A 61,486-nucleotide genomic window follows, 5' to 3' on the forward strand; every position below is an offset into this window, starting at 1 on the left:
TTGATTACTGTGCTCCTCTTTCTCTCTCTGGCTTAACTCTAAGTCGCTCCTTTTCTCTTTGACTTAACTCTAAGTCGCTCTGTTTCTCTTTGACTTAACTCTAAGTCAATTAAGGATCACTCAACCCTTAAACCCAAAATACAATTTGTATAAAACTCTAGTACGTAATAAAGCTCAAAGTAATAAGGAACTCAAGGGACACTCTTTTGAAAACTGATTCTCTTTTAAAACGTTTAAGCTCTTAAGATATATTTTGCAAAGATCAGTTGTGTATTTTGAAAAGCTAAAACTCTTCTCCTTTTATAGGAGAGTTTTACTTAGGGTTGGGTACCCATGTTCTCCTCAACTACCCACTAACAGTTACTGCTCAGTAACATGGGCATAGTTGGAGAGAAACAAGGGAGACCAAATCAAAACACTAAATGTACGTTGAACAGAAATACGTGGGGAGAGTTTTAAGGAACGTGGAAAAACTTTTACTTGAGAAACAAGGAGAATAAATCAGAATCCTATGTTTCATTTATTAATTAAATACATTTTATTTATTAAAAAGATTTTCCAAGTTAAAACTCTTTTATAATTACAGTTAACATATTTCATTTAAAACGTACCAAAATACTATGTCCCTTTCATACCAAATTACTTATAAACTTTATTAAATACTTACATAAATCCTAAAACATAAACTCATATGTTACAGTCTTCATGTCGCACCTTTAGAAGCTTCACTCGAAGACTTCCCAATTTGTTCCTTCTCTGGAACGTCGAGGATCCACATAATATATGAGGATCTCGCCTTAGGAACTCGCCTAAGGATCTCGCCTTGCTTAATGATTATTTCTTCAATGTAGTGTCTGATATGGATCAATTACTTGCTTATATTCCACGTTGCTTAGTTTATCCAACTCAGGATCTCCTTAACTTAGCATTATCCCTCTAAGGATCTCGGAACCTATTATGCAACATAACTTAACCAATTGTCAGGAGTTTGCTTTGTCATCATCAAAACTTTAGGGTCAACACTTATCCTTCTTTAATTACAGTATTAATTAACCAAGCGGACAAATTAATTTTATTAATTTTTCTTAGGGGATTTTAAAATAAATTAATGATGATAGATAATCTAACGCCTTCATCTTATCCGCGGTAAAGTTATTTTCGAATATTCTACAATAAACGGCGTGTATTACTATGTACCATTAATTTAATAAATAATGTGTACATGTATGTACTACTAGGTAACCCCAATTATTTTTTTATTAAATATGTGCTAAAATTTTAAATTAATCTTGTCGAGACTTAAAAAAATTAATGTCGATTCGCTTAGTATAGCCAGGAACGCATAGAGAAGAGGAGGGGCATGGAGGTGAAGATTATCCCACTGCCACACTACCAATTGGAATAAGGGTACTGAGTATAAATTTTATTTAATTAATTACTTTAATTTGATTATTGTATAAATACAACTATTTGTAATACATAGCCATACATAGCAGTTGCGGTACATATCGGTACACGCCAATTACTATAGACTCATTCAGTTATTTTAATCAATTTATCCGTTTGTCTTACTTATCTCTCGCTAGCTATATATGATTTAATGGTGCATCAACAAGGTACAAACATCTACTCCGTATACTAATATATTAAAAGGTGTTGCGGAGAAAGTTTATGTACCATGTCAGAGGGAGTATACTAATATATTAAAAGGCATTGCGGAGAAAGTTTATGTACCATGTAAAACTCTCCTGTTACGCCATGTCATCCACACATCAAGGTTATGTGATGTTAGACAACCAAAAATCAATATAATAAGGTTGAATATACAAGATCTCAAGTTTGGAGAATAACTCTCATTACCATCTTAACCAACCACTAATTGTTGTTATCTATGACACATTAATTTATAAATATACGTTAACATGAAGTCTAAAAGAACTAAATCTCTATGTTACCTTTTATTTCTTATGGACCATATTGAAATAAAAATAGCAATTAAAGCATTAGGAAAAACATGTATTAAACATGATATCATAAATCACATAAACATCAACTATTGAAATGCCCTGAATAATCTAATTTGGTGATTATTAATTTAAAGCACATAGTTCCATTAGAAAATAAATTAAATGAATTGTAAGATGATCTAATTGAAAAATTATTTGGCATGAGAAATGACGTAGTGTACAGATGTAGTTGATGAACTTAATGATCTTTTCACTTTTATGACTACGTGTATTTTGGTAAAATATTGAGCTGAAAAAACTTCTCGAACTTTAATTAATAGTTGTTGGCCCGTGCACTAGCGCGCACGGTCCCCCAAGGTACAAAAATCTCGTATGTAAATCAGTTTACGTAAAAAATCGGTGCTAATTTTTTTTCGCATATGCAAATATATCGTCAATACGAAATCAACATTCGTATCAATCAGTCCGGTAAAAGTGTTATACACATTTTTTTTTTTTTTGGTAAAAGTGTTATAACAAACAGTACGGAACCATATATACATTTATAAATACATTTACAAGGTCGTAGATAATTTGGAGGCATATATGATACATATGTGATACCTCCATAAACATCTCAAAACGAAAAAATGTGTGAACTCCCACTCCCAACACAAATAAGGAGATTTAAATCTGGAAACCTCATATTTGTGTCATGGTTCCGAAGAAGATTCTTCAAATGAGGATAAAATACGCCATTTCTCGACGCTATGGGCTCGACGGTATTGGCGACCGTCAGCATCAAATCGCATTCTGTGTGTTTTCTCGACGGTCTTCCGGGTCGGTCTATCCTCTCGTCTAATACCAGCGTCGAGAAACAACATGTCTCGCGCCTGGTCATCTTTAGATGCCCTCGTGTATTTTTTGTTGAGAACCGCCCCACCCCTTTCCCCACTCCCTCACGGTTCTCACTTTCTCAAACCCTAACCTGATAATTTCCCTCTTTCTCCATATTTCGGAAGTTCCAGATCTACATCTCTAATTAAGCTCTTTCAATCCATTTTCCTCCTTTTCATCTCCTTGACTGTAATTCAATTAATTTCTCACTCAGTTTTCTTGCTTTTGGGATTCCAGATTCTCACATATGGAAGATTCTCTGCCTGCCTTAAATCTTGTTCTCATGGCGGTCAGGTCAGGTCAGGTCAGGTCACAATTAATATCGATTTCAATTTTGAACTCATTAAGTTGTTTTTTCTGGGTTTTGTTGGAGATAAAATCTAGGTTTGATTTGACTTTTTGGGTTAACAAATTAAATCTGATTTTAGGTTTTGATGATTCGGGTAATCATATAAAAAGCAAGGGCGATTTTTGTATGTGAATAATCTGGAATTTGATATCTGGTCATTTTTGTTTGTTAATCGATTACCCTAACACTCTCGTTGTCTTACAAGTTGTAACTCCTTTCACTTTAATTTGCATCTTCTCTCAGATCCCCCTTTCTCTTAGATCTATTATCCATGGAGGTGCAGGTTTCATATTGTGCAAGGTAACTTAATTTATCAGTCTCTTTTTTTTTGTTTCATAATCTCTCTTCCATATTCTGAATTAAGAATTTCAGTAGTTTGGGGTTTACTTCTCACTTTCATTGAATTAGGGGCTTAGATTTCAGTCTTGATTTCGTTTTTGGTTCTATGAAATTAAGTTTTTAATTTCTTTGTTTATGGCTTTTACAGATTTTTATTTAAATGTTGGGTCTTGTTTTTCTTATTCTTTGAAAAGAATTTTATTATGTTTCTTGTATGCCAATCGTTATTTCTCTTGTGTTCCTTTGTATTTGTCAATTTTTTTTGCTGAATATGGTGATTGTTAGAGGGTATAATTAAGTACATGGGTAAATTTCTATTTTCAGTTATCACAACCTGCTTTAGAAACCTTATTATCAGCAAAGTTAGGCATGGTTTAGTTAACCTAGTGAAGTTAAATGATCACAACCAATGACCAATCATGAATATGATCAGAAGTCGTAGGCATTGCAAAGCATAAGTAAAGGGTCACCAATTTTAAATTAGATTTTGTTACTTGTATCATGTTTACTCTTTTAACTTCCTATTCTTATCTCGTGTGATTGGTCAAAATTGATGGTCTCCTATGCCGATTCATGTTAGCCGAGCCCTCATTTTGGGATTAAGGCTTTGTTGTTGTATCATGTTTATGTGGGGCGGTGGGAGGAGGATGTTGGGGGATTTTCATTTTTCAAAGACATTGAACATGTCCACTTGGAAAAAAGCAGAGTTTAGACAATCCTCATAGAGAATGCAAAATACAATTTTATTTTTCGAAGTTATTTTCATTTTAGAAATTTGTTAATTTCCCAGTCAAGTTAACATCTTTTCTTTGCTTCACTTTGATGATATTGGAATGGCCTCATTTTTGGTATTTGGGGATAGTCGATTATTAGTAAGATGTGGGTAAGTTTTTTAGTAGAAATATTATTTGTTTTTAGAATTTTACCAACTCATTTTTGCCATTTCATTTCTTTAGCTGGCATATATCGTCCTATTTCCTAGAGTATTTTACACAAACACAGGTACTTGTTGTATGGAATGGGACATCAACTTTCATATATGCCATTGCTTTAACTAACTACTACATGTGCAGACGTGCCTCATGTAGAAACTATACATACATATTCCTTATTTTTTTTCTTCTGGTGCTGCAGTGCTGCTAGAATTCATGCCACATTAGTGCAAAAGAAAAGCATGTTTATACCTACACTTATTAGGTAATGACTACTTACCTTTATTAAGAATCCTAGCTGTAAATGTTTCCCTTAGAAGCATTATAGTTGGGACTGCATTCTACCAACTAAGAGCCTTCTTGAATAAGCTAGTAGATAAGTAAGGTCACTATGAGAGTTTAAGATTATGTGCTTTGACCTCTTCGAGATATTCTGATTGTTTAAGTTTGCTGACTTTTTGTGTTGGATTAAGTGGAGATTTGATTGTAGTATAAAGGTCACACGGGTTTTAAGGAGGGTAGTAGACTTAAAGTGTAATCTAGTTAGTCATATACATTAACTTTCATTATGAAATAATTAAGATTTTGTGCTAGATCTTACTAATCATGACAGTTGAGTATGGGCCTATGAGTATTCTGACTACATTTATAAATTTATAATAGATACTTGGTCCCTTGCTTTCCACCAGTTAAGTGCATATAAAGTTTTCAGAGTAATTTTGTCGATGTGTTGGAAAGTCTAATTTTTATTTTGGAGATTTTGAACTACGACTTTGTTCCCATTGGTTCTCTAGTTATGTTGTTGGTTTCTAGCTTTTGAGCGTTTCATGTGTTATGTTAGTCTTAATGTATTGGTTTAAAGTGCCTCAAGCCCTTCAACTGTACTTTTGACATGCTGAAAATGTTCCATATTAAGTCAAACTGTGATCTGGTCATTGTTAGTCGCATATGCGATTGCTTGTGTTTAAATTTGTATCTCTTTAGTTGAGCCATAATTTGAATTTTTTTTTTTTTTTTTGTGTATTTCTCTAATTAGAAGTTCGTTCATCTATCTCTCTATGAGTTGTAAGTTCGTTCATCTCCCAAAATCGTTTCCCTTTGCAGTTTCTATTCTCCTCCCTCTATCTCGCTATCTCTCTTCTTTCGGTTCTTCAATATTCTGGGTACAACTTTGTGTGAGATTTACTTTTCAATTTCGGTGAATCTACTGCTCAAAGAATATGGATAGGTTAAATTTAAATTATCAATTTTGATATGTTTTATTCTTAATTAGGTTTGCTTTTGACAAAGGGACGATGAAAATGGATGATGTTGCTACCATTGGTGTGACATTCGGTTCATTGTCTTTATCTCTGAGGTACAAGTTGTTGTTATTGATTTCTACAGCATTGAATTGGCAATTTTTATATTTTCATTTGAGTGATGTCCATGTGAGGTTGTGACGAAAATAACATAAATCAGGAACACAATGAAAACGCTCATCTAAATTTTCTTTTCAGATTATAAAATTGGCAATTATGGTGTAGTTTTAATTGAAATTCTCGTGGTTTAATTGAGTTTTATTGATTTCAGTTGTTGGGGTTTATAATTATTATTAACTCTACATGAAAGTATAGTGTCCAGTCATATTGGTCAGGAAAAATGGTTTATAAGAAAGTTTTATTGTCTACACTTTACAAATTATAGTCAAAGAATGGGAAATTAGCAGTTGGTCCCTTTTAAAACACTTGCCCATATGGTATAAAGAAAATTGGTGAACAGCAGAGGAATTAAGACAGTACTACAATGATATCTATCTAAGAAAAATAAAATAGTCATGTATTTCATTGTGAGAAGAGAATAAACAAAAGTTATGTCTAGGAGCACAAAAACTCTAATATGCAGAATCGTTAATGTTCACTGGTAAACTTTAAGTACACAATTTAACTACTTTTTGATATTCAGCTGGAATATTCATTTGCAAAAAAGGCAAGGACACTAGGCTGCTAAAGTTTGAAGGTGTTAGAAAATTGCAAAAGCAACCGAGACATTCCTGGGTTATAACACTATGGCTCCATACATCTGACCCTAAACCTGCCTAAGACAGAAACCTTACTAGAGGTATCGATGCAATGGTAATGACCTCAGGCAGGTAATCAAACAGAACCCTGATATCTGACAAATTGATATTAATTGGACTATGTACGCTATGAAATCTGGTAGATATATAACAACCCACCTAGAAAGGGAAATCAGATAAGTGAAAGAAGTTGAATAAAGAAATTATAAAACTATTCGGAACTCTCACAACTGTATGAGAAGTGTAAACCTCATGGTTAGTTGGGCTTTTAGTTATTATTGTGTTCAGTTCTTATTTTCCCAAACCTTTGGGCAATACCGAAAATCATCTGATCGAGTATTCTTTGTGTAGCCTCATTAATCTATTAGTGCTATATGATATTATGTGTACTTTTAGCAGAGTAATCTAGAGTAATCATTTTCAGTAGTCTCTTTTTAGTACTTTGGTTTCTTTTGGGATTCTTCTCAAAACAAGCTTGTTTTCTAATTTTATCAAACTGGCATTTTTGGAAACAAGTGTCTTTAATGGTTTAATAATCTTAAGGTCTTCTCTGTTTTTTGTAGACTGGAAAAAGAGATGATAACCGTTTTCCATGTGCAGGCTTTAAGATTCTAGCATTCTTGCTCAATCAATTTGGAGGCAAAGTACCTGGCTCAATTCCCGAGATTAAGAATTTTGCGTTTACAAGATTCAAAGCTGAATACCACCTTTTTTGTAAGGTTCGTTAGTGAAACCACCAACTTAGAATATTTAGAGAACCATACTTGCCTATTTACTAACACCATGACTGCTACTGCTACTGACTGCAACAGCTGGATGTGAATCTTCCAAATGCAGTCATAGTTTACAGTTCCTCAAGTTCAGTGCTGAGGAGTTTGTAGTTACTTGGTCAAGTGGAATTACGAGATGTTTTGGTGGACCTCAGGCAGGTAAGCAATACACACCAACAACATCCCCTCTCCGGATTAAGGTATGATCCCGAATTTTTACAGTTTCTGTTTAACTTTATAGAACTGAACATTACAAAATAGAACTGAACATAACATGTCAATTGAGTAGTGTTTGTGTTTTCAACATTTAACTACAATTCAACATTGATGTCATAGTATTAGCGTATTTTCCTATAAACTTAAGTTGATGAGAATTTAGAAGGCATTGATCTGTGTGCCACATGATGAAGCAATTTTCCTTCATTTAGATGTACACTTCTGCCTGCCCCGGTGTTACCTAATTCTCTAATCACCCCACGAAACGCGAACCAAATAAACGAATTATAACATGAAAACGGTACAATTTTGGTCTAATTTAGCAAATTAGGTAGCGAATTGCGTACCTATATCCAGTCTCATACTAGCGAATCAGGTAACAGAGGCCCGCCCTTTGCTAATTCTAAAAACTCAAAAAGAAGAAACTGAGAGAAGAATATAGAGAGTTGAGGAATCAATAATCATGCTGTTTGGTTTAAGGAATAAGAACTGCGAGAAAAAAAATCCCAATTTTAGCTAACTAATTAGAAGAAATTACAGTGAGCTGCTAACTTTGTGTGTTGACTGAGAATAAAAATACCATGAAGGCGACTGGCTGATAGACCTCCGGTAACAGGAAAACAAGTGTCAGCAAGAGTCTACACACAATTACACAAATTAAAACTTTGTTTATTAAGGGACACAAAAAATAAAGTTGTGGAATAGTACAGCTGGAAATTAATACTAGCAATTTACCTCACATAGATGGCGATTTCTCACGGCTGAAGCTGGATTACACTTGGTCTTTTCGTGGTTGCAAATCCATCACAAGATCACAGTGTAATACTCCACACAAGTATGCCAGACAATTTCCAAGGTTACATAAAGGACACATTAGAAATAGAAAATGAATTATGTTTATTAATTTCAAACATCTAATAGAAAAGTGAAAAGAAGAAAGTCATCAACTGGTGCATAATGAAACAGTAGTACTGATAAATTTTTGTACCTGAAGACCATTTAACAACAGAATATTTGAACTCATGTAATATATCACTTCTTTCAAAAGTTGTGCAAGCATATAGTACATAGCTCTATAAAAGCGCAACTACAAATCAAACTAGTGCCTTTTAGGTAATCAAGGAGATCTCTAGGCAGCATAGAAGCTGGTCATTGTAAAGGGGTTGAGATCTTGAAACTTATATCATTCTGCTAAGATATCCTGCATTTTAATTAGGCTTATCTATACACCAAAGACTATCTAATTAGCCTGCTGCTGCACTGATGTTTCTGCAGGCGTTTGGTGTTGTTTTCAGCTGCACAGGTGCTGCTTCTTGCTGTTGCAGGGTGTGGGTTGTGCTCCTGGTGTGTGCAGGCTGTTCTGCAGGGAGTCCAGGTGCTGCAAGTCTTCAGGGAGTGTGGTGTTCGATTGCTGATGTGTGCAATCTTGTGTTGTGTACCCTTTTATTGTGTCTCCTGTGTTTGGTTGTTAGGGAGTGGTCTGTACTCCTCAAACGTTTTCGTTGTTTCGTTGTCTAGATGCTTTTGTTCATACCTTTTGGTATTAAATTTGTGTTTTGGAGATAAATAGCTAGCTAATTTGATAGTTTGTACATGTGTAAACTTAATTTGATGATATGATATGATTTGGAGCGAGCTAAGTACGTATTATTGCATATATATAGATATTAATATATAATCTTGTCATTTATAGTTAATAGCATCTGTTTGGTTTGGTTTTAATTAACTAGTTTCAGGTTGATTTTGCTTTGGGCAAAAATGAACCATTTAAAAAAAAAAATTAAATTCTCGACGCTTTATAGTGTCAAAACATGATTCGCGCAAAAAATTGTTGGTAAGCACGCAAAAATATTACTACGCAGATGACCGTCGAGATATATGTAGCTACATCAAACACCATCGAGATTTGCGACGCTGATTGGCGCCAAAAATATTCTGAAGACGACAAACACCGTCGAGATTCTCGACGCTGCGCGGCGTCGAGAATTTCTCTACGGCCAAATTCTCGACGCTGGCTTCGGGCGTCGAGAAAAATTTTCTCGACGCCCATAGGCGTCGAAAAATGACGCGTTTTGTAGTAGTGCACAACTTCCATCACAAACTCGGGTGCATCTGTAAACTCCTTGTGCACATATTTGCAACAGTAGACAACGTCACACGTTGAGATCAGATAAAATGTATATTATGAGGACAAAACACATACAAGTATACCAATAGATAAGAACACACTACCATTAGAACCCCAACTCATAAAACACGCCATTGGATGCCCTTATGCCCTTGAAGTATCTTGTTTACGGCTTGCATGACTATCCCATTCCAAAAATTAACACATAAATCAAAATTCGTCCACCCATTTATTAGCAGCAGATTTTCAGCGCACTTCTCGTGTTACGATGAAGACTCGAGGAACTAAACATCTTTTTCAGCACATGCAGTTGTGTTATTATGAAGATGTACACGATAAACTAAACATACTTTTCAGCACAACTCGTGTTATTGTGAAGACACAAGAAACTAAACATCATGAACTTGATCAGAGCATGACATATACCACGAAACATAATGCAGTTGATATCATCAAGCAAAATAGACCATCAAGCTTCCACTCATCATTAGGAGGACTGCAGTTTTAGACCATTAAACAAATTACAAGCTATTTTAGGATAAAAGAACTCAAATAGGAATATTAGCATTCTAAGAATGAATGAAAAATGCAATGCATTTGTGTCGTATGTAACATTAGGTGAAAAAGAACTCATATAGGACAGAACTTACTTACTCCGTATTAGATGATTAAATGAGTATGTTGAAGATACATTAATTATGCAGTATGTAAGAAGATACATTAATTATGCAGTATGTAACATTAGGTGAAAAAAATATTTCAGTGAAATATATTATACTATGTACGTAAAAATTTATTCAAATAATTTTACAATATTCGTGCATGCACGGGACCTAACCTAGTACTCTGTAATATCATAATTCGGAGTACTAGCTATTAGCCAAGTGTTAAGCTTAGCTAAGTTATAAAAAATCCTACTACTCCTCTAAAACAATGATTATAATCTCTATATGATTATAATCTCTATATTCTATAAGGGAACTTTTGAGGTCATTTTAGTAAATGACTTGTTCGTTTCCCCCTATATAGTAGTCTATAGTACTTTCATTCACAAGTTAAATTAATAAAATTGTATTAAATATAAAATTAATACCAAGATTTATGAAAAGTTTAATGCAAATTTGCAAGCTATGCTATATTTCTAAAGGAAACAATATAATTGGAAAAAGTCATAATAAGATTATTTAATGACAACAATTATTCTGAAAAAGATGCAAGTATTACATGTAGTATTCACATTTCAATATACCAATTGTCTGTTGGTTCAGTGGTGATTGTGAAGGAAATAATGCCCTTGGTCCAAGTATGCATTCTATGTTGAGTCTAATAAGTGCGGTTCAGTATTAATTAACAAGTTAATAATTCAGTGAGATCAAGTGAGCTGAATGCCTAGCTAGAGGCTGCTTCAGTTCAAGTGGAATTAATGATATTAATCCACAGCTTACTCTTGACTGAACCCGTAGGATCACACAAATAGTACGTAAACGGATCAAGTATTTAATGGCATTAAATACTCTATCTATGGATATTCGGAATCAACGGATCTTGGTTTCAGTGGGAGCTGAGATCGTCACAAGCAAGAAATGAATACTCCGGAAACGATGATATTGCCGGAAACGGAAATATGGATCGTATCGGAAATATAAATATTATCCAAGTCGTAGATGTTGCCGGAAACGGAAACATGGTACGTATCGGAAAATATTATCGGAAATGGAAATATTGCCGGAATTGGAAATATTGCCGGAAACGGAAATATTGTCAGAATCGGAAATATTATCGGAATCGGAAAATAATTCCGGAAACGGAAATATTAAATATTTGTTCGAAACGGAAATTAATTCCGGAATCGGAAATATTAAATATTGTTCGTATCGGAAATGAATTCCGGAACCGGGAATTTAATCGGAAGCGTATCGTACGAATAAGCATCGGACGAGGCCTGCCGGACGAGGGCCCAGCACGAAGCCAGGCCATCGCCCAGCAAGCCAAGCGTGCCACACGAACAGCCAAGGCCACGCCAGGCCCAGCGCAAGGCCAGGCCCAGCAGGCCATGGCAGCGCGCGCAGCAATGGGCTGCGAGTTGTGCTGCTGCTCGCGTGGGCTTGCGGCTCGCGTGGGCTGAGCGGCCGTGTGGGCTGTGCGCGGGCATGGCCTGCACGCTCGTGGGTCATGATCGTGTAGAGTTTGTGTTCACATACGAAACCTAAATTGTGTAGGATTTGTTTGATGATCAAATTCCTAATCCTAAAAGGATAAAATTAATTAGTTAGAGTCCTACTAGGATTCTAGTTTAACTAATTAGTATCCTAATAGGATTCCAGTTCCTTTTCCATACCTCTATAAATAAGGGCATGGGGTCATTATTTGCAGGGACGATTGAAGTATTCAAAGGGTAAGTTTTTGAAAGAAAATTCAGCCACTCTCTTGCACTAATAGCCGAAAATTCCTAAGCACCTTAAGGGCGATTCTAGTTGGTCAATCTTGAGGCGGATCCGGACGTACTGTGGACTATCTACGGAGGGACGACACTTGGAGTCCTAAAGACTTGTTCTTGTTCGGTTCGGGCGCAGCTAGGGAAGGCACGCTACAAAGTGTATGCATCTATACTATGCTAAATGATTATGTGTAAATAATATGCTTTCCTGGCTTTATGGTTTTTCCGCATGATTTATGTATTGTCATATGTATCATAACCTAACAGTGGTATCACGAGCCTCTTATTATTTTCATAATCTAAATTGCATGAACATGGTTAAATATTACAAATTTGCAAGAATTAAAAGGGGTGATTAATTTTCGTAATTGTTAATTAATTGCAAATTGCGTTTATTTAATTATACGTACGCAGTTTTTCGGCAGTTTCTTCGTTACTCATCCAAATCGAGTGATTTTTGTGTCAATTCCGCATGTAAAAGGCATTCTAAAATTTTGACAAAACTAATTTTTTTCGGCCGAACCCAGAATTCTTAAATTCGAAGCCTAACTATGACTTTTCGGAGGTTTTAGTTTTTCGAATGCAAAATTTCGTAAATTTAAGATGTTAAATTAAATATTTGCGATTCTTGTTGATAAATCTTGAATTTTTGATTGACCTATTGTATATGTTTAACAAGTTTGAATGCCTAGCCTTGTTAATTATGCAATCTAATTTGTAATTATGATTAATTTGTTGAAAATTGGAATAATTTAGCATTAATTTGATTTTCATAATTAGTTATAATTTAATTAGATACCTATGATTAAAAACCACCATAAAAATTGTAAATTTATGTTAAATTTTAAATTTTTATGACCTAGACTTGAATCCATAAAATTATGAAATTAATATTATTTATTAATTTGTCATTAATTTTGAAAATAAAATCTAAATTTTATGCGATTCGCTCATATAACTTGCACGCACAAAGCAATGGACGCTACGTGTTACCCTTAAGGGGTGTTGTATAGTGCGGGCATGCGACGACGAGCAAGGGAGCTCGTCGCCCATGCGGTACGAATGCAGCGAGCAAGGGCATGGTGCACGAGCATAAGGCAGCAGCCCTGCCTTGTGTCGTGGGCTGTGAGCAATGGGCGCATGGGCAAGGGCGAGAGCAAGGCACGAGCAGTCGCGTGTGGGCAGCAAGCGTGCTGCGCCACAGCGCGCACTGCCTCGCGCAAGCATGCGGAGCCTCGCGCGCAGCGAGCGCAAGTGCTTATTGCGACGTGCGACGAGCGCTGCGCCCAGCGATGGCGTGCAGCGTGCTTGTTGCGACGTGCGACGAGCGCTGCGCCCAGCGATGGCGTGCAGCGTGCTTGTTGCGACGTGCGACGAGCGCTGCGCCCAGCGATGGTCAGCAGCATGCTTGTTGCGACGAGCGCTGGCGCGCACCTTGCGATGGGGAGCAGCATGCTTGTTGCGACGAGCGCTGGCGCGCACCTTGCGATGGGGAGCAGCAGCGATGCGACGCAGCGCATGGGCTGCGCGCACATGGCCAGCGATGGCTGTGTGCGTGTGGCCCATGGGCGTGCGTTGCGTGGGGTTGTTGCGTTACGATTAGATCGTTTTAGAATTTTAATTTGAAATTTTTAGTTTTCGTAATTTTAATTAATTTTAAAATTAATAATTTAAATTATTTTCTTGGATTTTAATTTTGAATATTGTAATTATAATAAATTTTATTTATTCTAATTATTTTACTAAAATTAAAATCATGAATTAATTTAAATACGACTGAAATTAAATTAAATTTGTGGATTCAATTATAAATTTATATGAGCTTTAAATTTTAATTAAATTTGTATGTTTCCGGTTAGACTAGAAATACATTTTTATGTTTAAAATTAGTAAAGCATATGAATTTATTGGTTTAAGTGGGAGCCCTTTTAGTCATATACTCACTCTTGATTAGGTCTACAAATCCTTAAGGTTAAAACAACTTTATTAGAATTAATAAGGACTGAATAATTTGTAGATTATTGGTGCCCTTGATTAATTGCTGCAAATGTTTATGTGATGCATAATGTGTTTTACTAACCAGCTATGTGGGCCATTCATGATAATGAATGGGTGAATGGTATATATTGTATATGTACTGTTATGCAGGTTATGAAGTGACTAGTATGGCCCAAATAGGATAGAAAATATGGTCTGCGTACCATTAATTTGAATGTAATTGGTCTAAAGTACCAAAATTGTTTTTCAATTCAAATATGGTCTGCGTACCATCAAATAGTTGTAATTAGTTTAATTATAGCTTATCCTATTTGAAGAAAATGGTGCCTCCCACGGAGATTTTTGAGACGGACTTTGAAGTTGAAGCTTCAAGATGAAGTCGGGCCATACTAGATCACATTTATCTTATGCATGCTTTAAGTTATTTATTGCTTTAAATATGTCTTAATTATGCATGAGATTGCGGCTTGATTATGTTGCATGATTAAGGATTTCAGTTCACTTAAAATCTAACAAACATAGTAAGAGCCTTAAGTTCCAAACTTAAAAATTGAGTTAAAAGGTGTCATGCCAAAATATACACTTGCTTGGATATCCTTTACATCAATCTAGTAATAGTTTTCGCTCAGCGAGGTGTTACTTATTGGTCCTAAAGGGGCAAGGTACACAAATAATTGTGAGTACATGTTAGTTTTGGTGAAACTCAACGATATAAGTAAGGAGTCTTTTTATGTCGTGGCAAAATCGATAGGTTTACCTAATAAGTTCTTAGACGTGCCTATCAACCAAGAATAGTTTCTAGACTATTAGCAAAAGGTTTTTGCTTACCTAAGATGTTTTAGAATTAAGTCGACAAACTGTGCTTAATTCTTCAATGATTTTAGGATCTTGGAATCATTTTATTCACACCTGCCGGAACACATAATTCGAATAAAATGCTAATGACTTGTTTAAATTGCATGATTGCTTTCATTTTCAAGTTATTATTCATGATAAATGTTTAGACTTTGCATGCTTCAATGTATATTTTAATTATTGTTTATAATTAAATATCTTGCACTGCAGTAAATCCTTTTAGAAAGGTAACAGTAAATTTCCTCGATTGGTAGTGAATCCAAGAACGATTCACGGAAATGAGAGAAAATGAGCAATTTAAAATGTACGTTTCTTTTAGCGACTTTTATGGTTGTTTTCGAATATCAAAATCGAATGGCAAACCAATTGGTGCTTGTGAATTCAAAATACAATGTAGTTTTGAGATCATAAAGCATTGAGTTTAAACGCTCAGCTTTACCAATGGTTAACAACCTAAAATATTTTTTCCATTTAATTCTCGAATGAGTCTAGTCCCTAGACATTCGAGTAGATCGATGCTTAGAGAACTTTAGAAGCTTCTAGTAAGATCATCTAGTTGAAACAAAATATTCAACATAAATTAAAATGGTAAAGAACCTTGTTGGTGACATTGGACATGTCTAACAAAGTATAAAAGTCAACACTAAAGAATTCAATTCTTAAGACTATAAGAAAGGGTACAAGAAATAGGAAAACAAAGGAACAAATGAAAGGAATTTACGATTCCGTTTCTACCTATAAGTTTATGTTTAAAGAGAAGTGAGCTAGCAATCAAACTTCCTTGGTATCATATACCGCTTGAGGTTCTTACTTCGGTAATAACTCAAACAATGGAAGCTAGGCTACACTAATGACCTACAAGTGGGAAATGAAGCATGGCAATGCTACATTAGTTGTAGGGTCATCTAGTTTGTTTTAAATCCTTTCAAAGGCTGGAACTTAATGGCTATTTTGTTCCATAATCAGCATACCTAAATTTCTGCTTCAAACACAGAAAGACTCACATTCAGAAGAACAAAAACAATGCTTGTTTTTTTTTGTTTTTTTGAATAAAATGGTCAATTACAGGTTGAGTCAATATGCTTGATTAAAACAAACAACTCTTTAAAGAACTTTACTAGGTTCAAATCAACCCCTTGATTTGAGTTCCACTAATCTTTGGCATTGTTTCTTAGACCATATCAACAAGTTAACATTCAAAAGCTCTATTTTGATGGACTTTTGAAAGTTGATTGATTTCTAGATCAATTTAAGACAACTAGTCTTACTTGTTGAAAGTAACAATAGATTTGAACTATTGTTAGAACGCCTAGACAATAGAGTTCAAAGCTAAAGAAAGATTTTATGACTTTATTATTTCACATGGATTTGAGTAAATATAGGTTTATTTACTCAAATGTGATATAAGTTGAATCTGTTTGGCTAGTTCAAAGATTCAGAAGTATAAAATCCACTTGGCAAGAAATCATAAATATCTAGGTTAGATCATGTTGATGATTACTTGAGACCAAATATGATCATCAATGATTGTGTGTTGTAATTTCACAATCTAGGTCCATAAGATATGGCATATCTTAGTTGGAATAATCGAAGTCAATTAGTACTTGATTCGATTAATGATGAATCATAAAGACTTTTCCTATAATTTCTAAACAAAATGCTCAACTACCACCAAACTAAACCAAATTCGTCAAAGCTATTGAAAAGTAACTTCAGAATAACTTTTCATAAAATATATCTAGAGAGTTGCAAAACTCAGTGGGAGATTAGTGTTTGTCATTCGACAAACTAAGACCCAAGTATAGATATATGTTTCATTGTGATTTATTCAAATGAGACACAAGGGTATTGTTTCTACCACGAATTTTTGAGAACATAATGTTTGTTTGCTCGAAATAATGTCCTTTTGGAGATTCGTTTCCAAAATGACAAGTGGGAGAAAATAGACCTCGAAAGTCTTCGAGGCGAACAACAAACATAAACGGACATTCCTGAGGCTTTTCGAAGTGCTTCAGAAAATCCGAACTTATTCTTTAAAAACTTTAGAAGTGGCTTTAAAGAATAGACATCTCTTAGAAGACTTTACAAGTGCTTCAAGGAGAACAGAATATTCAAAGGACTTTCAAGTGGCTATTGATATTCTATTGTTTGATGTTCTATACCCAAGTAGGCATAGAGTTCAAATCACTAAAACTATGGGATTCTTCTATTAGATAGTGAAGAAACCTACAACTTGCAGTCAAACTATTATCATGTAGATTAATGAGTTTGTGACCTGTAAGAAAGCTATGACGAAACCCAGATTCCCTAAAATGGTTAGAGGCCATATATAGACTCAAATGTTTTAAATGGTTAGAGGCCATAAAACATACTCAATGTTTTGATGACAAAATTGAAATTTTGTTGATTTGCAAGAATAGTTTCACACCTATTGGTTGTAAGTTTGTTTTAAGGATAAAAACCATCAAACATGAAATTGTGTTCACACACAAAGCTAGATTAGTTGCTAAAGGTCACAAGCAAATTCATGGCATGGATTGTGTTGAAACCTCATGCATAATCGTAATGCTCAAGTCTATAATTCAAGCAATGATTGCATATTGGTACATATGGCAATTGGATGACAAAACATATTCCTCAATCAAATGTTGGAAGAAAACTATGTACATGGTATGTCATAGGATTTGTGGATCCAAATAAATGCTTGAAAGAGAAAGCTAGCTTATAAAATCTAAGTACAGATTTAAGCAAGCAATTGGGAATTGGAATTGTATTTTAGTGAAGCTAATAAGTATTTTAGTTTCATAAAATGTACATGATTCTTATAGATATATATGAAGTTTAGTGGGAGTACATAAAACTTAATTGGTCCTATGTGTATCACACATATCTCTCTATTGTGAAATAACATTCAAATGCTAATGACTTAGGTTTGAAATTATTCATCAATGATGGACCAAGGCGAAACTTAGTACATACTGGGTATTAAGATCTATTTACAAAGATCTTATGATATTGTTTAGTAATGGCATTTACTAAATCAAACACGAAAGACTCCATTGGAGATATTCGATCCATATGAATAAATCTAAGTAAAGAATGTTTGAACTATGTATAAGCATTTACTAAGTTAAACATCAAAGGATCTAAGTAAGATTCTTAACCTATATTATATGTCAAAGAGTTTAGCTGGATTTAGTATCTACTGAAACTAGAATGAGCTAAAGTTACATGAATAGAATTCAATTGGGAATTATTCTGCAAAAGAATTTATCATGTATGATATAATATGAGGATCGCCAAAAAAGTATCGTATGACTTTAGGCATGACGAACATATACCAATCTCTATTGATCTAAGTGAAGATCAACTAGATTGAGATCAAGAATACTTATGGTACTTGAAAAGGTACATAGGAATAGTTCTTGATTCAAGGAAATAAAGATATTCTAAATATTGATGCTACACGCATAAACACTGGCAAAGGATCAAGCAAGACCCTTTGGAGTTAACCATTGATAAGGACGAGCTATAGAGCATCGTGTTTTGAAATGGCAACATGGATTGGAGACCATGAGTTGTTGCGTGGGAAATTAAAATAATAATTTCTATGTTCTAAGATATAGTTGGAGAGTCTTCCACATATCTATGAACTGCTTGGATAGGTAAATCCAAACAAAGCATCACTAGCAACCTATACAGTTGAAGTAAAAGTAATTATTGCCTAAGAAGCAATAAAACAGGGTTGTTTAAAGTTCTTCACTGAACTTGGGTAGATCACCTATCTGCTGGCTTGATGGTTCTTCATTGAAAAATGCGTAGAACCACTCTTGAAGCAAGAAAAACGTCTGCTAACTTGATGGTTCTTCATTGCAAATTGAGTAAAACCACCATCAAAGTAAGAAAGACTAGACACATAATAAACAAACTCGAAAAGATCTTATCATCATATCTCGAAGAACATTCGATGAAAAGGATATTAAGATTGGAAAAGCATGATAACTAAACCTATGCAACAAGTGAGAAGCAACACTCACATTGTAGCACTGGAAATCAAGCATAGCTTTGAATTCCATGAACTGTTTTAAAGATGGGTTTGAGGCCCAAGGTTGTAAAACAATGGGGTTGAACATTTATCATATATGAAATGAATTTTCATATTCCATTTAATCTTGGTTTAGTATTAAATGATGAGTCCCTTCAATTTGACGATATATTCAACATAGACTGTCAGGACCAGTCCTGTGACTAAGAAATGTCTATCAAGTGAACTTGAATGTCAAAGGTTGAAAATGGTCCCTAGTCGGAGTTTTCTATAAAATTGGACGCATAGAAAACGTTAGACGACTAGAATGCAAGATGACTAGTAGTTCTGTTTCTTGAACTATGTGGACATGGCAATGTCATAATCATCTGCATAGATACTTACTTTGGGAAGACTAGTATCGGACAAGACCTATGAAACTTTACTGTAAGAGATGAAAATCTGTCATAAGTAAATTTCATTAAAATTATTAGACACTAAATCCTCAATACCTGAGTGATTTGAGATTACTTGTTTGAGAACTGGTTGCTTTGACGTTGACCAACCGTCGCACCGTAAAAGGAGGCTATAAAGGCAACGCTCAGGTAATCACCTATCAACGAAGTCTAATCTCAAGATCGCAAGATTGGGATTGTCCTCCCATAAATCGGGATGAGATGCTTAAAAGTTGTACAAGGCCACTCGGAGAGCTAGAAACTGTGAAATGCATGGCCGTGCTCGGATGAATCATAGGCTATGATTATCTGTCTATTTGATCAGTTGAACTCTGAAACCGAGGAACACCTCTGGACATAATAAGGATGACAACTCTTACCTTATGTTCAAGAGCAAGTATCGAGCGACAAAGGAATTAGGAAATGCACACTTGTCCCTAAGGACAAGTGGGAGACTGAAGGAAATAATGCCCTTGGTCCAAGTATGCATTCTATGTTAAGTCTAATAAGTGCGGTTCAGTATTAATTAACAAGTTAATAAATTCAGTGAGATCAAGTGAGCTGAATGCCTAGCTAGAGGCCGCTTCAGTTTAAGTGGAATTAATGATATTAAGCCACAGCTTACTCTTGACTGAACCCGTAGGGTCACACAAATAGTACGTAAACGGATCAAGTATTTAATGGCATTAAATACTCCATCTATGGATATTCGGAATCGACGGATCTTGGTTTCAGTGGGAGCTGAGATCGTCACAGGCAAGAAATGAATGCTCCGGAAACGATGATATTGCCGGAAACGGAAATATGGATCGTATCGGAAATATAAATATTATCCAAGTCGTAGATGTTGCCGGAAACGGAAACATGGTACGTATCGGAAAATATTATCGGAAATGGAAATATTGCCGGAATCGGAAATATTGCCGGAAACGGAAATATTGTCAGAATCGGAAATATTATCGGAATCGGAAAATAATTCCGGAAACGGAAATATTAAATATTTGTTCGAAACGGAAATTAATTCCGGAATCGGAAATATTAAATATTGTTCGTATCGGAAATGAATTCCGGAATCGGGAAATTAATCGGAAGCGTATCGTACGAATTAGCATCGGACGAGGCCTGCCAGACGAAGGCCCGGCACGAAGCCGGGCCATCGCCCAGCAAGCCAGCGCGCCACAACGCACCAGCCAAGGCTGCGCCAGGCCCACCGCAAGGCAGGCCCAGCGCGCGCCAACGCTGCGGCAGCGTGTGGGCCTCATGGCAATGGGCTGCGAGCTCGCGGGCTGCGCGCGCGCGCATGGCGCCCCTCGTGGGCTGCTGTGCGTGCGTGTGTGTGTTGGTGTGCTATACGAATCCTAAAGCTATCAGGTTTCGACTAATGATTAAATTCCTAAACCTAAAAGGATGAATTAATTAAATAAGAATTCTATTAGGATTCTAGTTTAATTAATTCGTATCCTAATAGGATTACAATTCCCTTTCCATACCTCTATAAATAAAGGCCTAGGGTCATTATTTTGTATCGAGTATTCAAGTATTCAAAGTGATTTTTGAGAGCAAAAATTCAGTCATACAATTGCCTACATTAGCCGAAAATTCTAAGTACCTTAAGGGCGATCCTAGTTGGTCAAGCTTAAGGCGGATCCGGACGTGCTGTGGACTATCTACGGAGGGACGACACTTGGAGTCCTAAAGACTTGTTCTTGTTCGGTTCGGGCGCAGCTAGGGAAGGCACGCAACAAAGTGTATGCATCTAAACTATGCTAAATGATTATGTGTAAATAATATGATTTCCTGGCTTTATGGTTTTTCCGCATGATTTATGAATTGTCATATGTATCATAACCTAACACATGGTTGACAATAGGGGTGAGCAAAAAGTTAGGGTACCCTAAATCGAAACCGGAACCTGATAGGAACCTGGTCCCGGAACCGGAACCTGTTGTGCAGGTTCCGATTCCGGGTAACAAATTTGGGAACCTGTTGCAACAGGTTCCGGTTCTCAATTTTTTGAAACGGGTACCCTGTTAGGTACCATGTACACACTAATTCTAACATGGAGTACCCAAAATAAAGAACCGGGCCATATAAAAATGTCTCATAAGCCCAAAATATAAAACAATCGAAGCTAATTTTTGAAAAATATAAATACAGAATTACAACTTAAGCCCAAACTAAAAAAAAAAAATCAAAGCCAAACCATAAAGTAGATAGTTTTTTTTCAATAAAATATCAATAATATATTTAAATTTTTAAAATAACAGGATACCCTGAATCGGAACCTGTTGCAACAGGTTCCGGTTCCGGTTCTCATTTCAGGAACCTGTTGCAACAGGATCCGGTTCCCATTTTAAGGAACCTATTGCAACAGGTTCCGGTTCCAGTTTCTGAAATTTTCAGGGTACCCTGTTGTACTCACCCCTAGTTGACAATATATTGCGAGCAAAATAATAAAAGTGAAACACATTACTCCGTATCTGTTTACTTTTTTTTTTTTTAACATAGGTACTACAATTTAGATTTTTGTCATCTAAGGACATGAGTATTAAATTGTTTCACTATTTACATGTTCGATTCATGTAGAGATTAATAATGTCTAATTTTTCTTTAGATGAACTTTGTGAACAGTTTTCTTGCCTATCATTTGTGCTAATTAATTTAATAACATAATTTAATTTATATATATATATATACTCTCGCACATATCGTGTGCATATAAAACTAGTACAACTATACTTGAAGGAAGAGAATGAAGAAAGGTCAACATTTGAATTAGGAACTCGTGTCGATTAGCCAATAGCAAATGTATTTACAAAATATATATCCCAAAAGTAAGCATCTAATAATAATTTTCAAATATATAAACTTATATAATTAAAGTAATTAGTTGGTAAACCACTAATTCAACCCCTTAATTATGATTTGATTCGGGGTTAAGTCATACATGCATTATCTTCTCCAAATCAAGGGTCCATTTCTTCAACGACTAACCGACTTGCAACTAAGTTGATGAAGTTGACATCTAGTGTGACCAAATTTTATTTCTCTATATATATTGTGATATTTATATTTAACTTTTTTTTTTCCTTCAAAAATTCTATATAATCTTTATCTTTCTCAATAATTTTTGTATATCCTGTTTAAGCTATTTATAAACGAACTTAATTTTGTCAAGCTGCTACGGAAATCCTACATTAATTATTAATATGTAAATGTCATTAAGTTGTTACAAACTACTACGTAGTTGTTTATATATTTGAAAATCAAAGTGATGCAATTATATACGTAGATAAAATATAATAATGAAATATTATTATTTTGCTTAATCAGTTATAATGTACATACCCCCAACGGCCCAACTACCCCTCCTCTAAAGTTTGTATACTCCAAAATAGTAAGCCTAGTACACTATGAATCCCCACAAGAGTTATTGTCTACAATCATGCATGGAGTTTTCTAACTAGCGGGGTCGCAAAAAGAGATTATAAGTTCTCATGACTCCCCTCTTTAGTAAACTATGAAAACAGGAATTTGATCGTCCTTTACTGTTAAATTACAAAAGTACGGATCGAAAACTAATTATATATTATACTAATTTCATTGTCCTTTTCAATTCATCAATGTAGGACATGCATCAATATTTGCGCAACATACGGTTTAACAATGTATCTACTACGTACGTCGTATACTAGCTAACCCTCTTTGATGAGTCTTAGATAATTAACATTTGTTGTACAAATGGCCTAGGTAATACATATATATCCTTTAGAAATACAAATTGGTAATTAATTCAAACTAAGCCTAGGAATGATATATCATATAAATATTTCCTCGGTTTTTTTTACTATCAGTGTGTTTCACTTTATACGCTTGTTTGTCCGCTGTATTATATTATTTAAGTACGTCCTAATACAGTGCAAAAGTCAAACTACACTATAAGAATTTGTATATTTAATGAAAACCTAATTACGACGGGTCAAAAATCCCGTCGCAAAGATCTTTTGCGACGGGGCTAACAACCAAACAAAGACGGGAACAACCATCGCAAATGTCTTTTACGATGGATTAACGACGGGATTTTCTATTAACGACGGTTCTCTTTTATGACGGGCTCACGACAGAAAATCCCGTCATTAATAAACGATTACTGACCTTTAGCGACGAGATTTTCCGTCGTTAATGATACAATTTCTTGTAGTAGTGCTATTACGAGTAATTAAAAGAAAGAACGAAGAGTATATCTTCAAATGGCATCCAAATTGCCTCCAACAAAAACATTTTTTGTTTATATTCCCATAGTAGGCCTACCAATATATCATAACACCTAGCTAGATTAATTAGGTTCCACAAATCACCTACCCTTCTTGTGCCATGCTTAATTATTATCGTTTAACCTAAACAAGATTCTTCTCTTTATACGCCAATATGCCATCATGGAAAATTAATTAAAGGAGAATTACTATTTAGTATTTTGATATTCTCATGAGATTTTGATTTACTCATTTAAGACTTTGAGTATAACAAAATATATTTAACATATTGTTGGGAAAATATTGAAAAAAAATTATTAAAAAAAAAAGTTGCAAGTTGAAATTATTAATCATGCTATGGACCCACAAATTTATAACCACAAAATACAACTATGGTGCTATAAATGTGACACCCGAAAGAGCTGTTTCATGGGTGTTAAAAAAACAGTTGATCTGAATCATATATTGTCAAAACAGTTAGTATTATACAAACAAGCTAGTATGGATGATTCCATGAGCTCCACAAATTATAACATCGTCACCCAATCTATCTCCTCTAATTGTTCAGAAGAGAGTGGATGGACTTTGTACTTTGAAGAATTCTTAGCCAACAATGATAATTATAATACGGATAATATTATCCAAGATTATGAACAAGAAGTAGAAGAAGAAAAAGAAGAAGAAGAAGATACTTCCTTATCATCGTCTGCTTACCGTGCTAAGAGGGTGAGAAAGGTTTGTAATCGTAAACTCATCTCCAAAACTCGAAACATTCATGCCAACAAGTTTGTTGATGAGGAGTTGGAGGATACCGCAAGTTCACCTGGTCATAGTCCTAAGGTACGTACGCCTTTATTATTACTCTCTCCATCTTCTTTTGTTCTTATTGATCGAGCTAGCCTACCCAGTTTTCTTCGCGTAGTTTTTTTTTGTCAATGTTGTTTAGTGACTTTTTTTTAAAAAAAGTTGGAGAACGGGAGGAGATAACTAGTCTAAACGATAGCAAGCAAATCTATAAAGATTTTTTTTTAAAACAGATGAAGTATATTTTAACAAAAATTAAACGATATGAACAATTCCTTGTAAGACAAGTGATTTTTTTTATTTTTTTTTACCATTGTTAAGATTATCGACTCACGCTTTATTTTCCTTGTTTGTATTGTGTAGGTTAATAATGAGTTGAACCACTTATGCATGAAGTCAAACGAGACGGATAGCCAAGATGTTTACAAGGTAAACAAAAAATATAATAATACTTCGTACGGAGTATATGATTTTTTTTGTTTGTTTATTTTTTATTTATTTTAGAAGCTAAGAGAATGTTAAATTTAATTTTGTTTGTTAAACTGACTTACATGTAGGCATATAATTCCAGCCATTTTCAGACAGAGGAGAAGAAGGACAAGTTAACTAATTTGTCACAGGTAAATTAGAAGAATACACACTAATATAAAAATCAAAATCTAAAAATTTAGTTTAACAAGTAGGAGTACTTTTCGGGTTTAAATACTCCCTCCGTTTCACAATTTGTCGTTTAATTTATGCAGGAAAAGGGACAAAATATGCAGAATGCAGGAGAAGGTATTGATATGGGTATCCTAGAGGCACAATTGAGGAAAAAAGGACTTTACTTAGTTCCAATGTCAATGTTATTAAATCACATTAGTTGAAAATATATTTAATTATTTTCAGGCCTGGAATTTTAATTTGTCAGTGTACGTAGCTACCTCTTTATGTAATTGTGTAGGGGAGAGCAAAAATGGAATTTCCCTCCATTCAATAATTGAGGAAATTATAGCTACATAGGATTCAAGAAGACCCTTCATGCCAAAGGTCTTACTTATGTAAAAACTACTCTGTAAATTAGGTTGGTGTAATATATTACGTATCTACGAGAGTTACTGCATACGGTGAGGTTCGAACATGAGACTTCCCTAAGCGACGTCAAGTTAATTACCACGTAAGCCAACTCTAAGTTGGTAAATGTTTAGTCGTGGTATCTTGTTAAGATCTGACCCATGAAACATCACTATATTATAAACCTCTATCTTATATCATATAGCTGAGTTATAACATAACTCTACTGCATACGATATTCTATCATATAGGATAACTGCGTTATCCTCAATATATCTACATGTGTCACTCTCTATATGCCTTCCCTGTTCTAAAATTGCAAAAATACTCCCTCCAATTCTTTAAATGATTTCCCCGATTTTTTTAGATACAAAACTTAATTCTATTTTCATGTTGTCAATGCATAATTTAAGCCATTGATAATTCGTATATCTTAAATATAATAAAGGAATTATTAAGATTAATTATTGCACTAGTATCGAATTACTAATCATTGGTTTCAAAGGTTTCGTCATTCAATAGTTATCCCCTTTTGCTTTCTGTTTTGTCTGTTAATTATTGTATCAAATTACTAATCATGCCAATCATTTGATTGTCGTACAATTAATTAAATATAATTATGTTCTACTCAAAAATTGTCTCAGATTTGAATAATCTAAATTGCAGCTACAAAGCAAACTCTTTAATTTCTCTGGGTTTTTTTTTTTGGACCTAAATTTAAGGATATTTTATTTACAAATATACAATTGGTTATTGGTGGTTCCTAATCCATTGTTTAAAACTTGGATTTGATAGGGTGTGTATTGGATTTAATAATTTGTGTGGGGTTTTGCTGTTTTGTCTACTAAACCTAACAATCATGATACAGTCCAATTGTAACTCTTGGGCTTGGCCCTCTTTTACAACAACAGGAAAAAAAAAAAAAAAAAACAAAGTTGATACAGTCCAACTGTGGGACTCGAGTCCCGCATCGGCGATATGGGTGGTTGGTGTGAGACTTATATAGGTATATCGGCTCTTCTTCTATTTTTTTGAAGGTAAGATGAAGAGTCCTATCGGGTCATAACCCCCGCACGGGTTAGCAGGCAAACACTTTAAGAGTGGGGGGATAAAAAGGGGTATCCACCCTCAAAGTGTCCCTAGTGGGGTTTGAACCCCCAACCTTTTGGTTAGAAGGTGGAATCCTTTACACTAGGCTAAGGCATTGCTTGGTGGCTCTTCTCCTATTGAGCTTGTTTTTGTATGGTCTCTCATATACTTGTATCAAGTCACACCCATGTAGCATATGATTATTTTAGTAATATCTTAACTATTTTTTCCCCTTATTTTTTTGTTTCTTACACATTTTGTAAGAGGTTGACATAAAGATGGTTGTGGCCCGGCCCGTAGCACGACCCGACCCGGCACGTTAAAAGCACGGCCCGGCACGAGCACGCAAAAAGCACTTAATTTTTTGGAAAAAACACGACAAGGCACGGCACGACTCGACCCAGCACGACAAAGCACGTTAAATTTAGTCAAATTAGCCTTAGGCACGACGGGCCAGCCCGACCCGGCACACACGTGGGCTTGGGCCGGGCCTGGGCCTTGTTTTTAACTTTTCGGCACGGCACGACACAACGTGGGTCTGGTGTGGGCCCGGCCCGGTTAGGCACACGGCCTGTGGGCTTGGCACGAAGCCCAGCCCGACCCGACTCACAACCATCTTTAGGTTGACATATTTAAAGAAAATTATTTGTCGTGTGTGAAAAGTACAAGATTCAAACTGAAAATATGTGGAGATTACAATACAAGATGAATTTTACTTTGAATCTAATGTAGGTTTGTCAATTTGTTCCCGAATATGATTGAAATTCGTGCAGTAATTTGTACGAAACATGTATACTTTGTATAAACCAATTTTCACACTAACATACATAATGCTTCAAATTGTCCAATTTTTGACCGATTTGTAGATTCTATTTTTGCTCCAATTATTAAGTTAACATAAAGGATTTTTGGTCTATTGATGGAATGAGAAATCGAAGCAGGAGGCCGGGGAGAGAGGGAAAGAGTATTAGAGCAACTCCAACTAACTTAATGGTGCAGGCTAAGGTTGCAGGTAACCGGTTGCAGAAGGCTCCAGCTTGGAAGCCTCCAGCAACTGGATTTCTGAAACTCAACATTGATGGCAGTTGGAAAGAAAAAGATGAAGCAGGGGGATGAGGAGTTTTTAAAAGCGCAACAGGGAGTTGGTATATTGGATTTGCAAGTAAATACAATGCCATTACTCCACTTACAGCAGAGCTGTACGCATTAAGGGAGGGCCTTCAAATGGCTCTAGATTATGGGGTGCAGAAGCTTGAAGTGGAGACAGATGCAGAGCTTTTGATTAAACTTTTGACAGCTATGGAAGACTACTATCATCATGAGTTAGCTCCAGTTATCAAGGATGTGGCTTGTCTTATGACAAGGTTCAGTTCTTTTTCAATCACTCATCTTCCCCGTTTGTTCAACAAGCTAGCACATTGTATGGGACATTATGCAATATCAATGGCTTCGGGTCATAATGTTTTTCTCAATCCACCACCATTCACAGATGTAGTGTATCAAACACAGCTCAAACAGGCTAAGGATAGTTTGAAAGAGATGGGCGAGTCTTCATCAGGAGCTCAGCGTAATACACAAGTCATTGATTTGGAGATTCCACCACCACCAGAGGCAGTGCCATCCACAACAATAACAACAGAGATCATGTTTGGTACTATCCCCACCAAAGTGACAACCCAGTTGGTTAATGTTAAGAAGAAATCGGATGCACAGCAGGGGCTGTCTTCGAATGTTAAGGAGTAATTTGGGTGTATCAGTGTTCCTCCTTTTTCTAGATGAAATCTTTTAGCGGGCTAATCGTAATCAGGGGGGAACTGTTTTTTGGGTAGGGTTTGAGGTTTTTAGTTTCTCTAGCTTTTGCTATTACGGGCTGCAAGTTTTTGGTGTCTTGCCCGTAGCTTTTGTAAAGTTTGGACTGTGCTTTCATGTTTTAATATAATATAATGTCTTCTTCTTTGCGTAAAAAAAAAACTCCAAAGGTGAGCTACAAAATGTTGTGGTTAAGTTTGACACGTTAAATTTCTAGCTACAATTGATTAAAACTACAAGTTATCACATTGGTGGGCTACAATACTTTGTAACTCCCTATAATATTTAATTTAAATAATTTATTTATTAGAACTATATTTTATTTTTTTAGCTACGTATCCCAAAATAGCTGGCTCTTACTGATGTGAAAATGGAGACATATATAAGAAGGGGATTTTAGTCGTTACTTTGTATTATCTTCGTGCGATGAAAAAAATCATGAAAAATGCGCATCCGGGGAATCGAACCCCGGTCAGTACCGTGGGAGGGTACTATGATACCACTACACTAGATGCGCTTGTGTGATGTTTTTTGCATACATTTGTTACATATGGTAATAATACATGACACTCGTACGCGATGCAAGTATTCAAATACACTCCTTGTTTAGCATAATCTTGATTCGTGAGAACAATCCTACAAAATTTAAAGTAACCTGATATCATGTTCGATCAATCAATCCGCATGTACTCGTTAGCCGCATTTGACCTGACCTGACCTGATTAGATCTCACCCAAATTTGACCAACACACCCGATTTTAGCTCAAAATGAAAGTTTAAGCTTCTCTTTTTTTGTTTGTGAACAAATTATTTAGAACATTTTGGTGTGCCTTTCATTTGTCAATTTCATATTCATAGAATACCAAATCAAGGAAAAGTTCTTTGCAAAGTTGAGCTTGAGAGTACATGAAAGAGGCACTGTTGCAGTCTGGGACTTAAGGAAATGGTTTATTCTACTGGTGTCCTTGTACAGTTAGTTGTATGTTTAGTCTTTGATTCAACTGGACGTTGCATTCTCCGGCGATTTAATACAGCAATTCTTGTTAAAGCAGCATAACTCTACCTACTGTAACTAGTAAGAACTTTTATTAGGCCTAATCAGGGTTTAAATCATTCTGAAAACAGCCCATCAATATTCAATAATCATACATTAATTAATGTGTATCAAGGATTATGATAAATGGAGAAGATCCTAACACTAAATAGAGCGCTTGAGACTAACAGCAGTTTCTCTGAGATAGGCCTTGTCATATTGGTGGTCATATACAAAGAAGCCTAGTCTATGGAGTATTGTACAATTTTCACTTTTTCTCCGGAAGTTTCTCCAGCAATTCCGGTATTATTTCGAATAGGTCACCAACAACACCATAGTCAGCCACCTGCAGAACAGAAAGGAAGATAAATTTCTAATTTTAGAAAGAAGAAAATGTGATAGCAGGATTTTACAGCAACTAATTTTTCAATAAACCTGTGGTTTTTTAAAAGGTGACTAAAGATTATTTCTCAAGGATAATTTTGTTCTTAAGGAGGGCAGTATAATATTCCTTTACAGGTGACTGAGGTGAGTATTTTGTTTCTTATCTGCAACACGGAGCGAATTGATCGACTGGCCTTCAAGTTGGAGGACCAAGTTTATATCACTTCTGAATTGTCAGGTATCTATAACATCATGTTTCAACATGATGCAAGTGAAACATTTAGTCCAGGTTGGATCCTCAATATGCATTCTTAATCTTCAACTCACCAGAAAGAAGGGGGGAGGGGAGGAGGAAGCTATACACACTCTAAAGTCTGAAGTCTGAACTGTTGTGATTTTAAGTGGTTTCCCAGATGCAAGTGACGAAGCATTGGATTTAGCAAGTTGGATAGCAGGAAAGAAATATAACCAAATCTTCAGTTTCATTTGCAGAAACCAAAAAGATAATAAAGTTTTTTTTCCTAACCTGGAATATGGGGGCATCTGCGTCCTTATTTACAGCTACAATGACTTTGGAGTCTCTCATGCCTGCCACGTGTTGAATGGCTCCTGAGACCCCAAAAGCCATGTATAGCTCCGGTGCAACAATTTTTCCTGTTTGTCCAACCTGAAACCCACAAAAAGAAAACAAATCAGAGAGACAAGTCAAAACGATCTCCATTCTCCACACTGGAGTTGAGCATTCCATACCAACATTATACTCTCTGTTCAAGCACAGACCAAAAGTAGAGTTTTGTTCTGAAGACCAAAGCTTTCTGGCTGACTAAAACAAAAATAAAAGTTTTCCCATTTGTGATGGCCTCCATGCAAGCAAGCATGTTTAGGATGCTTTACAAATACCAGAAATTGTAGGAATTTAATATTGTTGAAGTACAGGGTAAGATACTTAATTTGTGTTTAACCTTCACTTCCCTGGCACCCTACCACCCGATGGAACTGTAAATGAGTTTGTTTTAAGGCTCCGTTTGGTAGGGTGTAAAACAATTTTCCCCTTTCAATCATTTTACGTTGTTTGGTTTGGCAAGGGATGGAAAACAATTTTCCATAACTCCCTCAAAGGTGGAAAAACATTTTCCATTTGAAAGGGAGGGAAACCACTTTTCACCTTTCCTTCTTACCTCCCTCTCCCTTTTTCCCCTCAATCTTCACCATCTTCTCCCATTTTCTTTCAAGGAACCAAACAAAGGAAAACTAGTTTGGAATTGTGTTTTCCCTTAGAAAATATTTTCCATGGAAAATCATTTTGCACTGAAAACGTTTTACACCAAACCAAACGGAGCCAAGTGTTTGCTTTAGTGGCATTTTTTAATTTGAAACTCTTTCCAGCTTCTTCACTTACTGCTTGATTTCATGAGTCTCATGAGGTAAGTAGTGATATTTACTTTCAAGATCCTTAAAAGACAAGAGTTTATGAATTTTAAATCTTTCTGTTCATAAATAGCTGATATACCTGCACCCTTTCAAAGTGAAGGTGCAATATTTAACAAAGGAATAACTAATGGAAACAACAGACCATATTAACAGAATTTATATCAAGCAATCTACAAGCACAAGTAGAAGCATTGAGTTACCTGTAACTCATTGGGAATGAATCCTGCATCAACAGCAGCACGCGTAGCTCCAACTATAAAAAGGCAGCAAAATAGGAAAAGTCAAGTATTGAACTCAAGAGGGAAAAAGAAATTAAAAAAGGGGGTAAGTGTAAATTATAATCGATTCAAGCTCGTAACACCATAACTATGTCTATGTAAAACAATTATCAGACCTATGTTGAATAAATGTTTTAAAGTACCTGCAGCATCAAGTTTCTCAGCAAGCTTCTCAATCATCTTGAAGTTCTCAGCACTTTTTAAACCTCGTCCTCCAGTTACTACAATGCGTGCATTTCCAAGATCAGGGCGCTCGGTTTCCTGAGAGCTACGTTTTACAAATCTAGATTTCTCCACTGCAAATGAATTACCAGAATAAGAGCTTATAGGAAGTATAATCAGAAGCCCATACATAAATATTTCATGGATCAGAATGTATAAATTGTCGTCAGTTAATACCACCAAAGGCTTATGTGATGTAATCTAAAATCAAAATTAAGTTGGCAATTAATATTGTCAGTGCCAAGTGGCCAACAAAAATGCTTGTATTTAAAATACACACAGACCTTCATCGAAGGTTGAGAGGTCAACCTGAGTAATGGGAGCAGCACTGGATCTCGTTTCGGATGCTGGGACGGGAAATGAAGGAGACCGGATGGTCAACATGCATGGAGATTCGCCAGTATATTTAACTTTACAAAGAGCATTTCCAGCATAAATTGGCCTGTGGAATCCAAAGGGACTTAGCATAACAATCTAACAGCCTAATCAAGAACAAAAAAGTAAAAGTAGGAAACTGAAAGCACCATTATTCCATTGGCAGAGAAATGTAAATTTCACGACTTACTGCACCGTAGGCTTAATGAAAAAATAATATGGTAGTAGTAGATATACCTCACAAATTGACAAGACTCGGATATTTCAATTACATCTGTTACTGGAGAAACATCTAAAAGCGCAGCTGCACGGGGCAATATATTCTTTCCAAACGACCCAGAAGAAGCAAGAATATGTGTGTAACCACCTTTTTTATGAACTAACTCAACCAGATTTGCCCAGGTTTCAGCTAAAGGATGCATTAATTTATCTGAATCAGCCACAAGCACCTACAAGACATATCACTGGTGCGGGATCAGATATATAAAACTATGTCCCACATTACAAGTAGAAACTACTTCTGGAATAGATATCAGTGTACCATGATCATGCAGTCAAAACACATCTGTTAACAAACACAAAGGAGAAGTAACATTCAAAAATAAAATTGAGATCATTTCTTGTGGCTGGTCAGAGATTATAAAAATAACAAGTTTACAAAAGGCGTTAACAGCTTTAGCCAACTCCTCTCACTAACACAGTCAACAATAATCAGAAAGCAGCTCCATGACAAAACACCGTGCCCAATGACCAATGTAATAGGAAACATAAGGTTTCTACTTATTCTATTTGCTCTTTGTCTATAGTGTCATTAAGTTGCTTATCCCTCGGACTTAATTTCTTTGTTTTATCACTTATCTCAAAACTCATTGTTTGTCTTTCTTTGTTCAAAATTTGAAGGGAAAACTGATGTTGCCAAGTGTATGATATACTTAGTTTTAAAAAGCGTGAAGCGCACTGAAACGCAAAAGGGCCCTGGAGCTTATGCGCAAAGCGAAAGCGCACGCTTTTCGTAGGCGAAGCGCACCCGAAAAGAAATAATAAATTTTCAAAAGTTCATAAAATATGGAGAAAATAGGGAAAGAAAAGATGAAAAAAAAGAGAAATCAAAACGTTGAAAGAAAAATTCAGAATCCGACGGGAGAAATCCGGCGAGAAGGCTAGAGAAATCCGGCTACGGGAGAAAATTGCACTAGGGTTTTCAAAAACTTCCCAAATATTCGCTTTTCAAAAAAAAAAAAAAAAAAATCACGTGATACTTTAAAAAAGAAGATTAGAGTCACGTGGCTTTATCTTTTATAAAAAAGAAGGGTATGATGTGCCCAGACTACAAGAAGCGCAAAAGCGCTAGGAAGCGCAGAAGCACCGCAGCGCTAGGAAGCGCGCGCTTCTTGTATGTCGCTAGGCTTCGGCTGGCAGAAGCGTTTTGCTGTGAGCTTCTGAGCTTCCAAGCTTTAAGCGCAAAAAAGTGCGCTTTATAAAACTAAGATGATATATATATCCTATATGTGAATTATAAGTGTCCAACAAATAAGAAAAAAGACACTCGCTTTGGTATTGCTGAGACTATATGTGTCAAATACAGCACACATATTCTACACGAAGTGTCCTCACAACCAAAGCATAACAAATTCAAGCAAACACATCTAAGTATCTAACAATGACTAGTGCTTTAAGGTTTTGATTGACCAAGTAAATCCACTATCTTTTCACAAATGTAATTCTACATTTCCTTATCACACCATATTTGTTCTCCATAACCTCTAGTTTAATTACCTGGATTTAGTGTCTCTTGAATGAATCAGCTGTAAAGGTTACTTTAAAAGACCCCCTTGGAGAGCAAATTATACATACTCTAATGGAGAGGTGTAGTCAAACTGTCAAACATTCCACCATAGTCCCCCATTCAAAAGCTATATGTATATCCCCTCGTCCCAACTCAATCTCAAACGGGTGAAGCCAACCCCAAGCATATCTGTACAGAAAATTGTCCATTCTACCTTCTTCCCAATCATGTACCCACACTTCGTCTGGTAGCAAGATAAGAAGGGGAGGGAAAGAGGAGAAAGCGGAGGGGGGAGATGGAGATCCATTTACCCTCCATATCTCTCCAATTCCAGGGGGATGGTGTTTAGTAAAGAGGTCCCTCTCCCTCTTGCTCCCCTTCCAACCCCCAACCTTTCCCTATCTAATAAACACCATCCCTCCAAAATTGGAGAGATTGGGAATGGATCCCTCCCTCTCGCTCCCCTTCCTTCCCTTTCCCTCCTTTTCTCTCCATCTGCCCTTATCCAAACAAAGTGTTAATCCTCCATTTCTTTTCATAGAAACATTATACCAAGTACAATTATCCAGAACTACCTTGGAAATTCATCTAAAACTATCAAATATGACATAATGAAACCTACGTAGGTAATTGGCCATTCTAATTGGAAAAAGAACGTAATACTCTACTGCACTAAGCAACATTTAAGGATTATGCAACAGAAAATTATATTATAGAATTGATTTTATGATGATGATAGATGAAGTAACACACTCCTACTTGAGTCAGAGTACTCAGAGAACTAAAATCAATTGAAATACCTGAGAAATTAAGGGATGGCACAAGGAAGCATGTGTCGCAGCTTGTTGGAGGGAGGGACCAGAACCAGCCAATAACATAGAGATGGAATTATCCTCATTTAAACATTTTGCAGCCTCTACAGAACTTATAGACGATGAATTGATGGAACCTCCTTCATGTTCAGCCAACACCAGTGTGCTAATCTATTTCATAAAGTAGAAAATAAGGGTAAGGTTTTGTACATTTGGACCTTCCTCTGCCTAAATAGCGAGAGCCTTGTGCACTAGAGTACTAGACCCTGCGTTAAATAGTGGGAGCATTGTGCACTCAATACGACCTTTGAAGATATAGAGTATAGACACAGAAGAAAAAAAATGAAAAAAACAATTTCATGCACTGGCAGCATGACAAAATCACAATGTGATGACGATGATGATAATGCTGATATTGATTTTCAATTCATCAAGGAAAAAGATTAAGCAACTTCATGCATCGGCAGAAACAACTTCATGCACTGGCAGCATCACAAATTCACAACTGATGATGATAATGCTGATATGGATTTTCAATACAACAAGGAAAAAAGTTAAGTAAGCAACTTCATGAATCGGCATAAACCCCAAATCACAATATTATTATGATGATGATGATGATGATGATGATGATGATTGATTGATTAATTGATTTTCAATATAACAAGGACAAAGTTGAAGTAAGCCACTTCGTGCATTGACAGAACACTGTATGATGCTAATTGATTTTTAATCATGTGCCGCCAGTTGTAAAATTAAAATTGATCTCCACGATTTAGCCACGTTTGACAAATTTTGAGTGAGCAAGCAAAGATTGGTAAAGAAAGGTGAACTATAAGTCTATAACTTTAATGAGAATATTGGCAAATGTAGAACGGTAGAAGTCTATGAAACCAAAGAAGGAAAGCAACATACTATCATAGAAAGAGGAGGTGAATTCATTGCATAAACCTATGATGATGGTCACAACGGACAAGGATTACTGTACATACCATAAATGAGAGCCACATCCACCAAACTCACACTACCGAAGTTTGAAGTTCAAATTAATGAGACAACCGGCCTCAGCATAAAAGAAAAATACTGAATGAAATATAATACAATAACAACATTAAGAAGCCGAAAAGGGAAGCTCAGTGGGCTCCCGCACCCGCTTGCAAGTTCAATGTACACATAAAGCAAAGGGTTGGGATGGGGTATGTAGTTTTCTCTCACATAGGGCGCTTAGAACATATCCAAAGCATTGCTAATTGTTAAATCTTGTCATGCTACATAGTATTTCAAACTACTCCCCTTTTTAGCTAGTTAGTACCCCAATGATTTGCTACTGGCTTGATATTTAAGGTAGTCATATTTTTCAATCATTATTTTTAATTTTATTTTATTTAATATTATTTCATTGGCTAATTTTTTTTTCAAGCAATCTTGCCCAAGCTAATTTATCATTTCAACCCCAATGGTCAAAGCTAGTAGCTTGGGATTTCTAAAAATTACAAGCTAGTTCCTAGCTACAACCACTGAAGTTGCTCTTATAATCTCTATACCATCAAATAGAATAAACCTGATAATTCAAATGAATTCCATCAAGTAAACATATGGAGCAATCAATTAGCCAGGCTATAAAACAGAGACTGGCGAGTGAATGACGAGTCAGATCAATCTGTGAATCGAGCAAACTAACCTAAACTCCATTGCAGTTTACTAATATTCCAATTTTTGATAGCTTCCTTTTAAATTTTAACCACTGACTATTCAATTATCTCTACTTACTAGCATAGCAACTTTGCAATAATGGTACAAATCCCACCAACCTTAACCATAATTATCCACAGCAATCAAATAATTATTGATTTATTTCAATGACTTCAAATTTCCAAACAACAATATTGACTGATCAATCAAACAGTAACCTGGATTTCAAATTTTCGACGGTCCAAACTACTCCCAAACACTAATCAATAAACAAAGAAAAGGAGAAATTTTTGAAATTCCGATCAAATTTCCAGAAATTCAACGGACTGAAAATCAAGAACTTAAAAGTAATCCAATGATCAACCACCCAAAAACAATTAATGAAATTGAGAAAATGAGCTTACAAATCGGGAAGTGGAGGTTTGTCGGAGAGACACATGAGCGTTACGAAGTCGGAGAGCCCTAAGCATTGCTCCAACAACAGCCATGGCAGAGAAGGATGAGAGAGAAAGGAGAATAAAATGCGTAAGGGATTTGTATTCAAATGCTCCTTGTTATTTTTGGAGATTGTACTAATTAAGTATACAGATGTCCGAGTCATCAAGTTTATCCATGTCACAAACAAACAGATTGTACAAACTCATACTGCCTACAGCCTACTAGTTTAGGGCCCGTGAAACACGCGGCTACTACTAAAAAAATTATTATTTTAATAGTAGCTAAAAGGCTTGTGATATTAAGAAAATATGAAAAAAAAAATGATATATGAAAAAGCATAAATTTAAAGTTGTGTAAAAAAAATATTCAAATGAACTAAATTTGCATATTACTATACAAAGTTAAAAATTATAGTCGTTTACTTGTATGTAGATCGATCTAACAACGTTAACCAAACCCGAATGACTCAAGACTAATTTTCGAAAAGACCCGAGCATAACCGAGTTAGTCAAATACAACATATTTTGAATTGAGTAAAATCTTGATAAATAAACTTATATGTTAGTCTACTTACCATGTATTATTATTTTAATTAACATTTTTACTTACCAGTTACCATGTACTCCGTATTATATTATTAATAGTAGACTAACATTAGAAGTTCATTCATCAATATTTTTTATATTTCTTATCAGATTAAAAAGTTATAATAATACATAAATAAAATTATATCATAAAGGAAAAAATAATATTAATTTAGCTTTCCTTCAATAATATATTATGCAGTACACATTTATGGTAATTAAAATATATTTTTATCTTAGTATCCTAAAAAAAGCGTAATGTAATTTATTATTTTAAAGTAAAAATAAAAAAAATAAAAACATTTTGGCGGGAAAAAATCGCACCAGGAAATGACACGTGTCATTCCTAGTGTCTCTTTTAGTATATAGTAATAGATAGATGTTTCATAATGTTGTTTACGCTTACTAAAACTGAATAAAATAAGAGAAAAGTGGGTGGAAAGTAATAAATATTATGGTGTAAAAGGGGTAAGATAATAAAGTTTAATGTCCAAAAATAGAATAAAGCGTAAAGAACTTTCAGGAACAGACTTAAACAGAAAGCGTAAAGAACTTTCAGGAACTGAGGTAGTGTATACGACGCTCTTGTGCATAATTTTTTTACAAATAGTTGTATTTTTTAATCAAATAGTTGAGCTTAATTAATCAAATAGTTACACTATCTAATCAACTAGTTACCCTTTGTCATTGTATAGTCATATTTTTTTTAAGTTGATGTCAGCGGCCTTATGTGTATGGCAATCTCATAAGAATTAAGTGTTTATTAGGTTGATAAGAAATTAGTATGTTTCATTGGAAATAAAATCCCACTTCAATTTCGTAAGAATTTTCTAAACTTGGTTGGTTGACATGAAGGAATTTGTAAGTCGTGGTAATTTTGAGTTGATAAATTTATTTTTGTGATATTGGTTCGGTTGATAAATTAAGAATTATGCGAAATCATAAAAGTTATCAATTATTCGGATGCAATCAGATGATGAAGAAATCGTTAGATTGTCTCTCATGAAAGGTTGTACATTCCAGTAATGTGTGTCAGAGATATCTCACATACCAATATCTTCGCACGGGTCATAGTATTGATGAATGATACCTTTTTTTTGATTCAATTAGTTTTTTCATATGTGTTTGATGAATTCAATTTGGGTATGACTTTTTATTAATGAATTGCTTTTACTATTCAAAAGAAAAAACTTATTCATGTCAAATTAATTTTAGTGATGTTTGTGTCAATAAGCTTAAATACTAGGTATAGATAAGTTCGGAAAAAATAAAGATTTACCCAAATTGAGTATTATTAGCATTTGAGTTTAAATAATAAATTATGTGTTTAAATAAATGAAAGTTGATTTTCAATGGATATTTTGGTCAATTTGAAAGTCAATTTTTTTTACTATTGAACCATGCAAGGTTGTCAGGATCGGGATCCTGTTATGTTATGATACATATGACAATTCATAAATCATGCGGAAACAACCATTAAGCCAGGAATACATATTATTTACACATAATCATATAGCATAGTCTAGAAGCATACTCTTTGTTGCGTGCCTTCCCTAGCTGCGCCCGAACCGAACAAGAACAAGTCTTTAGGACTCCAAGTGTCGTCCATCCGTAGATAGTCCACAGCACGTCCGGATCCGCCTTAAGATTGACCAACTAGAATCGCCCTTAAGGTACTAATAATTTCGGCACTTTTAGGCAAGGTATGTGACTGAATTTTTCTCTCAAAAACTCACTTTGAATACTTTAAAACTCGTTATAAATTGTGAACCCAGGCCACATATTTATAGGGGTATGGAAAGAGAATTGGAATCCTACTAGGATACGAATTAATTAAATTAGAATCCTAGTGGAACTCTTATTTAATTAATTTATCTTTTAGGATTAGGAATTTAATCATTAAACGAATTCTATACGCTTTAGGATTCGAGTAACACACTTCGAGTAATACGCTAGCACCGCACGCAGGCCTTGCGGCCCACGCACAGCGCCAGCCCACTCGTCGCAGCCCCGCGCGCGCGCCCAAGCTTCGGCTGGGCCTGGCTTTTGCGCCGGGCCTGGTCGCATGCTTGGCGTGTGGTTGTTGCGCTTGGCTTGCTGGGCGATGGCCCGGCTTCGTGCTGGGCCTTCGTCTGGCAGGCCTCGTCCGATGCTAATTCGTACGATACGCTTCCGATTAAATTCTCGATTCCGGAATTCATTTCCGATACGAACAATATTTAATATTTCCGATTCCGGAATTAATTTCCGTTTCGAACAAATATTTAATTATTCCGTTTCCGGAATTATTTTCCGATTCCGATAATATTTCCGATTCAGACAATATTTCCGTTTCCGGCAATATTTCCGATTCCGGCAATATTTCTATTTCCGATAATATTTTCCGATACGTACCATGTTTCCGTTTCCGGCAACATCTACGACTTGGATAATATTTATATTTCCGATACGATCCATATTTCCGTTTCCGGCAATATCATCGTTTCCGGAGTATTCATTTGCTTGCCTTTGACGATCTCAACTCCCACTGAAACCCAGATCCGTCGATTCCGAATATCCATAGATGGAGTATTTAATGCCATTAAATACTTGATCCGTTTACGTACTATTTGTGTGACCCTACGGGTTCAGTCAAGAATAAGCTGTGGATTAATATCATTAATTCCACTTGAACTGAAGCGGCCTCTAGCTAGGCATTCAGCTCACTTGATCTCACTGAATTATTAACTTGTTAATTAATACTGAACCGCATTTATTAGACTTAACATTGAATGCATACTTGGACCAAGGGCATTATTTCCTTCAGTCTCCCACTTGTCCTTAGGGACAAGTGTGCATTTCCTAATTCCTTTGTCGCTCGATGCTTGCTCTTGAACATAAGGTAAGAGTTGTCATCCTTATTATGTCCAGAGGTGTTCCTCGGTTTCAGAGTTCAACTGATCAAATAAACAGATAATCATAGCCTATGATTCATCCGAGCACGGCCATGCATTTCACAGTTTCTAGCTCTCCGAGTGGCCTTGTACAACTTTTAAGCATCTCATCCCGATTTATGGGAGGACAATCCCAATCTTGCGATCTTGAGATTAGACTTCGTTTGATAGGTGATTACCTGAGCGTTGCCTTTATAGCCTCCTTTTACGGTGCGACGGTTGGTCAACGTCAAAGCAACCAGTTCTCAAACAAGTAATCTCAAATCACTCAGGTATTGAGGATTTAGTGTCTAATAATTTTAATGAAATTTACTTATGACAGATTTTCATCTCTTACAGTAAAGTTTCATAGGTCTTGTCCGATACTAGTCTTCCCAAAGTAAGTATCTATGCAAATGATTATGACATTGCCATGTCCACATAGTTCAAGAAACAGAACTACTAGTCATCTTGCATTCTAGTCGTCTAACATTTTCTATGCGTCCAATTTTATAGAAAACTCCGACTAGGGACCATTTTCAACCTTTGACATTCAAGTTCACTTGATAGACATTTATTAGTCACAGGACTGGTCCTGACAGTCTATCTTGAATATATCGTCAAATTGAAGGGACTCATCATTTAATAAACCACAAATTAAATGGAAAAATGAATTCTTTTCATTTATTGTGAATGATTAACCAATAATGTTTTACAAAGATTTAAACTCTAAAACTTTAAAACATTAAACAGAGACATCAAAGCCATTCTCCAATATGCTTGATTCCCATAGCTGCAGTGTGCGAGTTGTGCTTCGCCTGCGGCAGAGGTTTAGTCAATGGATCTGATATGTTGTCATCAGTTCCAATTTTGCTTATCTCGACTTCTTTTCTTTCAACGAACTCTCGTAGAAGGTGAAATCTACGAAGTACATGCTTGACTCTCTGGTGGTGTCTAGGCTCCTTTGCCTGTGCAATAGCTCCGTTATTATCACAATACAGGGCTATTGGTCCTTTAATGGAGGGGACTACACCAAGTTCACCTATGAACTTCCTTAGCCATATAGCTTCCTTTGCTGCTTCATGTGCAGCAATGTACTCCGCTTCAGTTGTAGAATCCGCAATGGTGCTTTGCTTAGCACTTTTCCAGCTTACTGCTCCTCCGTTGAGGCAGAAGACAAACCCAGACTGTGATCTGAAATCATCTTTGTCGGTTTGGAAACTTGCGTCCGTATAGCCTTTAACAATTAATTCATCATCTCCACCATAGACCAGGAAGTCATCTTTGTGCCTTTTCAGGTACTTCAGAATATTCTTGGCAGCAGTCCAATGCGCCTCTCCTGGGTCTGACTGGTATCTGCTCGTAGCACTGAGTGCGTACGCAACATCCGGGCGTGTACATATCATAGCATACATTATTGAACCAATCAATGATGCATATGGAATCCCATTCATTCGTCTACGCTCATCAAGTGTTTTTGGGCACTGAGTCTTGCTTAGAGTCATTCCATGAGACATGGGTAGGTAGCCTCGCTTGGAGTCCGCCATCTTGAACCTATCAAGCACCTTATTGATATAAGTGCTTTGACTAAGTCCAATCATCTTTTTAGATCTATCTCTGTAAATCTTGATGCCCAATATGTACTGTGCTTCTCCTAGATCTTTCATCGAAAAACATTTCCCAAGCCAAATCTTGACAGAGTTCAACATAGGAATGTCATTTTCGACAAGTAATATGTCGTCGACATATAATACTAGGAAAGCAATTTTGCTCCCACTGACCTTCTTGTATACACAAGATTCGTCTGCGTTCTTGATGAAACCAAAGTCACTGACTGCTTCATCAAAACGTATATTCCAGCTCCTGGATGCCTGCTTCAATCCGTAGATTGACTTCTTTAGCTTGCATACCTTTTTAGCATTCTTTGGATCCTCAAAACCTTCAGGCTGTGTCATAAACACAGTTTCTGTTAAAACGCCGTTTAAGAAAGCAGTTTTGACATCCATCTGCCATATTTCGTAATCGTAATATGCAGCGATTGCTAACATTATCCGAATAGACTTTAGCATTGCAAATGGTGAAAAGGTTTCATCGTAATCCACACCGTGGACTTGCCTGTAACCTTTTGCAACCAATCTAGCTTTGAAAACTTCAAGTTTCCCATCCTTGTCCTTTTTCAGTTTGAAAACCCATTTGCTTCCAATGGCTTGGTAGCCATCTGGCAAATCGACCAAATCCCATACTTGGTTTTCAGACATGGAGTCTAATTCAGATTGCATGGCTTCTTGCCATTGCTTGGAGCTAGGGCTCGTCATAGCTTGTTTGTAAGTCGCAGGTTCATCACTTTCAAGTAATAGAACGTCATAGCTCTCGTTCGTCAAAATACCTAAGTACCTTTCCGGTTGAGATCTATATCTTTGCGATCTACGCGGGGTAACATTTCTAGATTGACCATGATTCTCACCAGATTCTTCTAAAGATCTCCGAGTTTCATCCTGAATGTCATCTTGAGCATTCTCTAGAGTTTGTTGTTCGACTCGAATTTCTTCGAGGTCTACTTTTCTCCCACTTGTCATTTTGGAAATGTGATCTTTCTCCAAAAAGACACCATCTCGAGCAACAAACACTTTGTTCTCAGATGTATTGTAGAAGTAATACCCCTTTGTTTCCTTTGGATAGCCCACAAGGATACATTTGTCAGATTTTGGATGAAGTTTGTCTGTAATCAATCGTTTGACGTATGCTTCACATCCCCAAATCTTCAGAAAAGACACATTTGGAGGCTTTCCAAACCATAATTCGTATGGAGTCTTTTCGACAGCTTTAGACGGAGCTCTATTTATAGTGAGTGCAGCTGTATTTAGTGCATGTCCCCAAAATTCTAATGGAAGTTTGGCCTGACCCATCATTGACCTGACCATGTCTAGCAAGGTTCTGTTCCTCCGTTCCGACACACCGTTCCATTGTGGTGTTCCAGGAGGAGTCAATTCTGATAGAATTCCACATTCTTTCAGATGGTCATCAAATTCATAGCTCAGATATTCACCGCCTCTATCAGACCGCAGTGCCTTAATCTTCTTGCCTAATTGATTCTCTACTTCACTCTGAAATTCCTTGAATTTGTCAAAGGATTCAGACTTATGCTTCATTAGGTAGACATAACCATATCTACTGAAGTCATCAGTGAAAATGATAAAGTAGCTGAAACCACCTCTAGCATTTGTACTCATTGGTTCACATACATCTGTATGGATTAAACCCAATAGTTCATTTGCTCTTTCTCCAACTTTAGAGAAAGGTTGCTTTGTCATTTTGCCAAGTAAACATGATTCGCATTTACCATAATCCTCTAAGTCAAATGGTTCTAGAATTCCTTCCTTTTGAAGTCTTTCTAAGCGTTTCAAGTTTATATGGCCTAATCGACAATGCCACAGATAGGTGAGATCTGAATCATCCTTTTTGGCCTTTTTGGTATTTATGTTATATACTTGTTTGTCGTGATCTAATAAATAAAGTCCATTGACTAATCTAGTAGATCCATAAAACATCTCTTTAAAATAAAACGAACAACTATTGTCTTTTATTAAAAAGGAAAATCCCTTAGCATCTAAGCAAGAAACTGAAATGATGTTTTTAGTAAGACTTGGAACATGGAAACATTCTTCCAGTTCCAAAACTAGCCCGGAGGGCAACGACAAATAGTAAGTTCCTACAGCTAATGCAGCAATCCGTGCTCCATTTCCCACTCGTAGGTCGACTTCACCCTTGCTTAACTTTCTACTTCTTCTTAGTCCCTGTGGATTGGAACATAAGTGTGAGCCACAACCTGTATCTAATACCCAAGAAGTTGAATTAGCAAGTATACAGTCTATAACGAAAATACCTGAAGATGGAACGACTGTTCCGTTCTTCTGATCTTCCTTTAGCTTCAAGCAATCTCTCTTCCAATGCCCCTTCTTCTTGCAGTAGAAGCATTCGAATTCAGAAGTGGGTTGACTGACCTTCCTCTTTACAGATTTGGCGCCAGTTTGCTTAGTTGGGCTGGCCTTGTTGCCACCTTTCTTAGCATTCCTCTTCTTTCCAGATTTCTTGAACTTGCCCCCACGCACCATAAGCACATCCTGCTTATCACTTTTGAGCGTCTTTTCAGCGGTCTTCAGCATACCGTGAAGCTCAGTGAGCGTTTTGTCCAGACTATTCATACTGTAGTTCAGTTTGAACTGATCATACCCGCTATGAAGAGAATGGAGGATGGTGTCTATAGCCATTTCCTGAGAAAATTTCTGATCCAGCCGACTCATATTCTCAATGAGTCCAATCATTTTGAGAACATGTGGACTTACGGGCTCGCCTTTCTTAAGCTTGGTCTCAAGAATTTGCCTATGAGTCTCGAATCTTTTGACTCGAGCCAGATCTTGGAACATGTTCTTCAACTCACTGATGATTGTGAAAGCATCTGAGTTGATGAACGTTTTCTGCAGATCCGCACTCATGGTGGCGAGCATTAGACATTTCACATCCTTGTTGGCATCAATACAACGATTGAGGGCTGCCTGAGTGACCCCGTCGCCTGCGGCTTCGGGCATCGCCTCTTCTAGGACATACTCCTTTTCTTCCTGCATAAGAACTATTTGCAAGTTCCTTTGCCAGTCAAGGAAGTTTTTCCCGTTCAACTTCTCCTTTTCGAGAATTGATCGAATGTTGAATGAATTGTTGTTTGCCATATTAAAAACTACAATTGAAAAGAATAAACAAATAAATAACCATTCACAGTTTCTCTTAATAAACTTAAATTCTAGCATACATGCATAATTCAATGTTTATTAAGCATTTTATTCAAGTTATGTGTTCCGGCAGGTGAGAATAAAATGATTCCAAGATCCTAAAATCATTGAAGAACTAAGCACAGTTTGTCGACTTAATCCTAAAACATCTTAGGTAAGCAAAAGCCTTTTGCTAATAGTCTAGAAACTATTCTTGGTTGATAGGTACGTTTAAGAACTTATTAGGTAAACCTATCGATTTTGCCACGACATAAAAGGACTCCTTACTTATATCGTTGAGTTTCACCAAAACTAACATGTACTCACAATTATTTGTGTACCTTGCCCCTTTAGGACCAATAAGTAACACCTCGCTGAGCGAAAACTATTACTAGATTGATGTAAAGGATATCCAAGCAAGTGTATATTTTGGCATGGCACCTTTTAACTCAATTTTTAAGTTTGGAACTTAAGGCTCTTACTATGTTGGTTAGATTTTAAGTGAACTAAATCCTTAATCATGCAACATAATCAAGCTTTTGATCTCATGCCTTTTAAGACATATTTAAAAGCAATAAATAACTTAAAACATGCATAAGATAAATGTGATCTAGTATGGCCCGACTTCATCTTGAAGCTTTAACTTCAAAGTCCGTCTTGAAAATCTCCGTGGGAGGCACCATTTTCTTCAAATAGGATAAGCTATAATTAAAACTAATTACAACTATTTGATGGTACGCAGACCATATTTGAATTGAAAAACAACTTTGGTACTTTAGACCAATTACATTCAAATTAATGGTACGCAGACCATATTTTCTATCCTATTTGGGCCATACTAGTCACTTCATAACCTGCAAAACAGTACATATACAATATATACCATTCACCCATTCATTATCATGAATGGCCCACATAGCTGGTTAGTAAAACACATTATGCATCACGTAAACATTTGCAGCAATTAATCAAGGGCACCAATAATCTACCAATTATTCAGTCCTTATTAATTCTAATCAAGTTGTTTTAACCTTAAGGATTTGTAGACCTAATCAAGAGTTTATGACTAAAAGGGCTCCCACTTAAACCAATAAATTCATATGCTTTACTAATTTTAAACATAAAAATGTATTTCTAGTCTAACCGGAAACATACAAATTTAATTAAAATTTAAAGCTTATATAAATTTATAATTGAATCCAAAAAGTTTAATTTAATTTCAGTCGTATTTAAATTAATTCATGATTTTAATTTTAGTAAAATAATTAGAATAAATAAAATTTATTATAATTACAATATTCAAAATTAAAATCCAAGAAAATAATTTAAATTATTAATTTTAAAATTAATTAAAATTACGTAAACTGAAAATTTCAAATTAAAATTTCAAAACGATCTAATCGCAACGCAAACACCTCACGCATCACACGCCCAAGGGTCACACGCACACAGCCATCGCTGGCCATGTGCGCGCAGCCCATGCGCTGCGTCGCATAGCTGCTGCTTCTACCCTTCGCAAGCCATCGCGCGAGCTGGTGCTCGCTGAGCGCGCGCCAGCGCTCGATGCACGCGAGCCATCGCTCGCTGCGTTCGCTCGCTAGCGCTCACTGCACGCGGGCCAGCGCTCGCCAGCGCATGATGTGCGCGCTCGCTAGCGCTCGCTTGGTGCGAGCCAGCGCTCGCTGCGCGCGGCATCGACGCTGGGCGCAGCACTCGTGGCACGCGAGCTTGCGCTCGCTGCGCGCGAGGCTGCGCGCGCTTGCGCGAGGCAGTGCTCGTTGTGGCGCAGCTCGCTTGCTGCCCACACGCGACTGCCGTGCCTTGCCTTCGCCCATGCCCATTCGTCCATTGCTCATAGCCCACGATACAAGGCAGGGCTGCTGCCTTGTGCTCGTGCACCATGCCCTTGCTCATTGCATTCGTGCCGCATGGGCGACGAGCTCCCTTGCTCGTCGTCACATGCCCGCACTATACAACACCCCTTAAGGGTAACACGTAGCGTCCATTGCTTTGTGCGTGCAAGTTATATGAACGAATCGCATAAAATTTAAAAAATTTATATTTAAAATTAATGACAAATTAATAAATTAATATTAATTTCATAATTTTAGGGCGAAAAATAGAAAATTTATTATTCAATTGATTTCCGATTAACATGGATTCAAGTCTAGGTCATAAAAATTTAAATTTTATCATAAATTTACAATTTTTATGGTGGTTTTTAATCATAGGTATCTAATTAAATTATAATTAATTATGAAAATCAAATTAATTCTAAATTATTCTAATTTTCAACAAATTAATCATAATTACAAATTAGATTGCATAATTAACAAGGCTAGGCATTCAAACTTGTTAAACATATACAGTAGGTCAATAAAAAATTCAAGATTTAACAACAAGAATCGCAAATATTTAATTTAACATCTTAAATTTACGAAATTTTGCATTCGAAAAACTAAAACCTCCGAAAAGTCATAGTTAGGCTTCGAATTTAAGAATTCTGGGTTCGGCCGAAAAATACTAATTTTGTCAAAATTTTAGAATGCCTTTTACATGCGGAATTGACACAAAAATCACTCGATTTGGATTAGTAACGAAGAAACTGCCGAAAAACTGCGTACGTATAATTAAATAAACGCAATTTGCAATTAATTAACAATTACGAAAATTAATCACCCCTTTTAATTCTTGCAAATTTGTAATATTTAACCATGTTCATGCAATTTAGAGTATGAAAATAATAAGAGGCTCGTGATACCACTGTTAGGTTATGATACATATGACAATTCATAAATCATGCGGAAACAACCATTTAGCCAGGAATACATATTATTTACACATAATCATATAGCATAATTTAGATGCATACTCTTTGTTGTGTGCCTTCCCTAGCTGCGCCCGAACCGAACAAGAACAAGTCTTTAGGACTCCAAGTGTCGTCCCTCCGTAGATAGTCCACAGCACGTCCGGATCCGCCTTAAGATTGACCAACTAGAATCGCCCTTAAGGTACTAGAATTTTCGGCACTCTTAGGTAAGAAATATGACTGAATTTTTCTCTCAAAACTCACTTTGAATACTTTAAAACTCGTTATAAATTGTGAACCCAGGCCACATATTTATAGGGGTATGGAAAGAGAATTGGAATCCTACTAGGATACGAAGTAATTAAATTAGAATCCTAGTGGAACTCTTATTTAATTAATTTATCTTTTAGGATTAGGAATTTAATCATTAAACGAATTCTATACGCTTTAGGATTCGAGTAACACACTTCGAGTAATACGCTAGCACCGCACGCAGGCCTTGCGGCCCACGCACAGCGCCAGCCCACTCGTCGCAGCCCCGCGCGCGCGCCCAAGCTTCGGCTGGGCCTGGCTTTTGCGCTGGGCCTGGTCGCATGCTTGGCGTGTGGTTGTTGCGCTTGGCTTGCTGGGCGATGGCCCGGCTTCGTGCTGGGCCTTCGTCTGGCAGGCCTCGTCCGATGTTAATTCGTACGATACGCTTCCGATTAAATTCTCGATTCCGGAATTCATTTCCGATACGAACAATATTTAATATTTCCGATTCCGGAATTAATTTCCGTTTCGAACAAATATTTAATATTTCCGTTTCCGGAATTATTTTCCGATTCCGATAATATTTCCGATTCAGACAATATTTCCGTTTCCGGCAATATTTCCGATTCCGGCAATATTTCTATTTCCGATAATATTTTCCGATACGTACCATGTTTCCGTTTCCGGCAACATCTACGACTTGGATAATATTTATATTTCCGATACGATCCATATTTCCGTTTCCGGCAATATCATCGTTTCCGGAGTATTCATTTGCTTGCCTTTGACGATCTCAGCTCCCACTGAAACCCAGATCCGTCGATTCCGAATATCCATAGATGGAGTATTTAATGCCATTAAATACTTGATCCGTTTACGTACTATTTGTGTGACCCTACGGGTTCAGTCAAGAGTAAGCTGTGGATTAATATCATTAATTCCACTTGAACTGAAGCGGCCTCTAGCTAGGCATTCAGCTCACTTGATCTCACTGAATTATTAACTTGTTAATTAATACTGAACCGCATTTATTAGACTTAACATTGAATGCATACTTGGACCAAGGGCATTATTTCCTTCAGATCCTACTTTGGATCGATGAAGGGAGGTAGGATCGGATCGGTAGAATCGGATCGTAGGATCGTAAGATCCTACTAAATAATAAAAATAATGGTTATATTATTAAAATGAAATGTACAATCATGTATTCATGTAATCTCAATACTTAAATATCAATTTTTGCTCACATAAGATTAATACTTGTGTAGATACAAGAGCAATTAATAAGATATGCGCAAGGTTGTTGAAATTATATGAATTTCTGTACTTTTAAGTGAATAAGATACTTTTTTGTAACCAATTTATTGATAGAAAAGTATGATATTTCTAATGATATGTGATTATGAACTATTTAGTAATAAAAAATTTGTTACGGAGTATCTTGAAATATTGTATGTTGGATCGGATCGTTGGATCGGATCGTATTAAGATCCCACCACTCAAATTTCTTATCGAGGTAGGATCGTAAGATCCACACATATTAAGATCCTACCTAAGATCCGGATCGGTGACGTGTTTTTGGATCGTAGAATCGTAGGATCGTAATAATTTCATTTAAACGGCTCCCACTTAAACCAATATTTAAATTTGGACCTTTAATTTTAAATATTCAAACTCGCGGCCCGTCCCAAATCATAAATAAAATAATGAAAACGTCCACTATTAGTCCCTTCGTGCAAATATAAGCTCAAAGCCCAACAATTAGGCCTTAAAAGTTAAAGCGGAGCAAAATTACACATTCTAATGCATCGTGGGCTAGGCAAGCGCCCAACACAAAACAATGCGCAGTGCATCGCAATAACGTACCAGCGCGCAGGCACGAAGGCCCACGTCGTTGCACGAAGCCCAACAACATCGCACAAGGTTGGCGCCCCTAGTGCCACTGCCTGCCGCTCTCTCCCTCACCCAGCGATGCCGAGGCTCGTAGCCCATGGCACGCTGCCAACAGGCACATCGCGCACCGCAAGGCCAGCGCCCATGGGCCTGCCTGCGTGTCGCGTGTTGCTCGTCCCTTTCGTCCTCACACGGACATCAGCCACCCTCGCCTTGTGCGGGTGGCTTGCTCGTCCGATTATTTTTAAAAAAATGTTCGAAACGACAAATTGCATGAATTATATGTTTCATAATATTAACAATTCCAATCATTTTAATTACGAAAATAATAAAGTAGGTGATTTAATTAAATTTCAAACAATCCAATTCACAATCTAGGCTAACGAATATTCAAATTTAACGAACGATGAACATAATTTTTTTTTGAATAGCTTTGATAATCCAATCCAAACATTTAAATCGTTCTAAACATTTAAATTCAGATTTTTTTTTTATCAAATTTGATTTAGGTGATTGATTAAAATTAACGAATCCGATCAAAATTTTAATCCTTGAATTTTTAAACATGTCATTTAAACATGAAATCATTCCCCTTCTCACCTAAATAAATTTTTAGATCTAACCAATTAATAAAATTAATTTTCGATCTAAAATCCATTAATCTAGGTTAAATTGGGATTAGGGTTTATAATTAAAATTTACGAACTAAAAAATTACCATAGGTTCATAATATTATAAAAACATTAGGACAAAATTTCAATTAATTATAAGTTGATTTGGTTGCATAATTAATTGAAAAACGTATCAAAATTAATGATTTAATTCATTAAACAACAAAAATGCCCAAATAATCAAACTTCGGGGCCTGTTTTTGACATTCTGTACTCATGAGTTGATTTTAAAATGCTGTTTCCAATCATATTAGGGTCAGAAAAGTCGAAATTCCGACACTTTATGAATACAAAACCCTTTTCTACGATTCATCTAATAATCAAGAAAATATTCGAAAAGGCACGAAATAATTCAGAAAAATTCGATAATATCAAAAACATATAAACATGCTAAAAATTGCTTAATTATATGAAGTTCTGATACAACTGTAGGGGTTTACAATCAAATACATAACATGATAGCGGAATAACCCCAAAGTCAGGAAATAAGTATAAAGCAGAGATTAAGCAATACATACGTTTGTAGCGTGTTTTCCACTTTTGTCAACAAACACAAACAAGAACTCCAAATCGTAGTTCCTCTACTTGGTTCACCGATAGTGCAGATCCGCCTTAATTGTTGATAGCTTAGATCTCGATCAAGGTTTGAAGCTTTTGGGAAATATTCAACAATGGAGGCAAAAGAGAAATTAGGGTTTTCTCTTTTAGGGCTGTGAATAATCGGAATTAGTTAGTTGGAAAAAACTATGTACATAGGTTATTAAAATAACCTAATAAGCAACAAAGCTAACCGACCGAAGCTAAGGGCTTCGACCGGCCAATAGGCCCACAAGGAATGCGAGCACACAGCCGGCGCAGCAGCTGCTGCTCCCTAGCGCGCGCGTCCAAGCAGCAAGGCTATGGGCCAGCGCTGCTTGCTTGCGCGCTGCGCCCATGGCCCTTGCGCTTCATGCGGTCGGCTCGTGGGTTGCTTTCGTGTTGCGATTAAATTACCTTTCGACAATTTATTTATCGCTTCGTACTTGACGATCCAATGTCGTACGATACGATTATTCGTTTTGCCTAGCTTACAAACATACGCAATACAATATACGATTTCACGATCCAATGTTAAATCGTATAATTATGTTTTCCGAACTAATTTCCCTAAAAGCCATTAAATGAATTTTCGATTCATTAAATACAACGATCTGTTTCCTGTCATTGGTGTGATCTTGTAGGTTCAGTCAAGAGTAAGCTGTGAGCCTAATAAGGATTAGAACTCACTGATTAGAAGCATTGCTCCAGCTAGCTGTTCCGATCACTTGATCTTACTGAATTAATTATTCGTAATTAATCTGAACCTTGGTATTACACTAATGCACCTTTGGTGAATGACATATTTCCTTCACTGCTCGTGCTACTGCGCGCAGGTGGGCAACCTTGCTGTTGTTGCCTTGCGCGTGGTTGTGCGGGCAGGCGTGGCTCGACGCACAAAAGGAGAGGAGGGAATAAAGAGAGTGTCGAGTGAGGAGAGAGAAAAAGAGAGTTTAGAGCTTATTAAACTTCGTGGGGGTTTTGACTGGGTGTCAAGGGGTACTTATAGGTTTCGTATCCTTTATTAGGCCAGATTTTAGAAGTCTCCTTTCGGGCTTCATTAAATAAGGACTGGGCTTGCTTTAATTTGTTTGAGCTTGAAATAACAATTGGGCTAAGCCAGCTAGAATTGTTTAAAATCTTTTTGATGATTTAAAATCCAATTTAAATTCCCCAACTTAAAATAAAAATCGTTTTCTCTCCAATTAAAAATAATAAATATTTTTAATTATAAAATACATTAAAATAAATATTTAAATGCAACTTTAATTTATAAACTCTACAAAAATGCTTTATAAATATAATTAAATATATTTATAATTACTTAAAAATACGGGGTATTACAGTGAAGGTTGTCGGACCCCAAAGATGGGATGAGGGGTGGTTGAGAGATGGGGTGAGACCGTGAGAGGGTTTGTTTTTAAAGGGGAAAATAGTTCTTTTCGCATATTATAATGCAGGCGCGTATGAAGTCGCTAAAGCGCAGTTTTTGGAAAGGGTGTTTGGAAAAAAAAACGGGTGTCGTTTAACAACCCCTTTTATATATTAGCAAAATTTTAAGTTAAACTAGTATTTGAACAATGCCAATTCTTATTTACACATGGTATACAATAAAATTGTAAGACATATGTAATGTTAGCCTAAAATACTCAAAAGTTACCCCAATATAAGTAGAATTATGTTATTAATTTTTTAGTGATAATTTTTTATTTTAAATAACAATTTTTACTTCAAATTACTCATAATGCATAAAGGTAATAATTTAACCCTTTAAGAAGTTTATTCATCAAAAACCGATTCTTAATATAAAAAGTTAATCGATCATAACATGTTAAAAATTACTAAAAATTGAGTAAAATGATCCCGAATACATGCAAGAAAAAAAAAGGAGTATTGATTTAGAATCACCTCATTTTTTGACAAAATAAGTTCATTGATAAATTGACTTTCACTACCTACAAAAAAACACAGTTTTGTTTTTTACCACCTACTAATTTCAAAATTTGATTTTAACGAGTAAAAAATGAATGAATTTTACCATCTTTTAACGGGAAAGTTGACGGAAGTTTTTCGTGGGGCCACTATAATGGCTAATTTAGGATTTGCTTGTAAATTTCCACGATTTTATCTATACAACATAGAGCTATCGGTGAGAATAAGTAAAAGAAAAATAAAGAGGTTGATTTTATGTGTAAGAATGTTAAAAGAAGTGAATTGAAGTGAAATAGGGGAGAAAAGAAGAAAAATAGTGGAAAATTATAAGGGTAAATGATAGAGTTGGCAGTCTTTGACACGACATGACATGAACACGAAGTATTGAGAGAAAACACGAAGTTGACACGACACGGCATGAAATCAACACGAACATGACCCTTTAGGATTTTCATGTCATCAAATACTAATATTATTTCAGATTTATTAAAAAATAAAAATAGATAAATAAATACCCGGTAAAAGATAATAAGAGATAAAGATAAATAAAACTCAGTAATAGATAATAATAGAAAAATAAAAATAGATAAATAACGATCCGGTAAAAGATAATAAGAGATAAAGATAAATAAAATTCAGTAAAAGATAATAAAAGAAAAATAAAATTAGATAAATAAAGACACAGTAAAAGATAATAAGAGATAAAGATAAATAAAACTCAGTAAAAGATAGTAAGAGAAAAATAAAAATAGATAAATAACGACCCGGTAAAAGATAATAAGAGATAAATATAAATAAAACTCAGTGAAAGATAATTAAAGAAAAACAAAAGTAGATAAATAAAGACCCGATAAAAGATAATAAGAGATAAATTTTGAATTTTTTAATACATAAATAAAGACCCGTTAAAACTGTCATACTAATCTATCCCTAGCATTTAAAAAGGAAAACCATATTTACTTAGATGACATGTGTCAACACATTTGATTAGATGACACGTGTCATCCATTCTTTCCTCCAACAATTTGGTTTTTTATTTTATTTTTTTCTTTGTTGTTTGATATATTATACAATTCTAATCGCCCTTTTCACTCCATCTTTCTCATACAATCTATTCATTCAATATTTTCTACTCCATCTTCCCGATTAACACTCAGTATTAATACACTATTAATTTATGTATTATTTCAACTTTCTAAATTTACATCTATTTAAATCATATATCCTCTAAAATTACAAGCTCAATAAAATTAGAACTAAAAAAGATAGACTAAATAACCGCCCGTTCTTTGAACGGGCTCAAAAGCTAGTTGATTATAAAAACAATCAAGGTTCTCATTATCGCTTAGAAAAATGAATTTAACCCGTGCATCGCACAGGCTTTAAATCTTATGCAATTATTTTGCTTTTTAGATAGTTTTGTTAAATTTTGTAAACAACACGAAATCGACACGAGATCAAACACGAACATGACCCTACACGACACGTTTGCCAACTCTAATGAATGAAATGTGGGCTCCACTAAAGAATTTTGGACGAAATAAGTTAAATGGTGGAAATTTTCTTTTTTAATATTTATAAATGATAAAATCAAATTTGAAATTAATTTTTAGATGGTAAAAATTAATTTATTCTGAATATTTCAAGTAAAAAATATCGAATTCCCTTTAAAAAAAAGTAAAAAAAATAATTAATTCGAAGTGCTATCGCGGGGTGTAGATTTTTTAAGTTTTCAAAATTTTCTCAGCATTGGCAATCTGCAACAGTGGAAGGCCGCGGACTCCTGATTTTCTCCGGCAGATTTGAAAATCAATCAAGGTCTCTTCTCTCAGTCTCTTCTATCTATTTCCTCTCTCCCTTCGTCTATTTTATTTTCCAAGCCCTCTTTATTCCGTTCATTCTTCGAATTGTTTTTTCATTTTACACAAGGATGATATTGCTAGGGTTAGAAATCAGATTGCTTTGAAATTTCAATTGCAATTCATAGAGCGAGGAAATACTTTTATCATTGATTTTTTTTTGGCAATCGCATCTTCATTTCAGTTGCATTGCATTGAATTGATTATTGCACCTCATCATTTACATTTTATTTTATTTTTTGCATTTTTTTTTGGTGAATTGGAACACATTTGATTGCATGTTTAAGAATTGGGTGAGATGTGGTTCATATTTCGTGGAATTAATTATTAATTGATTTTGAATTCCTTTAGGGTAATAGGTTGACCAGAGAGCTGCGAAGATGGCAACGGAGTCTTCTGAGGGAGAGGATGAAGGAAAACTTGTGGGAGGCAGCAAGGATTTAATTGTGGATGGTGACCTGCGAGAAATGACAAAAAATGCAGCTTGGAGTGTTAGTTCTTGCAAGCCTGGTAATGGAGTTCAGTGCCTCCGAGATGATAATTCCGAAACCTATTGGCAGTTAAGAAACTCTACATTTCTCTTTAAAACCTTAGAGTGTGTATTTTTAGGTGTCACCTAATATTTTGTGAAATTAAAATTTCAGATCTGATGGAGCACAACCTCATCTGATAAACATTCAATTTCAGAAGAAAGTGAAATTGCAAGTAATAAAATAGATATTCCTCTTGTTGTTGTTGTTGTTGTATTTCTGCAGCCTTGTAACTCACTTTTGCCTTAAACTGATATGGTTCCAGCTTATTGTGCTCTATCTCGATTTCAAGCTTGATGAGAGCTACACACCTAGCAAGATCTCTATTAGAGCTGGCGATGGCTTTCATAACATGAAGGTAACTTTCGAACATTGAACTTTTTGGATATTATGGTTCCCAGTTAATATTATGCCCTCATTTTCCCTTTTGAGTTAATACCTACTCCCTCCGTATTTATTTAAGAGATACACTTGGCCGGACACGGTTATTAAGAAAAAAAATTGAATGAAATAAAGTAATAAAACAAGTGGGGTTGAGTAGATATTTTAATAAGAAAAATAAGTGGGGACCATGTCATTTTAGGGAGTGGGGGGTGGGGGTGGGGTGTAGATATATTATTTAATTAGATGGAGGGGTTGATAAGTTACCAAAAATGGCAAGTGTATCTCTTAAATAAATACGGCCGGAAAAGGCAAGTGTATCCCTTAAATAAATACAGAGGGAGTATGTTACTCGAACTCTTTGTTTCACCTCAAGTACCCGTGTCGGATCCTTGACAATTTGACCGATAATATTCTGACTATTTTATCAAATTACAATGCAACTATTTTATTTTTCCTTTTACATCTATGTAGGAAATAAAAGCTGTGGAGCTAGTCAAGCCAGCTGGTTGGGTGTACATCTCGTTATCCGGAAATGATGCGCGGTGAGATATTCTGACTAAAATTATTGTCCAACTTTGGTATAGTTGCTCTTCTGGCAGTAGTGTGAACTGAATTCACTTTGCATCACATTTTATGGTCTTTCCAGTTACTTCTAATGTAAATCATGATTGAAGCATTGAACCTGTAAACTTACATTTGAATTTGTGTCCTGATGTGACTTCCCTTCAGCATCAAAAGCTTGGGAGTTAGTAATGAACAGAGTTGTGTGAACTGAATTCACTTTGCATCACATTTTATGGTCTTTCCAGTTACTTCTAATGTAAATCATGATTGAAGCATTGAACCTGTAAACTTACATTTGAATTTGTGTCCTGATGTGACTTCCCTTCAGCATCAAAAGCTTGGGAGTTAGTAATGAACAGAGTTGAACAATTTCTCATAGGTACTTCTATAGTCAATTAGTCATAGACTCATAGCAAAGGTTCCTGACGAGGTTGTAGTCTGGTGGTTCTGTGGAATTAATTGTTCAGTATTTAGAATCTCCAAAGTTTTTGGAGCGTGAAAGAACGCACAGAAAGATGTGTTCTTTCTCTGGAGATTGAATGTGTGTAGAGATTTTATTGGATTTTGGAGCTGTAAGGTTCTTATATCTGTACTAGCTTTCTAGTATAGGGACTAGAAGTGGTACTCAACACCATGGCATTATCCATTTTATCTGTGAATACAAGTCTAGAAAAAGATTTCTTTTTTATTTCTTTCTTGTATGACTGGCTGGAAATGGAAGATTTGCTGAAGATGAAAATTTCTGCAAGAATGGACACTGCTTAAGTCAAGAGCACAGATCTTAAGCGAACCTTCTGCGGTCAAGTCTTCCCCTTGGAGTTGGTCCTAGGCTCCCAGCTAATATAGTTTTCTAGTGCCAATCATGGTTACTTCTTGCTTTGCATGAAGATAACAAGTAGTCTCTGAAATATTACCGACTTCATTGCCAGGTAGCACAGCTGTAATGATTATCTGCCCTGTTCTGTTGCAGAGCTATTATTGGCTAGATGCGTAGATTGCTGTCAGTCTATCACTTGTCGGAGTCAATATCTGTACCTCATCTGTCAATGGCTGAAGCCTCTGGTGGTAGTGGGAGTTGACAATTGATTCCTTTTTTAAGTCCCCTTCAGTCTCTGTCTCAATTTATAGTTTTATACTTTCTTGACTTGTTTTGTATTCCTGTATGTCATTTTAAGAGTTATCTCCTTGCATCAAAACCAACTCTCTATATCTTCATGACGTTTCCCCATTTAATTCTGCATAGAAGGTCTATGAACTCTGTCTTCCCCTTACTGTACCTGATCTTTGTGTAATTATGCTGGTAGCTAGATGTTTCTTTGACTAGATCCTTTCCCAACCACTTTTTTGATGTCAACGAGCTGCAACAGTTCATAGATTTGGTCCAAAAGTGGATAATCCTGTGTTCTGTCAGTTTTACTCCTGCTGCTTTATCTATACTATATCTCATTGTATGCCTTACTCTTATCGATTAGCCTCTGCTTTAGCTATGGGAACACCCCACATTCTCGCCTCAGAATTGAAATGCACGAAAGTGAATACTCCGCATTAGTTTACATTAGTGATTTAAAAGTGGTGTAATTTGAACACCTTTTTCCTTACCGAATTTCTGACAGATATTCTGCATTTTCACAGGGAAACTTTTGTTAATACTTTCATGCTGCAAATTGCTGTATTGTCAAATCACCTTAACGGAAGGGATACCCATATGCGCCAGATAAAAGTTTATGGACCTCGACCGTATGTTGGAACGCCATTTGGTTTCCCTTAATTTTGCATTTTATTTAACTCCTATTTCTAAATTATCTATGTTTGGCTATGAACTCTGACAGAAATCCTGTTCCGCGTCAGCCATTTCAGTTCACCTCTCCTGAGTTTTTGACATACTCCACTGTCAGATGAGGATAGCGAGAATGAGATGCCACTGTCTCTGTATCATACACTGCTCTGCTATATTTGTTCTTATCATTCCTCCAATGTCAGATGAATTTTTTAAAAAAAAATTATCTTGGCAACCAAGAGATGATGCTGTGATTGCTGATCGGCTGCCTGGCAACCCTTGATTCAGAAGTAAACCATGCACACTGCCAGGATAGCAGGAATTAGCTACGCTTTGAATCGATTCATATGGTATTGCCAAATTAAAATGTACTTGTATAACTGTGGAACATCTGTGTTTATGCTTTTGTCCATAATGCTTAGCAATAGATAGGTATACCTTGTTTGTTCGCCTAAATGAAAAATGAGGTTGTTGATGTGGTTTGTTTCGCGCAATGTTATACTTTGTACATTTGTTCAGTTCTGCACACTTTCTTCCATTTTACTTTGTAGACAGACTAGACATCTATTGAACTTGGAAGCATCACTGTATTACGGAAGGCATAAGAAGGAATCATTACTAATATCAAGTCATGATCTATAATACCTTTTTTTCTAAAATATTTCCCAACTTTAGTAAGTGGGTCACAATCGATAATACTTTAATACGTAAATGAGTAACATATTGGAAACTCCTTCAGTTTCAAGTGAAAACATATGACACCCCAAATCTTATTGTGAAAATAAGTTGACAACTATAATATATTTTGTGTTGCTGTTCGCCGCTTGGTTCGAGTTGTAACGTGGTTTTGAATTACCATGCTGTTGCTATCTATTATTCAACTAATTATAAGGAGTCAAGTTTAAGTTCCGGTGACTTCATAGGTAAATGTAATTTCATTTAGTTGTTTCTTTTAGTACAATTTACTTCATAATATTTGGGAGCCATGCCGGAATTAGAAAGACGTGGTAAAAATTTGGTAAAATTTTCCATTGATGATGGGAAAACTTCAGTATTACTAGAACTTGAATAATGAATATTGATGATGGGAAAACTTTACTATTTGCAAAGATAGAACATCAACTCAAAAGTCTCAAACTACAATTGAAATTACAATTCTGAAAAGTTCCCCATATGGGATATTTCATATTTGCATTGCACTAGATCAACAAAGAGAAACAATTATGCATCATGGTGCATTTAGTTGTATGTGCATTTCCTCGCATTTTCTTACCCATATGCTTTATGTATGAACATGTGAACTTTTTTATGCGAGAGCGTGCACCTTATCCTCGATTGATACATTATAGTTGGATAACATAAAATATGACCAATGCACCATCAAATGCAAACATATAAAAAATATTTATTCTTTCTTAGGCGGTGGTGGCATAGGTGGTCCTTTACCCCTAACACTTATGTAGGTCTGAAGTTGTTTACATAAAGGTTTACAACTTTGTTCACAAATAGCCGTTGTTGCTTGGTGTACTCTCAGACAAACCTCCAAGCACGCATCTGCACATGGCGGAATAGGCGGCGGTGCAGCTCCGGGCGCAACTCCGGATTTTGCTCCAGGTTTTGCTCCAGGTTTTGCACCGGGTTTTGATACAACTCCATTTGTAGGGCCTTCTTGACCGTTGCTTGATTGTGATAATATTAACATGGCCATTAAAATCATCACACACACCCCTTTAATTCCCATTTTTGTGGTCTTCTCCTTTACGAAACACCCCCTTTGCAGGGGTGTTTCTTTTTTTTAAAAGTTTGGGGTAATTCAAGAAGAAGAAAAAAAGTATTTCCGAAGGAATTTAAGAATGTTGTGAAGATTGGATTTTATTGGGAGGATTTTAACAGCTTTTTTAATGGCCTATTAATTAACTAACATTGTTGGAGATTTGTTATTATTAGTTATGATTAGGTAACACTAGCTAGTTGTAGGCTATATATGAAATATGATATAGTTTCCTGATAATTTGTGGTTGTATAACAAATCTACTCATATATAGATGAACATATGCATTATGTGTGGCTTAATATAGTACATTTATCAATTTATTTCATTATTATTTGTAAATAAGAAAATATTTTTTCATATGTAAATACACAATACCCATTTATATTAATTAGAATATTCACAACAAATTTATGCGTTTAAATGTATCATCTAGATTTTAGAGTAACTGTTGTAATCAATTTACTTGAAAAATAACAACTTTATTATCGTATCAAGAGGAGGTGTACTTCGTAGTCATTTTACTTGAAAATTAAGTCGTTTACTTATCTCTTCCTTTCTCATTCAAGGATCCAAATCAAAATGATTAATTAACCATTGAGTCGTCAATTGCTTGAGAACAACCGACAAGGGGGTGCATTGGTCATGGTCTTGCATCTCTTTGCAGATTCACCGCCATTTTTGAGCTAAACGCATAGATCTTGCATAAAAATTCCTTTGGTACTTCCTCCCTAAATAATTAGTGAAATTTAACACTTTGTTTTAGTTAGATTAAACCACTATTTCTTCGACAAATCATATTCTTACACTAATTCCAATTACATGTAAAACACATGTTGCCGAAGACGAATATTTCCTCCGTTCCATAAATATCGCACCATCTTGTTTTTTACACTACTAGTCTTATATGCACGCGACGCGTGCGAATATAAGAAACATTTATGTTATTATATTTAAACCTGAACTAACATGTAATAAAATATAAATAAATGCAATGCGTGCGAATATATGAAACATTTGTTTAATTACATTTTAACCTGAAATAACATGTAAAAAATATAATATAAATGCGATGCGTGCGAATGTAAGAAATAGATAAATTAGATAGAGCCGAACGCATATAAACAGATTGATTAAAATGGTAAAAATTTATTGAAGGGGCTAGATTGATTAAAATGCTTCTTTGGGCTTTTTCTATTGGGTAGGTTGTCATTATATTCTCTATTAAGTGTGGACTATGGAGGGTATTTTAGTAATCCAAAGGGACACCAAAAATGGATTTACTAAAATAACCTCAGTTCTTCACTTATATAATAGAGATTCACAATAACGATTTGGTCATCTT

At 35.8% G+C, this 61,486-nt stretch overlaps 4 protein-coding genes and 1 non-coding gene across 15 annotated transcripts; 3 read left to right on the forward strand and 2 right to left on the reverse strand.

The window, feature by feature from the left end:
• The first annotated feature begins 2,544 nt into the window (after positions 1 to 2,544).
• On the forward strand, positions 2,545 to 9,158 carry LOC110795732 (uncharacterized). Of its 8 annotated transcripts, none has more exons than XM_056827104.1 (9): positions 2,546 to 2,786; positions 3,081 to 3,152; positions 3,436 to 3,492; positions 4,666 to 4,728; positions 5,737 to 5,820; positions 6,408 to 6,594; positions 7,123 to 7,241; positions 7,335 to 7,492; positions 8,784 to 9,158. In XM_056827104.1, exons 1-6 carry the CDS (start codon positions 2,662 to 2,664, stop codon positions 6,442 to 6,444), a joined length of 438 nt encoding a protein of 145 aa, XP_056683082.1. In that variant the 5' UTR covers positions 2,546 to 2,661; the 3' UTR covers positions 6,445 to 6,594; positions 7,123 to 7,241; positions 7,335 to 7,492; positions 8,784 to 9,158. The 8 variants fall into 8 exon arrangements, with proteins under 8 accessions (XP_056683087.1, XP_056683082.1, XP_056683083.1 ...); XM_056827105.1 differs by having other exon boundaries at positions 7,335 to 7,451; XM_022000750.2 differs by having other exon boundaries at positions 7,360 to 7,492.
• Positions 9,159 to 24,071: 14,913 nt separating this feature from the next.
• On the forward strand, positions 24,072 to 25,564 carry LOC110795750 (vascular-related unknown protein 2). The gene is made up of 4 exons (XM_022000769.2): positions 24,072 to 24,498; positions 24,826 to 24,891; positions 25,020 to 25,082; positions 25,206 to 25,564. The coding sequence occupies exons 1-4, from the start codon at positions 24,088 to 24,090 to the stop codon at positions 25,326 to 25,328; spliced, it is 663 nt and encodes a 220-aa protein (XP_021856461.2). The 5' UTR covers positions 24,072 to 24,087; the 3' UTR covers positions 25,329 to 25,564.
• Positions 25,565 to 28,859: 3,295 nt separating this feature from the next.
• Positions 28,860 to 28,930, reverse strand: TRNAG-CCC (transfer RNA glycine (anticodon CCC)). Its single transcript has one exon. It is a non-coding gene; the product is annotated as a tRNA-Gly (tRNA).
• A 547-nt stretch (positions 28,931 to 29,477) lies between these two features.
• Positions 29,478 to 36,996, reverse strand: LOC110795731 (electron transfer flavoprotein subunit alpha, mitochondrial). The gene is made up of 8 exons (XM_022000749.2): positions 36,831 to 36,996; positions 34,723 to 34,905; positions 32,374 to 32,585; positions 32,046 to 32,203; positions 31,683 to 31,835; positions 31,462 to 31,514; positions 30,357 to 30,497; positions 29,478 to 29,792 (listed from the first exon to the last, which is right to left on the reverse strand). Exons 1-8 carry the CDS (start codon positions 36,912 to 36,914, stop codon positions 29,715 to 29,717), a joined length of 1,062 nt encoding a protein of 353 aa, XP_021856441.1. The 5' UTR covers positions 36,915 to 36,996; the 3' UTR covers positions 29,478 to 29,714.
• A 17,921-nt stretch (positions 36,997 to 54,917) lies between these two features.
• On the forward strand, positions 54,918 to 58,888 carry LOC110795730 (anaphase-promoting complex subunit 10). 4 transcript variants are annotated; one of them, XM_022000747.2, is made up of 7 exons: positions 54,918 to 55,074; positions 55,467 to 55,674; positions 55,760 to 55,820; positions 55,911 to 56,003; positions 56,501 to 56,571; positions 58,226 to 58,330; positions 58,423 to 58,888. In XM_022000747.2, exons 2-7 carry the CDS (start codon positions 55,496 to 55,498, stop codon positions 58,490 to 58,492), a joined length of 579 nt encoding a protein of 192 aa, XP_021856439.1. In that variant the 5' UTR covers positions 54,918 to 55,074; positions 55,467 to 55,495; the 3' UTR covers positions 58,493 to 58,888. The 4 variants fall into 4 exon arrangements, with proteins under 4 accessions (XP_021856439.1, XP_021856440.1, XP_056683097.1 ...); XM_022000748.2 differs by having other exon boundaries at positions 58,442 to 58,888; XM_056827119.1 differs by having other exon boundaries at positions 58,451 to 58,888.
• Positions 58,889 to 61,486: the final 2,598 nt, after the last annotated feature.

Source organism: Spinacia oleracea, chromosome 4 (assembly GCF_020520425.1).
Source record: "Spinacia oleracea cultivar Varoflay chromosome 4, BTI_SOV_V1, whole genome shotgun sequence".
NCBI classification, from domain to species: domain Eukaryota; kingdom Viridiplantae; phylum Streptophyta; class Magnoliopsida; order Caryophyllales; family Amaranthaceae; genus Spinacia; species Spinacia oleracea.

What these genes read in the sequence shown, in the direction of transcription:
- LOC110795732 (XM_056827104.1), top strand. Translation starts at nt 2,662, where the DNA reads ATGGTTCCGAAGAAGATTCTTCAAATGAGGATAAAATACGCCATTTCT. An exon ending in TTTTCTCGACGGTCTTCCGG is followed by an intron (nt 2,787 to 3,080) that starts GTCGGTCTATCC and finishes TTGGGATTCCAG; the next exon opens with ATTCTCACATATGGAAGATT. An exon ending in GTCAGGTCAGGTCAGGTCAG is followed by an intron (nt 3,153 to 3,435) that starts GTCACAATTAAT and finishes ATCTTCTCTCAG; the next exon opens with ATCCCCCTTTCTCTTAGATC.
- LOC110795750 (XM_022000769.2), top strand. Translation starts at nt 24,088, where the DNA reads ATGGGTGTTAAAAAAACAGTTGATCTGAATCATATATTGTCAAAACAG. An exon ending in ATAGCCAAGATGTTTACAAG is followed by an intron (nt 24,892 to 25,019) that starts GTAAACAAAAAA and finishes ACTTACATGTAG; the next exon opens with GCATATAATTCCAGCCATTT. An exon ending in AGTTAACTAATTTGTCACAG is followed by an intron (nt 25,083 to 25,205) that starts GTAAATTAGAAG and finishes TAATTTATGCAG; the next exon opens with GAAAAGGGACAAAATATGCA.
- LOC110795731 (XM_022000749.2), bottom strand. Translation starts at nt 36,914, where the DNA reads ATGGCTGTTGTTGGAGCAATGCTTAGGGCTCTCCGACTTCGTAACGCT. An exon ending in GCCATCCCTTAATTTCTCAG is followed by an intron (nt 32,586 to 34,722) that starts GTATTTCAATTG and finishes TATGTCTTGTAG; the next exon opens with GTGCTTGTGGCTGATTCAGA. An exon ending in TCATTCCCAATGAGTTACAG is followed by an intron (nt 30,498 to 31,461) that starts GTAACTCAATGC and finishes TGTGGGTTTCAG; the next exon opens with GTTGGACAAACAGGAAAAAT.
- LOC110795730 (XM_022000747.2), top strand. Translation starts at nt 55,496, where the DNA reads ATGGCAACGGAGTCTTCTGAGGGAGAGGATGAAGGAAAACTTGTGGGA. An exon ending in ATGGCTTTCATAACATGAAG is followed by an intron (nt 56,004 to 56,500) that starts GTAACTTTCGAA and finishes ACATCTATGTAG; the next exon opens with GAAATAAAAGCTGTGGAGCT. An exon ending in AAAGTTTATGGACCTCGACC is followed by an intron (nt 58,331 to 58,422) that starts GTATGTTGGAAC and finishes GAACTCTGACAG; the next exon opens with AAATCCTGTTCCGCGTCAGC.